Below are 53,262 nucleotides of genomic sequence, written 5' to 3' on the forward strand. Positions count from 1 at the left end.
GGAGATGTGAACTAATGTCTATTCATCCCAGATGAGTCACTATAGGCAGAGACTGCTCATTCATTTCCTGGCTTCCCAGACCCAAATAATCACTCAGAAACTATATTAATTACAATACTGCTTGGCCTATTAGCTCAGGCTTCTTATTAACTAACTCTTACATCTTAAATTAACCCATTTCTATTCATCTGTGTATCACCACAAGGCTGTCGCTTACTGGAAAGTTTCCAGGTCTTTCTCTTTTGGCAGCTACATGGAGTCTCTCTGACTCTGCCTTCTCTCTCTCTCTCTCTCTCTCTCCCTCCCTCCCTCCCCCTTTCCCTCCCTCTCTCTTTCCCCCTCTTCTCTGTCTCTGTATCTCTCCCCTCCTCCCCCCTATCCTCCCAATACCCGCTTCCTAAACAAAATGCCACACTCCCAAACTCTCTGCATGGCGTGTTCTGTCTCCCACATGGCCCCCACTCTAGTGGGACCTGCCAGGGTCACTTGCACTGTGATCTTTCACCCACTATGTAGCTCTGGAAGCCTGGAGCTTCCTATATAGACCAAATTTTTTGCAAACTCACAGAGATCTTTTTTGCCTCTCAAGTACTGGGATTAAATAAGGCCACTGAGCCTGGCAGGCACCCCATCTTCTATTGTAGGATGTATACTGTAAAGTCTGGAGAGCAGATAGCTTTCCGGGGGCTGCCTGGGGTAATTGACAGACTTACTTAAAGTAACGCATTTATTTGTTTTTTTTTGTTTGTTTGTTTTTTTTTTTTGTGGATAACATGAATTCTTTATTATTATTACTTTAAATTTTTAGCCAATGAACTGAAATGCTACCCCTCTTGTATAAGATGTCCTTATGTATGAACATATTTTTCTTGACTTGCTATCCTGTACTGGCAGTCTAAATGCCGATAAGTTATGCTAAATTTGATGTCTGGCAAAGCATTATTTGTTTGTTTATCTGTTCATTTTGGAAGACAGGATCTCATGTAGCCCAGGCTAGTCTCAAATTTGGTAGTCTCAAACTAGCCTGGCACTCCAGATTCTCCTGAGTGCTGGGATCACAGGCATACAATACCATGGATTAAGTTCTAAGAGAGGAGAATATGTTAAATCTTCGTTTTTTACCGGAAAGCCCCTGGCTGGATAGTAATCCTAGAATCTTCAGGTCAATGTACAATGTCATAGTGCCACTTAGGGACACAGACATGGGGACCCGAATTCTTTCTAGGGTGCTAGGACTCAAACTCTGAGATTTACACATCAGACAACCACTCTACCATTGAGCTACATCCCCAACCCTTATTCTTTCCTCCTGTAACCCAGTCTTCGTTTTCTGGTTTTACAGACTGCTAATTAAGGGAAGAGGGCCCGTTCACCCTCAATGACTCTCTAGCCTGAAATACAGACTAGCTACCAAGCACAGTGCCTGTCAGGGGATATGTGGTGTGGTGGCCTCAACACCAAGCCCACCTCCAGTAGCTGCTCATCTCTCTTCCCAACCTACCCCTACCCTCCACCCCCATCTTCCTGCCCAGGGCCCTCCCTTCTCTTTGCCTCTTTAGCCCCTCTTTTTTCCTATAAATTGGCAATAAGATAGGCTAGCCATAGAACTCTAGAAGTTTATTCTCTGAGGATGCGAACAGTAAGTATTCTAGAGTTTCTGAGCCAAGAGGGGAAATTCCAGATATGCTGGGGGCCCTTGGCTTATACAGCAAAGATGTGCGAGCAGTATGGTTCTGCAGAGAAAGGAGCACCTTGGGAGTTTTGTTTCCTTCCTTCCTTCCTTCCTTCCTTCCTTCCTTCCTTCCTTCCATCCTTCCCTTCTTTATTTTTATCCCCATTCCTGTGATAAAATACTTGGACAAAAAAAACAACTTGAGAGGGAGTTTGTCATGGCTCACAGTTCAAGAGTGCAGTCCATCACAGTGGAAAGTCAGGGCAGCAGGAACCTGAAGCAGCTGGTCCAATCAGCTCTGCAGTCAGAAAGGAGAGGCGGGGGGGGGGGGCGGGGGGAGAGAGAGAGAGAGAGAGAGAGAGAGAGAGAGAGAGAGGTGGTGAAGGAATGCTGCTGCCCAGCCCCCTCTCTGGGTCACACAGCCTAAGGATTAGCACTATTCATTGTGGTTGCCTCTTTCCACTACAATCAACAGAATTAAAACAACCTCCCCTAGGCATGCCCAGAGGCGGCCCAGTGATTAGATTCAATTAAATTGACTACACCAATTACCAAGGGGAAGTCAGAAAGGCTAGAGAGGGGACCTCAGTCTACATACTGACCCAACTCTAACGTGAAGATTTTTGGTGGGTAGGGGCTTATGCCCTCTGCAAGTTCTCCATCACCAGCATCGCCAAGATCTGGAGTTGAATCTTCTTTTGGCATCAAAAGGCCCAGAGGTGCCCCCATGGGTGGGATAACTATTGAATCTCCCCACTTCGGAGCCCCCTTCCAAGGCCTGAAGGCCTTGTCCCTGGCCTCCTCAACCCAGCATCTCCACCTTTCTCCCTCCTCTAAGCAGCAAGCTAGCAGTTCCTCCTCTCTGGGGCACTGCCAGGCTCCACTCCCTCAGGCTCAGAACTGACCTGGGGTGTCATTTGTGAAAGAAGAGAAATAACTTCACTTAAAAGAGCCCCCCCCCCAAAAAAGGGAGTTGGGATGGAGGCCCTATGGACCAGGAGGTGGTGAGCTGGGAAGACTACACACACCAGGTACATTTAGTTAGTTTTTTAGATGGGGTCTCACTGTAGCACAGGCTGGTCTTGAAAGCAACAAAATCTACTTCCTCTGCTCCCTAATTGCTGGAATTAAATAAAGGCTTGAACTATTTTGCCTGACTTTCTTTTTCTGCATATGAATGCTTTGCTTGACTGTATGTGCATGCCTGGACCTGAAGAGGTCAGAAGAGGGTGTCAGATCCCTGGAACTAGAGTTTCAGATGGTTGGGAGCCATGCTGGGATTTGAACCTGTGTTCTCCACAAGAGCAGCCACTTGCACTTGCAGCCAGAGGTCTTAAAGGATGGAGCATTTCTCCAGCCCTCCTCAGAAGCTTCTTCTTCCTTCTCCTCTTCCTCCTCCTCCTCCTCCTCCTCCTCCTCCTCCTCCTCCTCCTCCTCCTCCTCCTCCTCCTCCTCCTTCTCCTCCTCCTCCTCCTCCTTCTCCTCCTCCTCCTCCTTCTTCTTCTTTCTTTTTTGGTATTTCAAGACAGGATTTCTTTGTGTAACAGGCCTGGTTGTCCTGGAACTCTGTAGACCAGGCTGACCTCGAACGCACAAAGATCCACCTACCTCTGCCTTCCGAGTGCTGGGATTAAAGGCGTGCGCCAGCACCACAACAGCCTGTATATTTTTTCTTTTTTTTTTTAGATCAAAGGTTATCAACACAACAAGGGTCTGCATTTCCCGAGCCTTCCCTTTTCCCTTTATGGTGATATCGAGCAGTCAGAAGTGAAGTAGGACTTACGGGAAGCGATGCGGTTCCCCCAACCCCCATGTCAGGCAAGAAAGAAGCCACCTTGACCCCGTGTGGTTCACAGTACACCTTTTTTTCCTTGCCATGCTACTTTCGCTTTGACTTTGGCTAACACTTATGTTATTCTGCTTTTCAGAGGCCCCTTGGTAGATCATTCCCTGGAGAGAGGAGGAAAGTCAGGTACAGAGAAGCAGCTTAACTTGATCAAGAACACACAGCAAGTAGCAGAGCCGGAGTGTGTGCTGGGCCACTTGAGTCTATGTCCGCCATACCTCAAGTTCACTATCCTGCGGCACTTCCAGCCCTGCTCTGACCTCAGCTTCACCTGTGCGCATGCGCCCCTGCTGAGTGACACTGAGACCCTCCCCAGCAGGCAAGGGTTCTGGGTAACGATTTGCGATTTGCGAGCTTCTGTGTCCATGCACGGTCTTCCGCCACAGGCAGAGATTTGGTAATAAAGGTACTCTTTTGAACACTGCGTGTATAATAATAGTTATTTAAACTATCCAGGAGATTAAAAAAAGTAATGAGTGGTTTGGCTGGCAGAGTGACTCCTGGCAGAGTGGAGGGCACTGAGCCGCAGGCTCCAGGGAGTGGACACATGGTCTTTCTCTGGGCTCGCTGGAGCCAGCGGGGCTTCCCCGGGTCTCTGAGGTTCTGTCCCCCAGAGGAGGGGTTGAATTCCAGCTAGAAAAATAACTTCTTCAAATGACCAGCCTTCCTCCGAGGGCAGACACTAGATAGACCAAGGTCAACTTCCCACCGCCGAGGTTCCTGAGGCTGGGGTGTGGCAGGCTGTGCACTGAGTCCACAGGTTTTCTATGGATGGATCGGTGTAGATCTGTGTGAGTCTGTGCACTTCTGTTTTCTTTTTTAAATTTTCATTTTGTGTGTGTGTGTGTGTGTGTGCGCGCGCGCGCACGTGCACCACCAAATGAACTAAGAGTGTGGAGATCCGACAATGTTTGTGACTCTGTTTGCCCCTCGTGGTGTGGATTCCCAAGGTCAAAGGCTGGCCTCGGGTTTTAGCACCAGGAGCCTACGGCTGCTGAGCCACTTTGCCAACCAGGAGGAGCTCCTAGCGAGAGATCAGCGGTCATAAGATCATGGGAGTTTCAGGACTGGGAGAGGCATCATACAGTATCCTATTCCTCCTACTGAAGTCATGGTTGTATAAAAACCATCTTCCCCAACTGTCTCTCTTTTTCTTTCTTTCCTTTTTTCTTTCTTTCTTTCTTTCTTTCTTTCTTTCTTTCTTTCTTTCTTTCTTCCTTCCTTCCTTTCTTTCTTTCTTTCTTTTTTGAGACAGGGTTTTTCTGTGTAGCCCTGGCTGTCCTGGAACTCACTCCATAAAGTCTTGAACTCACAGAACTTGAACTCCTGAGTGCTGAGATTAAAGACATGGGACACCATCGCTTGGCTCTAACTGTATTTTTTTTTAATTTTTACTTATTTATTTATTTAGTTTTTCAAGACAGGGTTTCTCTGTAGCTTTGGAGCCTGTCCTGGAACTAGCTCTGTAGACCAGGCTGGCCTTGAACTCACAGAGATTTCCCTGCCTCTGCCTCCCAAATGCTGGGATTAAAGGCAGTACCACCACCTCTCAGCACATTATTCTGGTTTTGTTTTTGTTTAAAGATTTATTTATTTATTTATTTATTGTGTACACAGTATTCTGTCTGCACACCAGAAGAGGGCACCAGGTCTTATTACAGATGGTTGTGAGCCACCATGTGGTTGGTGGGAATTGAACTCAGGACCTCTTGAAGAGCAGCCAGCGCTCTTAACCTCTGAGCCATCTCTCCAGCCCCAGATTATTCTCTTTCTAATCAGCACCAGCATGGCCCCTCACAAACATCTGCAGCTCCAGTTCCAGTGCCATCTTCTGGCCTTCTGGGGTACTCACATACACGGTGGTGCACAGGCATACATGTAGGCAAAACACGCATCACATACAATGAAAAGTAAATATTAAAACATATTTACTTTATTGTAAGTTGTATGCCTATGTGGGGAGGGGTGGGGATTGTGCATGTGAGCCCAATATCCAAGAAGTCCAAAGGAAGCTGTTAATCTCCTGGAGCTGTTGTTATAGGTGGTTTATACCGACCAAAACGGGTGTGGACCACTGAACTCCCATCTTCTGGAAGGCCGTTCATCCCGTTCTTCGCTGAGCCATCTCTTTTCTTTTTTCCTTTTCTCCCTTTTCTTTTGATGTTAGGGATGTAACCCTAACCCTCACACATTTGAGTACGTGCCGTGTACTGAATTGTACTCCTGGTCCTATGTTACTTGGTTGGGATAGCCAAAGCAAACTCACAGTGGGACCACAACCACCTTATCAGGGTTGTTGGTGAATTTCCCTCTTCTTGCTTTTTTCTTTTCTTTTCTTTTCTTTCTTTTTTTTTTTTTTTTTTTTTGGTCTTGACAGTGCTGGGGATGGAGCCCAGGGCATGCGCTGTACTGCAAAGCCACACCCTCAATCCAAATAAGCCTTGTCCTGTTTGGCACACAGTAAAAGGTCAGTGTTTTTGAATAAATGTAGGAATGTCTTTCACCTAGCTGTCTATTTGGTGAATTTTAGAATTAGCCTGGATATGTGGGATGGTGGGAAATTCCCAGGAGATCATTTTCTTTCTTCCTTTGCTGCTGCTGCTTCTTCTTCTTCTTTTAAATATTTATTTATTTATTATGTATACAATATTCTGTGTGCGTGTATGCCTGCAGGCCAGAAGAGGGCACCAGATCTCATTCCAGATGGTTGTGAGCCACCATGTGGTTGCTGGGAATTGAACTCAGGACCTTTGGAAGAGCAGGCAATGCTCTTAGCCACTGAGCCATCTCTCCAGCCCCCTTCTTCTTCTTTTTTTTCTGAGACAAGGTTTCACTATGTAGCCAAGGTTGGTGGCCCGGAATTTGCTATGTGGACAAGGCTGGCCTGGACCTCTCAGAGATCCACCTGCCTCTGTCTCTTGCATGCTGGGATTAGAATCAAGTGCTGCCATGCCTCAGCTTGATTTTCCTACTGTTTTAGACAGGTTGGCCTCAACTGTGCTTAGTAGCTGAGGGGATGAGGTATGACCTTGGATCCCTCCCCTCCCATCCTGTCCCGTCCCCTGTCCCTGCACCCCCCACCCCAGAGAGAGACAGGGTTTCTCTGTGTAACAGCCCTGGCTGTCATGAAGCTCTCTTTGTAGACCAGGCTGGCCTCGAACTCACAGGGATCTGCCTGCCTCTGCCTCCCAAATGTTGGGATTAAATAAAGGTGTGCGCCACCATGCCAGCCAACCTAGGATTTTTTTTTTATCTTCCACCCTCCACTTCCAGAGTGCTGGGATTATGGGTATGCGTCACCATTCCTGATTGACGTTGTGAAAGAGATGGAAGCGAGGGCCTCCTGCATGTCAGGTACACTCTACTCCTGAGCTACATCCACCATTCCTGATTGACATTGTGAATGGGATGGAAGCGAGGGCCTCCTGCATGTCAGGTACACACTCTGCTTCTGAGTTACATCCCCAGCAACGATGCTTTTGTTTGTTTTTTTTCCACTTTAAAAGGATTATAGTTTTGTATGACATAACATAGCTTACAGTGCAAGAGGTCCTAGCCACTGGGGCTCTACCAGAGTCACCAGAGCCACCAGCATGCCTTAAACAGGCTGTACCGTCTCTTGTCGGTAAACTTTGGGGGAATGATGTGACTCTGTGCTGGGATAGAGCCCTGTTTTTCTTGTCTATTCAAATTCCAGTGGATCTCAGCCTGCTGAAAATGTTCTCGGTTTGATTCATTTCACAGATGAAGTTGGTTGGATGTCTGTAAAACATCCCATAATCCCTTTGCTTTGTTCCCTTCACAGCCTCAGTAGGTCTTGCTAATATAGCTTGGTCTGACCTGAGAATCACTTTGTAGCCTAGGCTAGCATAGAACTCCTGATCTCCCCTCTTCTGTTTCCAGAATGATGGGACTACAGGCTTCAGCCACCAGAACCTAGTTGGTCTTTCTCTTGTTTCAGACTTGTATAGCTGGGTTTGGTGGTACTGGCCTGCAACCCCAGAATTAAGGGGGTGGGACAGGAAGACCACAAGTTCAAGACTATCCTTGGTTACATAGTAAAACGGAAGCCATCCTGGGCTAAATGAGATCCTGTCTCAAAAAACAAAACAAAACAAAAAACAAAACCAGTTGGGCGGTGATGGCACACATCTTTAATCCTAGCACTCCAGAGGCAAAGGCGGGTGGATCTCTGTGAGTTCGAGGCCAGCTTTGTCTACAGAGTGAGTTCTGGACATCCAGGACTGCGCAGAAAAACCCGGCCTTGAAATAACCCCAAACCAACCAATCAAACAAATCAACAAAACCCCTGCATTAGTGCCGTCCCCTGCCATGGAAAGTAGACCCCGAAGAGCACCTCCTTTACCTGGCAGCTTGAGCAAGGGATGGTTTTCTAGAGAGACAGTGAGCTATTGATTAGAGACCAATTCTGCAGACTGTGGCTGTCACGAATGCAAACACGGGTCAGGCTGGGGAGCCACCGGTGGCCGCAAACTAACCACGTATGTTGATTGAATTGATTTCGATCCAGGTTTTCCCGGATTGGAGAAATTACATTTGATTCCCCAGATGAGCCCGTTCTCATTTCACATTTCTTCAGGCCTCTCTTCTATTAAAAGAGAAACGGTAAAAGCTGTCAGGGCACAATCGCAAAGTGCTCGCTTAATCCTCCAAGACTAGGCGGCAGGGCTGCAAGAGCCCTCTCCAGCCCCTGGGACTTTTCCTACCTCCCTAACAGAATGTGGCCCAGGCATGAGGCAGAATGCCGGCAAATACTCATTGATTCGGTTTAAACCCTGGTCCTCACCGAGCCAGCTTCGTGGCTCCTACGTCCTTTAGCTTAGAGTCCCTCTCCACGAACTAAGGGATGAACACCCCAAGGATAAAAATAGGCAGCGGGCCCTTCCTTTAGGAAACTGGACGAACAGGTGGCACTTCTCAGGCTTTTGGAAACAGAAAAGGCTCCTGGGATATCTGTTTAAGATGCATGTTCCTGGCAGAAGCTAAGTGTAGCTCAGAGGTAGGGTACACCCTTCTGTTTGTTTGTTTCGTTGTTTCTTTTGTCTTGTCTGCATTGGTTTGATTTCATTCCCAGCACCCACAAGGGGGCTCACAAGTCTATAGTTCCAATTCTAGGGCACTCTTCTGGCCTCTGTGGGTACTGCACACACTTGGTGCACAGCCATACATGCAGGGAAATCTCTCATATACATAAAATAAAAATAGTAAGTCTTTAAAATCATAAATTAATTTATTTACCTACTTGCTTTTGCATTTTTGAGACCGGCTTTCTCTGTGCAACAGCTCTGGCTGTCCCAGAACTCACTTTGTAGACCAGGCTGCCCTGGAACTCACAGAGAGTAGCCTGCCTCTGCCTCCCGAGTGCTGGGAGTAAAGGAGTATGCCATGACACCTGGCTAAAACCATAATTATAATCATAACAGTCAGGTATGGTAGCACACTTCTTTAATCCTAACATTCAGGAGGCAGAGGCAGGCAGATCTCTGTGAGTTCGAGGCCAACCTGGTCTACAAATGGAGTCCCAGGCTAGCCAAGGATGTGTAGTGAGATCCTGTCTAGAAATTAATAAAATAAAAAAATAAATGAATGTAAATAAAAAATGAAGCAAAGAAAATATAGCATATAGTAAATAATAATACAACTTAACATTAGTTTGCGTGCGTGGGCATTTTGCCATCTTGTATGTAAGTGCACCATGTGTGTGCATGGGGCAGCCACCATGTGGGTACCAAGAAGTGCAATGCTGACTTTAACTGCTGTGCCATCTCTCCCGCCCCTGCAGTTTCTGTTTTAGTAACTTAGTTTCTAAGAAACTCCCGAGGGAGGGATGCTGATGCTGCTGGTCCCAGGGTCGCATCACCGCTACCTGACCGGGGCTGAGACGCTCCATTTGTCCTGCTTGTCTTAGCAGCCAGCTGTGCAACCCTACGAGCGTCTCTGAACTTCCATTCCTCTTCTGGACGTTATTTAGGTCAGCAAGCAAATGTAGACCGCGTCCTCCATGCCAGCTGCCCTGGCTGCTCACAAGATAGTGGCCAGAAAAACCACAGGCTGATCCCAGGATAGCTGCCAGGCTGGGGACTCAGAGGGCCAGTTGTAACATTTAGAGACCTTTTGGATTCTAAAATTCCGTGACTCACTATCAGAAATAGAACAGTTTTTTCTTTTTAATTAAATTATTTTTATGTGTGTGTTTTGCCTGTGCACCCTCTGGCATGCATTTCCGGTGCTCAAGGAGGCCAGAAGAGGAGGTTAAATCACCTGAAACTGGAGTTACAGACAACTGTGGGCCACTATGTGGGTGATGGGATGGAACCCAAGTCCTCTAGAAGAGCCAGCCGTCCGTGGTCTTAAGTGCTGAGCAATCTCTCCAGTCCCTAGAACAAGACCTTTTCTTCTCAGGAAAGCTCTTACTTATTAGATCTACCTACAGGTCTGGGTGTGAGGAAATAATAAATTCAGAAGGAACCCCAGATCAACGTTGCCATTTTACTAACAGGAAACCAGACCGAAAACAGGAAGAGTTGACTCCAGAGCAACCAACTCATTTTCCAGTGGCGCTCACAAAGACAGTGTTTGGCCTCAAAGCCAGGACAAGCTGCTGAGATGCCTAATAACGCATCAAAGTGGACCTGGCTGCCAGGTTCTCCCAGCATCCCTCAGTTCCTACCTGCTACAGAGTCTCCCTGGCTAACACATCCCACCCCTACCCTAAATTTTCCAGCCCAGGGACTGGGCTGGGCCTGCCCTTCTCCCACCGCTCCTTCCCTATATAATCCAGCCATTCTGGCTATGCGTGGCGCTATTTTAGCCCTTTTACCTCTTGACCGCTTCTTGGTCTCTTGCTCTCCGGGCCCTCTCCTCCCATGGTTGGGTTCAATCTACAGACCTTGCTCAGCCTGGACTCTTTCCTCTGCCTGCTTTCTCTTTATATCCACAAGAAAAATCTCCGTTATTAGTCCAAAGAATGTCTTTTTTTTTTTTTCAGACAGGGTTTCTCTGTAGCTTTGGTGCCTGTCCCGGAACTAGCTCTTGTAGACCAGGCTGGCCTCGAACTCAGAGATCCGCCTGCCTCTGCCTCCCAAGTGCTGGGATTAAAGGCGTGCGCCACCACCGCCCGGCTCCAAAGAATGCCTTTATTTTTATTTTGTTTATTTCATTATTTTGTAATGGAGTTCTTGTTTTTTAAATTTTTTTATGCATACAGTGTTCTGCCTGCATGTATACTTGCGGGCCAGAAGAGAGCACTATATCTCATTGCGAATGGTTGTGAACCATCATGTGGTTGCTGGGAATTGAACTCAGGACCTCTGGAAGAGCAGCTTGTGCTCTTAACCACTGAGCCATCGCTCCAGCCTCCGGCTCCTCATTTTATTTCATTTTTCCATTCATCTACTGGCTTTCCGGTCATGCTTGCAGTGCAGCTCAGCAGGAATAAAATGGCTGAAGACCTAAGGTCTGTCCCCGGGAGGACCCAACTCCTGCACCCAGCAAGTTATTCTCTGACCTCCACAAAAGGCCTAGTGGCACATGTCTTTAACCCCAGCATAGGCAATGGCAGGCAGACCTGAGTTCGAGGTGAGCCTGGTCTACAGAGAAAGTTCCAAGACAGCCAGGGTTACATAGAAACCCTGTCTCAAGAAAAAAAGAGAAAGAAACCAAGAAAAAATATAATTTTGGTATATTAATCCTAGAGAGGCAAGATGTTATTATTTCAAGAAGAAATCGATGTTATTTTAAATATTTATTTGAGTTTACATTTAAAAAATGTATCATTGTGGGTGCGTGTACAATGTCACTGATTACACATACCATGGGTTGCATGCTGGTTCCAAGGGTCAGGAATCAGGTCATCATGTTTGCACTGCTGGATGCCGGGAGCCTTTACTTCACCTGTTGAGCCATCATGCCTGCCCTATTCTTCTTCTTGTTGTTGGTTGTTAGTGTTGCAGATTTATTTTTAATTATTTATTTTTTTGAGACAGGGTTTTCCCCGTAGCTATGAAGCCAGTCCTGGAGCTTGCTCTGTAGACTAGGCTGGCCTTGAACCCACAGAGATCTGCCTGTCTCTGCCTCCCAAATGCTAAAATTAAAGGTGAGTACCACCACTGCACCCACTATTTGCTTTTTATGGGAGGTCTCTATATGTTGCCCAAGCTAGTTTCAAACTTTTGTTGTTGTTGTTGTTTTGAGACAGGGTTTCTATGTGTAACAGTCCTGGCTGTCCTGGAACTCGCAATTTAGAACAGGCTGGCCTCAAGCTCACTGAGATCTGCCTGTCTCTGTCTCTCAAGTGCCGGGATCACAGGCACACACCACCACAGCCCAGCAGTTTAAAACTTATGATTTCCCTTGCCTCAGTTTCCCAAGTGAGACTACATAGCTATATACCATCAAGCCCATGCTAATATAATGAAAACTGCTCATGAACTCTGTCATGGATCGTTTTGTCTTCAAGTGTAGTGTGAATTGGGTATGGTGGTACAAGCCCAGGATGGAGGTGAGGCCACAGGATACCATTTCAAGGCCAGCAGGAGCTAAGTGGTGAAACATTGTGTCAAGAACAAAGGAAAACAAAACAAAACAAAAACCCCAAATGAAACAAACAAATCCAGTGTTTATGCTGTAGGACATTTGCATCATGGACCTCCCCTATTCAAGGGTTCAGTAGTTTCCCTCCTTCCTTGTTCAACAGCACAGGCAGATTGGATGTCATCCTATTGTGGTCCAATGCACATACCCAGACCATCAGAATTCACTTCCATCTGGAGCTGGGGCATAGATTGGTAGAGTGTTTGCACAGCATGTATGAAGCCGATTCAATTCCCAGCATCATATAAATGGACTATGGTGGTCCATGCCTGTAATCTCAACACTCCAGAAGTGAGGCGGGTGAATCAAAAGTTGAAGGTATTCTTGGCTACATTTTTAGCTCAAGGCCAGCCTGGAGTACAGGAGACCTGGTCTAAAAACAAAACCATCTCCACCAGCAGTAGCTGGCTTCATTTTTATATAAATGGGACCAGAGACTCTTTGGACTAAGGGGAGATTCCTGTAGTCCAGCTGGATGGAATCGCCCCTCTGGGAAGGACTCTGGCAGTCGCTGAGTCCAACCTTTATTAAGGAGTAGCAGAAAAGGCTAACAGCAAGATCACCCATATTTGCATGTACAAACGGAGACCAGTCACCTGTGCCCAGAGAGAAGGGCCCAGAAGTCTCAGTGCCTCCTCTCCCTTCTCATCTTCACCCCTTTCTTCTGTCCCTGAGCAGTTGCTCAACTAAAATGAAGTAAAATTCCCAAGCTTAAGTGGGAGTTGGAAGGAGCACTCCCAGCTTGCCCTGTAGGTGCACCTCACTTTGTCACACTGGTTACATAAGCTGAGCTGCCGACGTGCCTCGCTGATGAGCTGAGCGTATGCGCCTGCACCCCATCTCAGCCAGGAGTCACTCGGGCTTTCCCTGGGTCTGAAATAGTGGAGAACTGAGGCATGTAGCGGCAGAAAACACTTTTATCACTCCCCGAGGTGGGCCAGTTTGTGGGTGTTATCCCCCAACTGCGCAGCTTCTCCAGCGCGGCCTCAGGAAAAACCAGTTTTGGAAGCACCACACCTTGGGTCAGATGATGCAACGTGATATTAGCGTCGGGTTGCATCAGCGGTTCTGACGCATGTGCCTTTTACGCCGACAGAAAGCAGTATAATGGGGCCGGAGAAAGAAAGAGACATTCGCTGCCTGAAAGCCTTTTAAAGGCGCCCTCAGCGTTTCTAATTGGCCACACAGGGTGTTGTCGGGAAGATAAACGCCCAACCAGCCACCTCCCCCGACAAGCTCGGGCTTGCCGTTTCCTGAAACCGGGATCTGACTGCACACTTAAGACAAAATTCTTTTCTGGTTGGTTCTAATGTTTTATATCAAAGCCTCAAGGTTTAATCTCTTCAATCTTTTCGAATGCCTGGCCTATTAAGAGGCTTTCAAACGGTGCTCCTATGTGGTATTGACCTGTATATCTCCAAAATGTACCAGTTGATGCTCATCTTCGGAGCTGTTTTACATAAGTGCTTCCGGCTCTCGGGGCACACAGACTTGTGACTTTATCAAATAACTTAGGTTTGGTTCTCTTGGAGTCTCTGTCTGCTTTCAGAGTGAACCCCCACCCCATGCTTCTCGATATAATAAAAGAATGAACCGCAAAGACCCTAGAACTCTCTAGTCAACCAAAAAAGTTGCCAAAAGAAAAAAAAAAGAAAAAAAAAGAAACTTTCACAGTAGTCAACTCGGGCACTTGAAAGGGGGAGGAGAGAGGATCAAGTTCAATGCCGGCTTGGGCTACAAGGTGGGTTCAGCCATCCTGGTCTGCCTGAGACAAAACAAAACCCTAAAGAAAACGGAAGAAACCTTTGGTAGAAGAGAAAGTGACACTGAGATGCAAGCCTCCCCCTGGCACCAGCCAAGTCGATCTTTGTCCAGTCGACAATCCTGCACGTTGCTTGCCCGGTTCTACGAGCTGGCGCCTGTCGACTTCTCAGCCTTGCCACTTTAATCTCATTCACCCCAGCACCTCTGGCCACTTCCCTTCCGGGGAACCCTGCACTATTCTATGGGGCTGGGAAAATGCTTTTCCTGGAAGGTCGGATTCTTTAAATTGCTCAACCCAGCTTGCCCAGGAAACGCCTTCCCTAATCCTGGAATGGGGTAAGTACCACGCTTTCAATTATTTCTTAAGCTTTCTCCTTACTCCGCCTTCCAAAAGGGCAGAGATCTTGTTCTCTTCGTCTGTACTTTCAGCATCTAGCTCCCTTGCATCTTGTCTTGCTTGTCCTGGGGGCGCAGTAAATATGGTAACAGAAAAAGAAAAACTTTTCACCAGAAGTTTCAAGTCCACCTATGCCTTGCCCCCACCCTCCGCTAATGACTAGTTTCTTAGTATATCAAACCTTTATGTAACTTGACCATGTTACAGCACCCGGCTGCATCCTGGGACACGTCCACGGCAAATAAAATCTAGCCTGCACAGGAGAAAGTTATTCAAATTGTATTCATCTTTCATTCCAATCACTCAATTAGGGCACGTCCCTCGTTGGCTGCTGCGTGAGCAAAGCAACTATTTTCCAGCGAGTGTCCTCAGGTGACCTGTCTAGACGCTCAGAGGAAAAAACAAGAGAATCTGACACTCTCTGGAGCCCCATAGACGCCTGTGACGCGCAGGCCGCGCTGCGTGGAAGGGCGTGCGGAGCGCACAGCGGCAGGCCCAACGGGGCTGGCGGCGTGGCGCCGGGTGCCCGGGACGCAGGCTCCTGTGGGTGGCCCGGCCGTCGGGGTCCTCCGGCCAGTAGGGGGCGCGCGCGCCCGGGGCCCCTCGCCGCCCGCCGCGCGCGCGCTCGCTTGCCGCCCGGCCGCACATGTGTTTCTGTTTTGTGTTGTAGCATTTGTTCTGGAAGCTCGTATTTACATTTTAAGTGTATCTGGTGAGTGGGCTGGAGCCCTCGTCCCGGCCGGGGAGAGAAGAAGCCGTCGACCCGTCTTTTCAATCGCTCCCCCTCCCTTTTCTCATCACTCCAACCAGGTAGGGGCTGGAAACCGTCAGGGACCAGTTTGCAGGGTCTGGGAAAGTTTTTTTTTTTCCTTTTTTTCCTTCCTCCCCCCCCACCCCAACGAGAAAGGTTTAAAAAAAAAAAACAACGCTGGGGAAGGGGGGTTGGGGAACGGAATGAATAAGAAGGGGAAGGAAGGCGGATCCACGTGGTTTAATCGGAGACAGACAGAGATCCCATTGTTCAAAATCAATAAAAAAAAAAAAAAGCAGACGGGGCGAGTGCGGGGCAGCGGGGGCCGGGCAGGGGGCCCACGAAAGTTCCTCTTTCCGCGCGTGCTCGCAGGTGCTTGGGGCCGGGCTGGGGCGACGGGGGGTCCCCGCGTGGCGCGCGGCGTGGGGAGGGGCGAGGGAGCAGCAGGTGGGGCGGCCCACGCCGCGCCGCGCTCCCCTCCCCCGCCGCCAGCCCGTGTGCATTGTGCTCCCGTGTCTCCGCAGCCCGCGACCATGCCCAGGAAGAAGGGGGCGGCCTGGGAGGAGCCGAGTTCGGGCAACGGCACGGCGCGCGCGGGGCCTCGGAGGCGCGGCGGCCCCGCGGGCAGGAAGCGCGAGCGGCCCGAGCGCTGCAGCAGTAGCAGCGGCGGCGGCAGCAGCGGCGACGAGGACGGCCCGGAGCTGGACGGGGCCCCCGGCGGCGGCAAGCGCGCGGCCAGGCCGGCGGCGGCGGGCAAAGCGGGCGGCGCGGCCGCGGTTATCACTGAGCCCGAGCACACGAAGGAGCGCGTCGTGAGTGGGGCGGGGGCGCGGGCGGTTGGCGGTTGGGGGGGAGGGGCGCCGCGGGGTCACGCCCCGCCCCTCCCCCCACGCCGCGCGGGGAACTCGGGGGAGCTGGTCCCGGGCCGAGGGAGCGGGGCGTGCGTGGCCACGCGGGGGCTGTCGCTCTGCCGCGGGTGCGTCCTCCCCCCTCGCTCTACTCCCCCCTTCTCCGCGTCTTTTCCTCCCGGGGGGGGGGGCAACCCGCCGGGAGCTGCCGGCTCGCGCCGGGGCTTTGAGGTTCCCGCCGCTGCGGCTCGGGCGCCCCGGGGGGGCGGGGCCTGGCGCGCGGCGCGCATGCTCCCAGGGTACTCGGCGCGGTCGGCCGGCCGGTGCGCGCGGGGCATGGTGGGGGCCCGCGCGGGTGTGAGCGCGCATGCTCCTCCGAGGCCCTCCCCGCCCGGGGGCTCGCCTCCTCCCACCCGCGACCCCCCGCAGAGCGGCGCTGGGCTTTGTTTGCCTCGGGTGGCCGCGGCGTGGGGCCGGTGGGGTCGGCCCGCCTGGCGCTCTGGTCTCGGCCATCTAACTTGCTGCTTGCGGGGAAAAGCCCCGCCAGGACCGGTACGAGCCGGGCCCAGGGTCCGCAGCGTCCCTCCTAGAACTTTGTGTGCTAGTTTTCTTTGGTACACTTCTGCTCTCCTTCCCGGCAAGAAACCACATTCTCATGTTAACCCTAAGAAAGAGATGGGGCTTGAGCCTCGGAGAGAGTCACCCTTGCTTCGGAGGGTGCTCTGGAGAGGTGACAAGGGTTAAAGGGACCTGGACGCCTCACAGCCATCCAGGCACACTAGACGGGATCGTAGAGAGCCCTTAACCATCGCAGATCGCGCCCGTGAATGTACTTCACAAACAGCCTTCACAGTGAAGTGGAAGGAAGGGCCTGGCTAGGCATGCAGGGGAACCCTGCGTGAAGCAACCAGATAGCGCCATGGTCTCAGCCTGCCTATTAAAAGAGGAACTCACCAATTGGTCTCCTACTCCCCCGTTCAGAGAGTTTGGACAGGATTAAGAAGTTAGGCCTATCTCGAAAAACCGGGGGGGGGGGGAGGCATGATGGGGTCCTGCCTCTGTTTGTGGGGTTTTTCGCGAGCTTGGGGAAGTCACATAGAATTGGATTATCTGTGTCTGAGCTAGCAGCTGTACTGCTCTAGTCCACTGCAAGAGCAGCAAGTTTATAGTCTGGAAGGATATCTTAACCCACGGCGTGGGAGTGGATTGCATGAGGAGTGGAAGAACGGCGTGTAGCAGGGACTCGGAGACCTGTCTCGTCCTCCTCCAACCCCGGATTGCAGTTGGCACTTTGTGTCCTTCTGGGACACGCCATCTCTGAGGGAAGCAGCCCCCTGCAGTTTGTGCTTGTTGTTTTCTGTGTACAGCTAACTTCCCGTATATGTATAGAAACAGGAACTTAGAAGCTGTGTCTGCCACCTTAAAGCAGGGCCTCTTGAGGATCCTCACACTGGTGAGTAAGTACAGGGCCATAGAGGATGGGTGAAGGCAGGGGCCTGTGAGGATTCAGAAGAGATACACTGTTGCATCTGGCAAGTTTCTTGGGTTTCTCAAGGTCAAGAGCACAGCCTTGCATTCTTTCCCACAGGCCTAGGCCAGCAGACTGCCCAGTGTCTCTGGCCCGAAGGGCCATCATGGTCTTTCTCTGCTAGGCAGATCAGGGACTGTTCTCTGTGGTAGGCTTAAGTTTCTTGATCTTTCAGAAGTTACTTCACTGAACAGACACCAGCCTCTCCCCTGTGGGTTGCTGGAAGGAGGCTCCTCTGCCAGTGTCTGTGAGCCTTCCCTTATCCTGAGCTTGCAGGTGTGTTGGGCTTGGGAAGATGAGCCACATGCTTGCATTGTTGAGGGGCGTGTGCTAGGAAAGACAGGAGACTTGTCAGTTTGTAGAAAACTTCAGTCTTGTCCTAAGTTAGCGACTTGGTCTTGTCCCATGTTAGTCACGGATTGGAGGCTCACAGGTAGCATTGTAGGATGTGTATTTTGTCTTTCAAGGAAGAGGCTGATTCATCGTTCCCAGTAGTCTTGCTTGAATCCTCAGAAACTGGTGAGTGGCACAGGTGGTCCTGCTCTGAGTGGTTGTTTGGTTGTTTTGCTGTTTTGTTTTTTGAGGCAGGGTTTCTCTATATAGTAGCCCTGACTGTCCTGGAACTCGATCTGTAGACCAGGCTAGCTTTAAGCCTGGAGATCCACCTGCCTCTGCCTCCCAAGTGGTGGGATTAAAGGAGTGTGTCACTACCGCCTGGTCTGTGGGTTTTTTAATGGGTTGCTAAGGCTTCATGGACCCCTGAGACACATTGTCCATTCATAGTGAACATAGCTGAAGTGGGAGGGTTGGAAGCCCTCGGGGACTGTTACCAGCTCTGTGATCCTCGTCCCAGGGCATCAGTCTCCTGAATGGCCATGTGAAGAGGTTGACTCTCAGCCTTGCGAAGTGTACTTGGGCAACAATTCAGAAACTGCTGTGGCCAAGTACTCCCAGTTTGTTGATTAAAGATACTCAGTGCATTTTCTGTCTTAGCCACTCATCTGGGCCCAGGTCAGTCTTGTGACCAGTCATGGGGAGGTAGGTAGCTAGGTGAGATGGAGTTCCCCCATTCTGGACTCTTGGCCTTTGTTTGCCTGCATGCCTTCAGGTAGTGTAGGCTGGGCTACCCTTTGCAGAGCAGGGAAACCATGGGCTTGTTCTTTCTTCCTGTCTTTCCCTCCCTGTCTCCTTCCCTCCAGTGCTTGGGACTGAGTCCAGGGCTAAGCACACAATCTTCCACTGAGCCCCCAAGCCCTCCCAAATCCATTTGCTCACCCTGGTCCCCTGGATAGGGCCAACAGGCTTATGGGATAGGTTGTTGCAGTTCTGTGGTTGAGGGTTTTTGTTGTTGTTGTTGTTGTTGTTTTGTTTTTTTTTTTTGCTTTTTTTGCTGGGGGCTTTGCTTGAAAAGGCATTATAATAGCTAATTAAAGTTCTTATTCCCTAAGAAGGAGGGAAGACGTAGGCTGTAGAGATGAACTGTTGGGTTACTAGTAAAGAGTTGTGTAGGTATTGGCAGTGAATGCGATCACTCATCTTCTGTGAGAACACGGGCCATGATGTGAAACTGGAGCCAGTGTAAAAGGTCGTGTTTTTAATGGGCATTCAGGCAAGGTTGCCCACAGACAGGGCTTTCCTGTACGTACTAGCTGGCATGAAAGCTTCAGGAACCCCAGGGGTAGCAGTAGGCAGACACTGGCCGCCAGCCCTTTGGACTGGTAGAGCTCAACTCGTGGTGTCCGCAGCATCAAGAAGCTTTGCTGTGTGATTACCTCTCCGAGTGCTGAGCTGCTAGTGCGGTGCTGTCTGGCCTGGAGTCCTGCTGGGTTTGAGACCTTGCCCATCTATTGCTGGGTCCCTTCAAAGTCCTGAACTGAAGAGTGGTCGCGCATACGCAGTAAGTGATGGCCTTACAGAGGGCCCGGTGCTATGGGCCAAGGCTGGTAGACTTCCAGCCACACCTGCCGTTCAACAAAGGAGAGAGTAAGGGAAAGTAGGCTCCCATCGGTAACTTGAGTCTGCTGCTGCAAGGCTGCCCCACACTCCACACTCCTGAATAATTGAACAGGGAGGCCACTCCAGTCCTGTGAGGCCTGGGCCTGCAGCGGAGAGTCAGTCTTGAAGCTTGGTCCCTGCCATCTGCCTCCTGGACCATAATACTGGGAATGCCTAGGACTTCAGATTCACCCCCCTCCCCCCCAATAAAATGGAGACCGTGGAGGGTGTTGTCCAGGACAGCTGATCTGGGGCCACTGTGGGCTTGGAGGTTTGGGGGCTGCAGCTGCTGCTCAGATCTGGTTTGCTCCAGGCCTCCACAAGGGTCTCTTTCTTAAGGATGGAGGAGTATAGGGGTAGGTACATAGATTGAGCCTAACAACCGACTTTGTTTAATTGCTTTTATTTATTTTATTATTATTATTTTATTTATTTAATTGCTTTTATTTATTTTATTATTATTTATTTAATTGCTTTTATTTATTTTGTATTTGCTTATTGTAATGGGGATGGAGTCCAAGGATTTTCCCAGGCTAGACATTTTCCACTGAGCTTACAATATACTTTACAAAGAATTCTTTTTCTCTTTTTCTTTCTGTACTAATTTTTATTTCTGTTTGTGTGTGTGTGTGTGCCTGTTTACACCATGTGTGCACAGATGCCCTCAAGTCAAAGGGTGTCAGATCCCCTGGAACTGGAATTACAGAGTTCTGAGCCACTCTCTACCTGATCTGGGTACTAGGAACACAAAACTGTGTTTGTGGGCATGTCCAAGTCCTCTATAAGAGCAGTAAATGCTCTTAATTATTGAGCCATTTCTCTGCCCCCGCAAAGTGTGTTTGGAAATTGGGTATAATCCCAGCATTTGGAAGGCTAATGCAGGAGGATTATATAAATGAAGGCCAGCCTGGGCTACATAGTGAGCCTTTGTCTCAAGCAAAGCAAAAGTGCATTTTCCTCAAAGACATCCATTTTATTTATTGTGTGTGTGTGTGTGTGTATGAGCACACAGAGGCCATGGCTCCTGAGGATTTGAACTCAGTTCATCGGGCTTGCACGATGAATTCTTTTATCTCGCGGAGCCAGCTCAGCAGCCTACAAGTAATTTCCAAAGGAAAGAATAATGTATTCGACCTGAAGGCAAAGAGAGAGTACTAATGATTTTATGGGCACAGCCCATAATTGTGTAGTGGCCTTAAAGTGTGAACTCTGGGCGGTGGGGCTCAGTAGCCCAGCTGTGGGTTTCCAGATGGCTGGACAGGTGCAGTGCCGCGTACCTGTACTCTGGTGCCGGGAGGCTGAGGCAGGAGGACTACTGAGATTGAGAGGCAATCAGAACTGCAAAGCAAAATTCCATCTCTACATGTGGAGGGGGCGAGGAGTCATGCTCTTGTCTGGACGTCCCAGTGACAAAGTCCCCCTTTAACCACTGGTCCTGTCCCCACTGTGGACAGCATTGAATGATCCATGAAAGGCCCCTCTGCATCAGACCCTGCGGCCCCACCAAAGCTGAGCCTTGTCTTTACCCTTTCCATCTCCCAGATGAAGATACCCAGCTGTCATTCCTCCACCTTTCCTGTTAAAAACACGGGACTAATGGCATGGTGACCATGCGGAAGACATGCGGGGCTTGAAGTGTAAAGGCTGTCAGACACCATGATGCTTAGAGTGTGGGATATGTAACTGGCCTCTCGGGCTGTGGCTCCTGAAGGGGGAGAGCAGAGCTCTCCTTTGGTTCAGCATTAGTGTTGAGCTCAATCTCGAGACTTCTGGGGATGGGCTTGGGGTTGCCTACCTTGGAGCACATAGATGAGGGGCTTATTGGACGGGATCTGTGCCAGTATGAAAGCACCAGCCAAGATTCTTTTCAAGCCAGGTGCAGTGCTGCGTGCACATTTGCAACCCACACGGCTGAGGCTGTAGAGAGAGACCTTGTGTCTTCTATTTCCTAGGACAGCTGTGAGTGCCAGCCGCAAGCAGTCTAACAAGCTAATTCTTGGCCTTCTCTCTCTCTCTCTCTAGAAACTCGAAGGGTCTAAATGCAAAGGGCAGCTTTTGATTTTTGGGGCAACAAACTGGGACTTGATTGGACGGAAGGAAGTGCCTAAGCAGCAAGGTATGAGAAACTGTCTGAAAGATGACTGACTGCTTCTTATAACCCAGGGGGCCAGAGGAATGCTAGTACCTGCCCACCAGGTAGGTATTCTCCGTGTTTGTGGGCTTGTTCAGAGAAGCCAAGCAAATGGCTTAAGGCCACAAAGCCGCTCTGCTGAGGTGAGGGGGCTGCGTTTGAGCTGACCCTGGTCTCAGGCTTGTCCCTTCACAGTCCTGTGTTTAAAACACTCAGATCATTCGGCAATGGAGTCCTCAAACAGGCATGGTCCCTTGAGTCCTTGAGATTGCCTTTCATTACAAGAAAGAGGCTGGCCCTGTTCGGGGAGACATGAGGCCCCAGACAGATGTCCAGGCTACTCACTGGCTTGTTAGAACACCTCAGTGGAACTAGTAAGCTGTGGAGAGAGAATGGGTGCAGTCCTGCCGTCTTCCTGTGTCCTGCTGCCTATAGATGGGTCCCTTCCTGAAGGGCCTCTCAGAAGAGGGCTGGCTGGCACAGCGCCACATTTGATGGCTCTTGATTTCATTTGGAAACATGCCCAAAGTGCTTCCCAGCATTGCTTTGTCCGTGAACAAATATTTGAACACCGGCACACCCTAGCGCCCAAACCCAGAGCCTTTGCCATCATCCTGCCTCAGGAAGATGATAGGGTGTCCTGCATGGTGTGGATGGAGCTGACCTGCAGCATAGCCTTGGGCACCTACCAGTCCTCATGAGTGAACGGAGTGGCCATTGCAGCTAGGGCACACAGGGTTCCTGCTCGCCAGTGTGTCTGTTGCCCTGTAGATATGGTAGGGGTACCTTTATCTGACTCTCCCTCCCATGCCCTCTGTGTGCCACAAGTCCAGAGCACCCTGGGCTAGTCTTGGGAGTCTTGCCAACCTACCCATCCCAGGGAGCCTCCTGCCCCCGTCTTCACTTGCTCTTCCTGGCTTTGCTGTCTCTGAAGTCATTTAGGTATGTCTGGGCTGTCTGTAACTTTGCCTAGAGCTGTTAGGCAAGGTTTGCTTCTCACCAGCCAGTAGATAGAGGAGGAACACATGCCTACCTACCCTGTCTCTTGGATCTTTGCAACTCCCTACCTTTAATGTGGCCTGGTTTGTGTGGCAGCATCGTGGTCTTTGCTATAGCCTGTGGTAAGGACCAGGTCCTGGGGGTCTGGAAACCGAGGGATAAATGCCTACCAGCCTGGCTCTGAAGCTGAGACCACTGCCAGCTGACTTTGACTTAGGCTTCTCTCGACCGAAATGGGGGGTGGGAGTCCCTGGAACGGGAAGATGGCCTGATGTTCTTGTGGCGGCTGATGGCACCCTCTTCAGGGAAAGAGGCATTGGTGGGATGCTGGGGAGCCAGCTAGTTAAGAGCCTGGCCATTCTCTACTGCACTCTGACCCCCTCTAGAGCCTGGTACTGTTGCAGTTCATGGGTGACCAGTGAAAGGCCTTTACTTGCTAGCCAGTCCATGTCTGAGTCACCTGAACTGTGGCTAGTTTCTCAAGATAGCCACCATTGTCCTGGAGGTAAAGGAAAGTCACACCCCTGCCTTGGGAAGTAGGAGTGGCAAGGGCAGGTCTGTGGCCTGGTCCCTGCTCCCTGTCACAGAAGCAGTTATAGGCGGGATGCTTGGAGTGGGGTACAGGTTAAATAAGGGGTGCAGTGCAAAGTCAGATGTGGGTTTTCTGGAAAGTCTGAAGGGTGATGGGGACACCAAACCCTGCTGAGAACGACCTGCCTTTTGGCTGTGGGAAGGCTGAGGTGCAGGTAGGAGGGTAGATGAAAGCACCCAGTAATGAGCGTGTGTCACTCCAGGTAGGGTGCAAGAAGGCCACCCTGCCCTGTAGTAGGGTTGGGACCCAGCAGCTGTGGGTCAGAGGAGAGGTGTTGGTGCCATCACTGGAGAGGTGACCGGCCAGTGACCCCAGGCAGGCTTGGTTTTTCCGACCCCTGGTGATAATGTTGGGGTGTCCTCACCTGTCCAGTTGTGCTCTGCAGGGGTTTAATTTGTGTTCTTCCCTTTGCAGCTGCTTATCGCAACCTTGGTCAGAATTTGTGGGGGCCCCATAGGTATGGGTGCCTGTCAGGAGTCCGGGTGCGGACCGTGGTTTCGGGTTCATGTGCTGCCCACAGCCTCCTCATCACCACAGAAGGGAAGCTGTGGAGCTGGGGTAAGTAAAGTATTGGGTGTGGGCTATACACACACTGTCAAGTGTGACTTAGAGTCACCTGGAAGAGGTTCTGTCTTTGTCTGGATCCATGGCTGCTTGCCCCCCACCCCCCGTGTGTGCGTGCGTGCGTGCGTGTGTGTGTGTGTGTGTGTGTGTGTGTGTGTGTGTGTGTGCGCGTGCACATCTGCATGTTTGCACATGTGGAGAGCCGAGGACAACTTGGGAGTCAGTTCTTGTCTTCCACATTTCTGTGAGTTCTGGGAATTGAACCCAAGTCTCCAGGCTTGTGCAGCCAGTTCCTCTTATCTGCTGGGCCATCTCATTACTTCCTGTTCTTTGAATCCTTCTTGAAGAATGTTTTTCTGAACTTGAGACAAGTATGCTCTTTCTGACCAGCCATCTGTTCTGGCCTATTGTCCCTGCACTCGGCCCTTGTCCTGCTTGTGGCACCATGGGACACGAGGCCTGTGTCCCCACAGTCCAAATGCCGCCCCCAGCTTTTGTAGCTGCCACATCTTGTTACAAGGCCCCTGTGGCTGAGCCCTTGGGGCTCTTGGCCTCAGGTCTGATTTAGGGCCTTTGCCCACATTTCTCTTGCCTCCCTCCTGCCAGGCTGTGTTGTGGCTCCCAGCTATCATTTTTTCCAGGTGGGCCAGAAGGAGGTATTGCACAAGGCTCGCGTCATCCAAGCCACAGGGCTCGTGCAGCTGGGGGAGTTGGCTTCTCTCGTTTGTTTCTAGCCTTTGGCTGGCTTCTAGTCCGTATGACGTTTTTATTTTGGTCTGTTTGAGCCATTTTTTGGTGATTTCATGAGCTGCTGTACCAGAGTCCAAATATATTAACATCTGCCGTCTTCTCTGCACTTTGCTAATTTTATAATTCTGTTGAAAAAAAATCTAACAAGTGTGTGTGGCCCAAATTTATCCTCCCAGGCTCTGGGTGGCACACCAGCATCTGCCCCAATTTTTGTTTTCTCTGGGTTGGTGTAGGGCCCCTCCCGCATCCCCTGCTGCTGCGTCCTCAGTACCTGCCAAGGCCTTTTAGGTCAGCTCCCCGGCTTCAGCAGTACTCTTTGATCTCCATGCTGGTCTCACCACTACTCGGGTTCTCGATTGCACCTCAGGGCAGACTCTGTGCCAGGAGTGCTTCCTCCAAAGCAAGAATGGGGGGAGCTCCCTAGAACAGCAGCAGGGTTGTAGAGATCTGCAGGACATCATGAGACCACTGTGAGACACTTGGGAGGGGAAGGGCGCCAGAGGCATCCCAAGCAGGAAGGAGAGGCTGCTACTCTGTGCCAGGCCTCTGAGTGACATCCAGCCTGCCTGCCACTGGACTTAGGTGTGGCAGGCTCCTCTTGAAGTTAGCGCTTGCCCAGCGCGGGACCCTGAAACTAGCCCTTTAATTGATGTCCATCTGCTGGGAGGGGTCCCCCTATGAGGGAGGCTGGTCCCCTGTCTGCCTGCCTCCTGCGGTCTGCTGTGGCTCCCTCAGCTCGCTCACCTGTCTCGTGACTGAACTAACCAGAAGGGGACGCTCACCACTGGGGAAGATTAGTGGGAACCCCATCCTGCCCGTGGCCTTCTGCCGAGTGCATCTCTGAGAGATGGTCCTGGGGTTACTCGGTTTTGTTTTGGATCTGTGTTAGAACCTGGGTGGGATTTCAGGGCTTCCAGCTGTCTCTGGAACCCACCCGTTGCCGGTCCTCAGCTGAACCAGGGCTCCCTGAGGAGCTGTGCATCCCTAAAGCCTCCACAGGGATTGGTCCCCTGCTTGTCTTCACACGCCCTTGGGTACAGCACAGCTGACCTGATGAAGGTGACCCTTGTCATGAGGGTACTCGGGGCTTGGGCTTTTTTGTTGTTAAAGATTTATTTAGTGTACATTGGGACTTTGCCTTCATGCATGTCTGTATGACATGAGGGTGTCAGATCCCTTGGAGCTGGAGTTGCAGATAGTTGGACGCTGCCCTGTGGGTGCTGGGAATTGAACTCTTTCCTGTCCTTTGGAAGAGCAGCCAGTGTTCTTAACCACTGAACCATCTCTCCAGCCTCAGGGCTTGGATCTTATAACAGGGTGGGGATGGACATAAGAAATGAAGATCAACAGTAGGAATCAGACCCTCTATGAGGAGGAGGGTGCCCGGCTGCCGTGGCAAGGCAAGTGGGAACGGGGTTCCTAAAGCTTGATGCCTGTGGAGCATCCAGGCCACACCAAGCATTTCCTGGGGTAACAGGGACTGGGGGCCATTGGGATTGTGTTCTGTGATGTTTTTCTCTTTTGGCTTTTTGAGGGGGTCTGCTACCCAGCTCCTAAAATAAATCACGCACACAGAGGCTTATTACTTATGAATGCCCGGCTTTAGCTTGGCTTGTTTCTTGCTAGCTTTTCTTACATTATCTTAATTGCCTTTTGCCTCTGGGCTTTTTTCTTCCTCTGTGGCTTGCTGGGTGGCTGGCCCCTGATGTCTTCTCCTTGTTCTCCAGTTGCTCCTTCTTCTCTTTCCAGTTATACTTTCTGCTTGCCGGCCCTACCTCCTGCCTTGCTTTTGGCCGGCCGTTCATCTCTATTAGACCGTCAGGTGTTTTAGACAGGCACAGTAACAGCGTCACAGAGTTAACAAATTCAGCATAAACAAAAGTCATACATCTTTTTCCAAAGATGTATTAATAATATTCCCCAAGAAGGATGGTCCCATAGCTGTCTACTTCCTGTTGGGATATTTTCAGGGGGGCGCCTTTTCACTGGGGAGAGTAGCCAGGCTCACCCTGCTCTCGGGGATTTGCTGAAGGTTTGTTTTGGGGCATGGAGTGGGTGCTGCCTTAGCTTGTCCTCGCATTGCTGACCTAGCCAGCTATGATTTCCTCACAGGTCGGAATGAAAAGGGGCAGCTGGGCCATGGTGATACCAAGAGGGTTGAAGCCCCTAGACTCATTGAGGCACTCAGTCACGAGGCAATCGTGCTGGCAGCATGTGGGCGCAACCACACCCTGGCGCTGACAGGTAAGAAGGTGGCTCTCTTTGCTCAAGCTGAGGCAAAGGCTACAAAGATGTTTTCTCTGGAGTAGGTGAAGTTGTTGTATGAGTCTGGGCCAGTGTCAAAAGGGCGGTGATGCCCCAGTTTGGTGGGTGTCTTCCTGAAGGCTGTGAGCCCCTGTGGTGGCCCCTGGCTGCCCAGACCAGGTCCTGTTCGTGGCAGGACTCAGCTCTGTTTTATACCCTTGCCATCCTTGGGACAGATGGCCACACACACAACTCTGTATTAGTGGATGATGTAGCATGAATTCTGGTTATTCTTAATAAAACTGAGTCAGCTATGGGGCTAATTCTGAAGATCAGAGAAGCAGAGCAGCCAGCCATTAGAGAGCCGTTATGTCTACCAGTGCTCAGACCAAAGGGGCGATCCTATCTCTACAAATCCTCAGACTGCATCTGAGCTCCTGTTTCTTCCTGCCAGTCCCTACTTCCCTAGTGCTGGGATTAAAGGTGTGTGACTCCCAAGTGCTGAGACTAAAGGTGTGAGCCACGACTTCTGGCTCTTAGATCACTCTTTTGTGGCCTTGAACTCCATCTGCCTCTTTCTCCACAAAAATCTGGCCTCTATAGCTTACTAGTGGCGTAGCTCTGCACTCTGATCAGGTATACTTTGTTAGATTACAAACAAAATATCACTACAGGGTAAGCTGTTTTCCTAACACTGATCCAAATCCATTTGAAAGTGTTGATCCCTTACATCCTGTTCTGTCATGTTTTTCTCTCCTTCCAGACACTGGCTCCGTGTTTGCCTTTGGAGAGAATAAGATGGGACAACTGGGCCTTGGGAACCAGACAGATGCTGTCCCGAGCCCTGCTCAGGTACTAGCAAGGTTGTGGACTCGGGGCAGCTTAGGTGTGCGAACATGTGATGGAGAGGAGCGATGTTAGGTCAGCCCTGCCGTGGGAGGCAAGGGTTTCCTCGCCTGCAGACACCCTGGTTTTGTTGTTTGTGACCCTTGCCCCATACCCCCAAGGTTTCTCTGTGTAGGTCCAGCTGTCCTGGAACCCACTCTGTAGAACAGGCTAACCTCAAACCCACACAACCTTCCTCTGCCGCTAAGTGCTGCCATTAAAGGTACGCACTACCATCCGGCAGATGCAAGTTTTGACCTCAGAATGGAGTGGGGGTTCTGCAGGGGGCTTCCACTCTGGAAAACGGTGCCGACTGCCAATGGCTCAGGGGTGCATGTGGGGGGAACCTCATGGCTATGCCTATAGGGTTTGAGGGATAATGAAGGACTCCTGTTTTGTTAGCTATGAGTTACAGAGTGGAATTGGATAGTTAGAATGGGTAAGGATGGGATGAGCCTGGGTGCCATGTTCGCCCACACCATCAAGGGTTAAATGCTTGTTCCTTCTGTCAGGCAGGGCCTTTGCCAGGTTTCTGTCCCTGTGTGGTGGGACCAGCCTATCATTTACTTACACGGAAGCCCTGCTTGTTACTTCCTTGTTTGAGGCTTATAGCAGTATTAGTACCAGAAGTCAGCTTTTGGGGTCACTGCAGGACTTTGCTGCCTCCAGCCCTGGTCCCTGTGCTTGTGCCAGATGATTTGGGGGGGGGCGGGGATTGCTGCTAGGAGACTCCAGAGTATGAAGCCATGTTCTCAGCCTCTGCTGTCCTGGGAGGGTGGGGGGTGGTCAGCTTTGTGCTAACAGGTGTTCAAGTGGCAGCCATGGAGCCATAGAATCCACCCCTGTGGTAAGCCCTCTGCTTCGTACCAGAGTGGAATAAGGAAGAGATAACAAGGAGCTGAAAGTTGGCTTTTTCTTTTCAGATCATGTACAATGGGCAGCCAATTACCAAGATGGCCTGCGGGGCTGAATTCAGCATGCTGATGGACTGTAAAGGCAACCTCTATTCCTTTGGGTGCCCTGAATACGGCCAGCTGGGTATGGAAGTCTATTTCTTAAAAGCTCTGTAATCTAACTAAGCGTAGAGCCAGAAGGCAGTGTGGGGCTGCGCACACGTGTTACAAGTGTGGGTAATTGATCCAGACAGTAGCTGCTCCTGCTAAGTGCATCTCATGCTCCGCGGGCCAGCTTGCTGTTAACTCACAGGTTACAGGGGTCAAGATGCTCTACCTCAGTGAAAACATCAGGATTGAGTCTGGCAAAGCTTTTGTTTTGGTTTGGAAATCCATTAGTATGAAAATCTCAGACAGAAAGAAGGACAAAAGCCTAGCCACTCTCAGCCTTTGTTAGTGAGAGAATTACATAAGGGTGAGGTTCTGAGAATCTTGACTGAATAAGCACCTGACATGTCTGCAGCTCATCCCTCACCGCAGTGGACATTATACAGGCACAGAGCAGACGAGAGGAGGTCAGCAAACTGTCCTCAGAGCCGGCAAAGCTTACCACCCGAATTTTGCAAGGTCTCCATTTTCCTTTCTCTGAGTCCCGAGGCAGCTCTTTTGGTGCCTTCTCCAGTCCTGAGCAGGAGGTGAGGTGTGGGCGCCCCCTGCTGGTGTCTGAACAGCCTGCAGCAGCCCCGGATCTGGGTTGCTGGGTCCCAGCGTCATTAGAAGTGCGCAGATGGGAGAGTATAAATAGCAGCAGAGCATTGCACTGGCCGTAGACTACAGGGAACAGTGACTCTGGGAAACTAAATATACCTCGAGTCAGAAGTGAAGAAGAAGTTCGACCAGCCCCTTACGCACATCCGTGCTGGTTGCCAGGGAGTTCTCAGGGCTTGTTGGATAAACGGTTTCCATAGCCACAGGCGGGCCTCCTGCCATCCCCAGGCCCAACACAGGAAGTGTGTTTCTGTGCTTCCTGCTACGTGTGCAGCTTGCCTGCCACCTTTAGACAAGCATCTTCATGAAACCAGCTTGTTTGCCTTCAGCAGCTTGATCTTTGCAATAAGGGTGGTGGTCATGGAATGGTTCTGGAAGGGACAGTTAGGCACTGTGTGCAGCTAGAAACCTTGCTTCACCTGGTGTGCAGAGCCTCTCATTCTGAACTCAGCAGTTCACTGTGAAGCGTGTTCCTGCTCAGAGCCAGCTGTGCCAGCACACCTGTGATCCTAGCAGCTGAGAGCAGCGCGGGAGGATTGCAGCAGCTTTGAGGGTGGCTTGGTTTACCTGGGTTCCAGCCAGGGCTGCGTAGTGAAAGCCATCTCAAAGCTAAACACAGCCCAGTCTCCCAACTCTGCTCCTGTCTCGGGGTAGACATTGCCTTTAGAATCCAAATGTGATTTCAGAAGGGGTTCTGTGCAGTGACTGGGTGACCAGGGATGGCTGACCAGGGAAAGACATTGAATTCCTCCCAGATGGGGGCTGGAGAGATGGCTCAGTGGTTAAGAGCATTGCCTGCTCTTCCAAAGGTCCTGAGTTCAATTCCCGGCAACCACATGGTGGCTCACAACCATCTGGAATGAGGTCTAGTGCCCTCTTCTGGCCTGCAGACATACACACAGACAGAATATTGTATACATAATAAATAAATAAATAAATAAAATGAATTCCTCCCAGAGGAGAAGGTAGCCGCCCCCACCCCACCTTCCTGGAGGAAGTGTTGCCTGCACTGTGACAGCAGCCAGGTGCTGATTGCAATGTCTTTAAGGAGGTGGAAGAAAAACAGTGGCAGGGTCTGCCTGCTGCCCTCTGGGACAGTCTGGGTGTAGTTAACACTTGGGCAGACACTGCTTGGAGCCCTGGTCAGTAGTAGAGAACTTGTTGGGAAGATGGCGAGGTTCCTGGTAGCTTTAGGCTTTTCAGTGCCTGGGGCCTCGCAGTGGTGTGTGAGGGTGATCTGAACTGCACACAGAAGGCAGGCCTCGACAACACCTAAGCCAAGCCCAGCACCCTGATGTGCTCAGTTAGGTTGTGGTCCAGGGCTGTTTTCTTAGTGCAGCACCCACACATCCCTGCCTGTAAAGGTCTGATGAGCAGAACCACAGCCTACTGGGAACAGTCAGTGTCCTGCCATGACAGCACTTCACCCGTGGGTCAGTCCTTGCCAGGTGGATGCAGCCCACATTGTCACAGCACTTCTGGGAGGTGGGGCAGGGACCGAGAACATTCTGGTCTGTAAGCAACCAGGGTCTTGGCTAGTGGGCCCAGATTGGCCCCTTGTGACTTGGTGACTTGTTCTGTTTATTTGGTGGTTTTATTTATTTACTTTTTTGTTGTTGTTGTTGGGTTTTTTTGTTTTGTTTTTTGAGATATTCTCACTGTTTCTTTGGCTAGCCTAGAATTTGCTATGTAGACTAGACAGGCTTCAAACTCAGATCAGTTTGCTTCTGAGTGCTGGGATTAAAGGTGTGGGCCACGATGCCGTATCTGTTTGTTTCTGAAATAGACTCAATGTAGCCCAGGCTGGCTTGAAATCCCCTGTGTAGCTAAGGATGGCTTTTACCTCCTGATCTTTCTGCTTCCATCTCTAAGTGCTGGGATATATCACCAATGCACGAAGCCAGAAAATGTTGGGTCCTAGGGCCACAGACATGGGAATTCGATGCTGGGCTGGAGCAGGCCCTTCACCAATGAAGCTAATGCCGACCCAGTCCCTCATGACTTCTTGCAGGTGGTTTGTGAATTTCAGATTTATATGTCCTTTGCAGTATGTTTAAATTACTCATTTGTAGACAGAAATGGAGAATTTTGTGCGCGATCGTGCTCACCCTTTCCCTTCTGGGTGTCCTCAGAACTCTCAACTCCAGGTGCTTGGTAGATTGATTGGCTTTACGATGAGAGCTGCCTACTGTTGTGACCTCAGCCACAGGAGGAAACACATTTTCCTTTTCCTCCTAGAGTGTATGTAGGGTTTGTCCCAAATTATTATAGGGTATCCTTGTTGTATTATATGCATTTTAAGTTACCACAAGCTCATGACCAAGTGGCTGGGCTGCGGGCAGGGTGGACCTGGGCCTGTGACAGTACAAATGTAGTAGTGTACCTCCATGCCCTATGCATTCTGCTGTTGCTGATGGCTGACTCTGCTTACCACAGGACACAACTCAGATGGGAAATTCATCGCCCGGGCACAGCGGATAGAGTATGACTGTGAGCTGGTACCCCGGCGGGTGGCCATCTTCATTGAGAAGACCAAGGATGGGCAGATCTTGCCTGTCCCAAATGTGGTAGTTCGAGATGTAGCCTGTGGTGCTAACCACACAGTAAGCTTTCTTTTTTTCTCACTGTCCAAAACCATCCATGCTCGTATAGACCGGTCCTGGGTGTCTGCCTTACTCAGCTTCATGTCATTAGGCTGGGTGTTTCCCATCATGATCTGATTGCCACAGACACATCTGAACATGAGCATCCAGGTGTGTCGTGTGCACGCACACTGTGTCACTATGAATATGAGTTCCTACTAGGGTATGAATGGTTAACTATTGAGGGTGTGTCCCCTAAAGGTCCTCTGAGCAGAATAACCCTGGGAGGATAGCCTGTGTGCATTTGCTGCCTTGAGCTCTTCGTCTTTGTGAGGACATAGGCACTGAAGGAGTATGTGGAAGTTAGGACACTGAGTAACATCAGTCAGCAGCTCTGCATGGCGAGTGCTTTTGCCTGCTCGACCATCTTACCAATCCTCTTTTTAAGATAGTCTCCCTCTGTGGCCCTGACTGGCCTGGGACTCGCTCTGTAGACCAGGCTGGCCTCAAACCCCCAGAGGGGTGAGCAGTGTGCACCTGTCGTTAACCCTTCTCGATCTCTTCACTGAGAGTGGGTGTGTCTGGTTTGGGTGTTCTGCTTTGGCAGCAGAAAGGAATCCCAGAGTTGAGTCCCAGGGCCACTCTGTCGACTTGGTGGTGCTCAGTGAAGAACACATGTGTCTCGAGCCTGCAAGTCCTTGAACCAGGATGCCAATTTCGACCTTGGGGCAACCCTTGTTATATGTTTTGCAGTGCTTGGTATGGAGCCTAGGGCTTTGCACATGCTGGGCAAGTGCTCTGGCCCTGACCTGTACATCCTCTGTCCATGCTGAGTTTGCACATTCATGGGCTTAGCTGTGAAACCCCAAAGACAGAAAAGACAAATGGTAAACAGCTGGCACATCTGCACCTGTGGCCGGCAAGTGCAGAGCAGGTAGGTAGCAGCCTTTCCCTCCTGTGTCTAGTTTAGACAGTGTTGGAATAGGAGCTCAAGTGTTGCTTCAGGGAGGAAAAAAGAAAATCATACCTCTATAAAAGGAAGTGTGTGCTGGGCCCTGCTGGCTGTCTATGTGGCCAGCTAACTTCTTGCCTTATAGGCTGTGAAGTTTCTGGGCTGCTCCTTTGCTATCTGCTGCTATCCCAGGTCCTCTGGGCAGAAGCCATGACCTGCGAGTCACAGTCTGTGTCTCCTCTCCCTGCAGCTGGTCCTGGACTCACAGAAGCGAGTCTTCTCCTGGGGTTTTGGTGGCTACGGCCGACTGGGCCATGCAGAGCAGAAGGATGAGATGGTGCCTCGCCTGGTGAAGCTGTTTGACTTTCCAGGGCGTGGTGCGACCCAGATCTACGCTGGCTATACCTGCTCCTTTGCCGTCAGTGAAGTGGGTCAGTGTCTGTTTGCCCCCACCCGTCTTCCCAGGTCCCATGTGCAAGATTTTCCCCTCTTGGGATAGCTATACCCCCCATAGGGCGGGCCCATAGCCATTCTGTCCTTGACTCTATCTCTGCAATGTCCATTTAAGCGGGTTTATCACCTTGGTGTCCTGAGATGCTTCCTTGTGACACTAATGTGCTTTGCTTCTTCTAGGTGGCCTGTTTTTCTGGGGGGCCACCAATACATCCCGTGAGTCTACTATGTACCCGAAAGCAGTGCAGGACCTTTGTGGCTGGCGGATCCGGAGCCTCGCGTGTGGGTAAGTGACTGTGCCAAGGGTGCGTGGTGTCTGTTTCTTCCTGTGACTGTTAGGTGCCCTGTGTGCCTGTGTCCTTGGGAAGGCTTCTGTGAGTGCTGACTTGGGGTTTTCTTGGCTGGCGATAGGAAATACCAAATCCCCAAAATTTGGGAGAGGGGATAGTGAGGGCCTGGTGGCTAGGATAGTTGGCTCCTTCTTTCATGGAAAGTAATTCTGAAAGTTTTATAAGGCAGTTTTTCCTGAATTTGGAAACTATAGGGTTTTACTTTCTTAACACAGCAAGTGGGTAGGGAAGCGACTTTTAATTTGATGTTCGCATTGAGGGTACCTGCTGAATTACCCAGTGCTTATAGGTGGTAAATCTGGGTGTGTGTATGTGGGTTAGCTTGGCTCTGAGCTGTTGCTCCCTGGTCCCTCTGTCTGTCTGTCCTCCACCCCTGCCCTAGTGTCCCTCTTGTTAACTTTCTCTTGAGGATGGACTGTCACTTTGTCCTTATGTGGCCTCCACCCCACCTTAGTGTTTCTCCCAAAGGACTCTCCCTCTGAAAGGCCCAGGACAGATGGGCAATGAGGCCCTGGCTCTGGTATTGATCCGCTAATGAATGCGGACCATCCCTGGCCAGGAGGAGCCTCTTACTCCTTACTGAGTTTGCGGTATGGAGGTGGTGGGTGTGTTAAGAGGTGTCCTTGACACAAGTCAGAGGGACAGGTGGCCTGCAAGATGTCCTCGCCTCGGGTGGGTAGTGACAGCTTCTGTCTGTTTGCAGGAAGAGCAGCATCATTGTGGCAGCCGATGAGAGCACCATCAGTTGGGGTCCGTCGCCAACCTTCGGGGAACTGGTGAGCCCTCCCTGGGGTCTAGGAAGAGCTGGACTAGCCGAGAGAGACCTGGAAATGGGCACGAGGAGGGTTTCATTTGGTTTCTAAGTTCTAAAGCTGTCCTGGCTGGTGGTGAGGCTGCTTGTCATCCATGCAGTAGAACAGGACAGTGGGAGGTGTCAGACCTGTGGGGCTACAGTGACGTTGTCCTACTATTGGGACCCCTCGTCCACGCTCACAGAAAGCAGTGTATGAGCTGCATGTACCGTCCTGACTCCTGTGGCTTCCAGACTTTTCTCATTGGTAGAGTCAGAGAGGCAGGGCTGTCCTTGTCCCTCAAGCAATCACTGGTGTCTGAGGGCCACTAGCCACTCCTCAGGGTTCCCAGACCCAAGGGATCCCTCCTGAGACTGAGGACCTTCCTCCGTTTTTTGTGTTTTCAGAGAAGGATGGACGGTGTGTTTTTGTTTGTTTTCAAAACAGTTTCTCTGTGTAGCCCTGGCTGTCTTATTCACTCTGTAGGCCAAGCTAGCCTGAAACTCTCAGAGATCTGCCTGCCTCTGTCTTGTGAGTGTTGGGATTAATGATGTGTGCCTTCAATGTCCAGCTTCTGTTTGGAATTGTTTTTTTTTTTAATTTTATTTATTATTTATACAATAATCTGTCTGCATGCATGCCTGCAGGCCAGAAGAGGGCACTAGACCTCATTACAGATGGTTGTGAGCCGGGAATTGAACTCAGGACCTTTGGAAGGGCAGGCAATGCTCTTAACCACTGAGCCATCTCTCCAGCCCGTTTGGAGTTTTTTTTTAAGACAATAACTCACCATGTAGCTCTGGCTGTCTTGGAATTCGCTATGTAGACCAGGCTGGCCTCACTCGGAGATGTGCCTGCCTCTGCCTCCCAAGTGCTGGGATTGAAGGTTTTTGCCACTATACGTGGCTGTTACAGCTTTTGGGGCCCATCAGAAATGGTCTTTGACAGCCTGAACTGCATGGTGGAGTAGTGTCAGTGGTCTAGTGACTTACTGGATAGTCTAAGCTGCAAATTAAGACCCTCTGTCAAAAAACACTTAATCTTCTGGGGCTAGAGAGATGGCTCATGGGATAAGTACTGCCTTCTCTTGCAGAGGATGAGGGTTCGATTCCCAGCACGCACACACACGGTGGCTCACCATTGTCTATAACTAGTTTTAGGGGATCTGATGCCCTCCTCTGGCCTCTGCAGTTACCTGGCACACAGCTGGAACACACATACATGCAGGCAAAATACCCAAACACAAAATTTTGAAAAAAAATTTTTAATTTCTTCTAAACACAACTTTGTGTCTTAGTAACAGCCTGAGGGGCAGGGAGGTGATGCTGCTTCAGGGGCCATTCCTCAAATTTGGGAAGATGAGACCAGGGTGCAGGATAAGCCTCAGGGCGAGCCACCCTTGGTCCGGTGCGCTCCAACAGCCCTTGGCCACTTTCTCTTAACCTCTGGTGTCTGATGTTGCCACTCTGCACATTTTGTCCCATAATCACAGTGTCTTCATCTCCCAGCTCCGTGAGTGATGCCTGGAGACACACATTTTCCTTTGGTTAGACCTTCCCATGGTCTGTGTTTTTGTCTTTGCAGGGATATGGGGACCACAAGCCCAAATCTTCCACTGCAGCTCAGGAGGTGAAGACCCTGGATGGCATCTTCTCAGAACAGGTGAGTGGGGCTTGCGGTGTCACAGCTGTTCACAGCCTGCTCACAGCCTGCTAAGCTGTGTAACACCCCTTGACTAGCTTTCTTGTCCTGTGGCTGTGTGTTTGAAGGGTACAGCCTGCAGCAAGAGAAGGACCGAGGGGTGCTGATCTAGGTCCCTGGCAAGTTCCTGGTTCGATGGTCATCACTCCCTAGCCCCCCCGCCCCCAAACTGGGATCCTTGCCACTAGGCCAGGGTCGGGAAAACTAGTCCTCAGCAAATACATTTTGACCTGTGATCCGGAAAGCAAGTGCAGTGTGGAGCTGCCCCCGGTCCCTGCCCGCTGGGCTTCAAGACTTTCCATCTGGGCCTGTGACACTGGACATTTAGCAAGGCGAGAGGGGTTTAATTTGCTTTCCAAGGGCCCAGCCCAGTTTCTGACCCCCACTGAGCCAGTGAATCCAGCGCATGAGCATTCGACACCTGGGATGTGTAGGGTGCTTGTGTTGCTGACATTGGCTTGTTCTCGCAGGTGGCCATGGGCTATTCACACTCCTTGGTGATAGCACGAGACGAGAGCGAGGCTGAGAAAGAGAAGCTCAAGCGGCTGCCCGAGTACACCCCACGTACCCTCTGAGGCAGGGTGGCACTCCCCTCGTGGCAGCTGTCATTTACACGTGCACTGGGACCAGAAGTCAGACAAGGAATTTAGGAAGCAAAAGTTGACCGACGATGCATTGGGTCAGCCTCTCTGCGGTTCCGTTTCCAAACAGTTCAACGTTAACTACCTTTTTCTGTATGCTTTCCAAAGTGTTTTCCCTCAATGTTTGATTAAAACATCTGCTCATAGCCAGCTTGCCGTTCTACGAGACAGGCAGGAACTCAGAGCAATTTAGGCTTTATATATATATATAAGTTGTATTTCTTTTTTCCCCTCCTGAGTATCCTTGTCTAGCCCTACCATTCCAGCCATAATTAGCATTGTGATCCGAGTGGGTGCCACGTGGGAGAGGAATCGCCACTTTCCCAGATAGAAACGGCCCTTCCAGGAACCAGCAGCCTCTAGGCCAAGAAATCCCCAGTGCTCGGTCTCCACCCAGCTCCCGCCTGCCTGCTTTGGGAGACCTGGTCACTAGCTTGTGGGCCCTCCTGCCCCTCACCTCCACCCAATAGCTGTTTGCTGGCTTGCTGTCTGCAAGGCCCACTGCCTTTTGGCTGAAGCATTTGTAGAACCAGCCATTTCCCCCCTGGTGGGGGAACTGGGGTCTCTGTGTTTAGCCATTTATATCTACTTTAGCTCTCGAGTCCAAATGAGAATTGGGGACCATGGGATATGGGGGTGGGCAAGGTAGGGACCCTTTGTGTTGTTGAAGGGCCTGGCTTATGGCTCCCTGTGGAGCCCAGACTGTGCTTCCCAGTTAGAGATCAGCCAGCAGTCAAGTGTGTGTTCAGTCCTCTGACCTGTCGGCTCCTGCTGTCCCCTCTGCCTGGGATGGCACCTTGTTTTGAGACTTAGCCATTCTTCTGCTGGCCCCAGTGCTCTTTGGCGCTTGCATTTGCTTGGCTCTGGTACCAAATAGTTGGGATTTCTGATGAAATCCCCTGCCCCGCGTGTCAGCGCAGATGCTGTGACTGCCACCCACATCCCCACAAGTGCCCTCTTCCCGAGCCCGTCCTGGTATTGACTTTGCGGCTGAGTTCCAAGGTGCCTTTCCTGGATCCCGAGTGTGGTGGCAGCTCGGGCTGGGGCCCCTGGTTCCCAGAGGGTCTGGGTTGTGTCGGCTGCTTTAACTAGGTTTAGTTCCGTGGTGCTCTGGGGGAGTCGGGGAGAACTGAAGTGTGAGGCTGGGTGGATGAGAAAGTTAATTCTGGTCTTCAAATTTATGGTTTCGCTTCTGGTGTTGTGACGCTTGTTATTGTCTCTATGTTAAAATGCCAAAAATGATCTAGTCGCTGCTTCCTTCCCGCCCCAGTGCTCCACAGCAGCTTCTGGCTTTGCAAGGTGTGTTTGTCTCGGCCAGCGCCATGGCCTGGCGGGAACGGATCCGAGTTCCCACTGTCTCCCATTGCGTGTCCAGCTATAGTCAGTCCAGGGACAAGCTTCTTCAGTGGCAGTGCTCCCGCAAAACTAACCTGCTTTGTCCTGGTCACTCCAGACGCCACCCCTCGCCTCCACGTGCCGCCCGAGCCTTCCCTGCTCTCTCTCTGGCTAGTGTTGCTCAGTGTCTGCTCCTTTGTCCTGGAGTTGTGTGGTCACCAAGAGGGCTGTGGATGCAATAGCCCTGAGTTGAGCTGAGCTGGGCTCATCTTCCAGGGAGCAAACCATAGCCAGCAGTCAACTCCTGGGTAGTGCAGGGGTGGGGGCTGAGCAGAAAGTACCTTCTGGGGAGAGATCCTTGAGTCCAGCCACAACCCCTTCCTTTAGGCTAAAATGTCCACCTGAGCTTTTCCACTGGGAAACACCTTTAGAACAGGGACAGTGAGAAGTCCTGGGCAGGAGCCACTCTGGCCGCCCGTGGACTCCTGAAGTCTTCCAGTCACCGATGAGAGGGTAGCAGGAAGGGAACAAGCGAGGATGGTGTGATTTGGTTGAAGGTGCCTGGTTTAGTGCTGTTAATTGTCTTATTTTTTTTTATATATATATTTCTTGGAGTAAACATTTTAAATAAATGGCATCATTGTTTACTCTGCCTCGGCTCTTGTGTTTCCTCTTCAGTAGTGTGGACTGCACCTTCAGCACTGTGCGCGTGCCCCATAAGAGTGTCCAGAGAGGGCTGGAGAGATGACTGTTCTTCCAGAAGTCCTGAGTTCAATTCCCAGCAACCATACGGTGGCTCACAAACATCCGTAATGAGATCTGGTGCCCTATTCTAGCCTGAGGAATACATGCAGGCAGAACACTGTATACATAATGTATATATTTCTTAAAAAGTGTCCAAAGAGGGTGAAAGTAGCCCCTAAAGAGCTTCTGGGACATCCTGGACTAGAGGGGTACAGAGAGCCCTGACCATCCCTAAGAAATGAACGGCCAAAGGCCAGCATGTTGACAACTGTCAGAGGCTTCCTTAGTGGGAATGTCCACGGAGGTGCCCCAGGACACATGTCCCAGCTCATGGGTACAACAAGGTCTCATGTAGCTCAGGCTAGCTTCTTGCTTCCAGCATATGTGAGGTGTCAGCTCTTGGTTAATGGGAGCGTACTGGGCATGAAGGTGGCTAGCTGTTGATGTTCATGGGGTCGGGTGTGTTGAAGGTGGGTTTGGTTTTTGGTGGGTTTGGTTTTGGAAACAGTGTCACTATGTAGCTCCCTCTGGCCTGAATTTTGTGTGTACACTAGGCTGGCCGTGAACTCGGGTCTACCTGCCTCTGCTTTCTAGGTGCTGGGAGTAAAGGTGTGTGTACCACACTCACTTAAATGTTGACCTAAGATGTTTTCGACGCGGCCTTTAGGTTTTGGTGCTGGGAATCAAACCTAGATGAGCAAGCAGTCTCAGCAAAGTTTTATCCACCCCAGTCCTGTGGGGTCTATGAGAAGGGAACCCCACATTAAGAACAAGATTTCTAAGGCTATCTGGCTGCTTCAGTTTGACCAGTTATCCACCAGGGGGCGCTGAGGTCAGCCTTTTGTCTCCCACCACAGGAACTGAGCTTGAACCGAGGTCCCTGAGGGCTACTGCACATCCTGGCTGTCATTTCCTGCAACACACACCAGCAGTCTTGAGGTTGAGGAAATGAGGTGTAGTCACGTGACTCACTTGGTCACAGGGAGCCTCTGCTGAAAGGCTGTAGTCATCCGCCCCCACACCCCTTCAGTAACGGCCTCTGGGAAGCTCGCTGCAGAGCTGGAGACCTTACCCTGACCAGGCCCGGTCTGTGCTGACGGCTGGTGGAGAAGCCTCATGTTACTGGAGCTCCTTGGGACAAGGACAAAGGGACCCCAGATGACCTGCCATCACACCCTTGCCCCATTAGGGACCCTGGTTCCCGGTGACTACAGTGTGGGAGAGTTCTAAGGAGCAGCCTTGTCCAGGCACTAGTCAGGGACAACGGCTGCAGAGCCCAGACTCGGTTTAGGAGCCAGGTCAGCAGAGGCGGGCAGAGCAAGCATGACAGTAAGCTAAGCTTAAAATTTTACGTGTTTTGCCTTCATGTGTGTGTGCATCGTGTGCCATGTAGCAAGTGCCTCAGAGGCCAAAAGACGGAGCCCCTGGAACTAGAATTACAGTCATCAGTCGCCATGTGGGTGCTGAGACTGGGTCCCCTGGAAGAGCAGCCAGTGCTCTAACCCACACACCTCCAGCTCCTCCCTAGCCGTCTCCGGGAAAGCAGGAGTCCCTCGGTGCACCTAAGAAGTGGTGCTAGGCCCGTCATTTCGCTGCAGAGAGCTTGTGCAACACTCCAGAGCACTGTTACAAACCAAATAGGGGGAGTGCGAGACAGGGTTACTCTGTAGCAGCCCTGGCTATCCTGGAGCTAGCCTCGAACTCAGGGATCCCGAGTGCTGGAATTAAAGATGTGTGCACCACCGCCTGGCCCCATTCCTGCTGTTAACCATAGTTACACGCAGGCCAGCACTTGGGTAGGAAGGAGGCAGGAGGATGAGGGTTGCCTACATGCTTGAAGTTGGAAATCCATTGTTCCGCTGTGTAGGTCCTAGGGACCAAACTTGAGGTTTACCTTCTGAGCTATCATCGTCAGCCCTCAAGGTCATTTTTGCTATGTAGGGAGTTCAAGGCTGGGCTGGGCAAAAAAAAAAAAAAAAAAGCTTTAGGGGGGACAGGATTATCAGCCCTCAGTTTTCTCATCCACACCACCCTCAAGTTGGGCAATAGAGTCCCAAGTTGTAGATGTACCATGGGGGGCTTTATGTTCAGAGCAGTCAGGTTTGGGGATTATCTTCCCAGCCAGACAAGTCTTAGCACTGGCCTCATTCTAGGGTCTTCTCGCCAGCCTGAGTCCTCCCCAGTGTGCGGTGACTAGGGGCCGCATCCAGCCCAACTGGGGCAAGCTCCCTTAGCAGCCCAGGCCTCTCCTCCAAATGCAGGCAGCTTCTGAAGCTGCATCCAGAACCTGTTTTACTTGCTCTGCAGTTATTATCTAAAGATCCCTCTCCACATTTCCCTTTCCCTCCAGGATCTACAGCTGGTAGATCCGAGGGGCCCTACCCTAACTCTCCAGCTTCTCCTTCCCTTCAACCTACTGCACCAGGAATCATACGCCATTACTGCTTTATTAACTGCTTTATGTATGGTAAAGACCCATTCACTCGGGGGTGTGGGGGATATCTGGCAGCTTTGGGACCCAGGGCTTAGGGGCTCATCTTCCACCACTTGAAGGCAAACGGCACCCGGCGGATAATAATGCAGGCACGATCATCTCCAATGTTGGTCAGGTAGCAGTCCAAGTCTTCAATGAAGGTGCACTTGAGACCCAGGGGCTCCAGTAAGTCGCAGACTCTCTGTTCCAGGCAACAGGTGCCCATGATTTTGGGCCCAAAAGGCTTGGGGATTCCTAGATTCTTGTCCAATACAACCATCTGCAGCTGTTAAGATAGAACTAGGGTCAGGCAGGGCCAGGACCCAGAAATAAAAGCTATCCCTACCTCTTCTGGGGTGTGGGTGGGTGAGTGGGAAGGGCATAGATTTTATTTATTATGTATACAATATTCTGTCTGTGTGTATGCCCGCAGGCCAGAAGAGGGCACAAGACCCCATTAGAGATGGTTGTGAGCCACCATGTGGTTGCTGGGAATTGAACTCAGGACCTCTGGTTCACCAGAGCAGGCAATGGTCTTAACCTCTGAGCCATCTCTCCAGCCCAGGGGCATAGATTTTGATATAGGGAAAAACCACACATCCCTCTTAGGGTTGACCAAACTTAAACCTGTGTCCATGAGGGCATCTCTAACAAATCTCAGTGAAATCAATCTACTTTTGCTTAGTTGTCCAGTGCCTGCCAATGTTTCTCTGAAAAACACAGAATTCCCTCTGACTAGCCCCTAACCTTGATGGGCTTACCTATTTGCCTCTGGATTTGTTGCTCTGACCCTGTCTGTGAACCCTATTCCCAGGCAGCTTTATGACTCCAGGGACTCCAGTAATCCAGAGTTTTTAGCTTTGTTCCTTGATATCCTTCTTTCTTAACCCACGCATAGCAGCTTTGGTACAAGGCACGTGAATCTGGGGGCTACACCACACTCTCATTTCAGGCGATAACCATCTGATACAATCCAGCACCATGGCCACCAAGGCACCAGCAGCACGGGCTGTGTTTGAACAGCCATGCCCAGCAGCCCTCACCATGTCAGGGAAGAATGGCCTCGCAAAGAGTTTTGTGGTCTGCTGGTTGGAGGGGACGTTGGTCAGCAGCTCCAGGCAGAAGAGCTGTGGGATGGTAATGATGTCCTTCTCCACCAGGCCCAGTTCCTTCTTTAGGAGGGTGCGGTTCAGGCTAATGCATTTCTGCAGCACAGGGAAGGCAGGGAAAACAGCAGGAACGTAAGCATCATCAGGAAGGATCTCTGCTTGATGCCACACAGATCCAGAGGAGGCCTTAGAGCAGCTTCTATCTGGCTCAAATCCTGTGAGCCAGGAACCCTGTCGGCCACCCGAGCCTTTCCCTAACACGTAGTATAGCATAAAGTGAATTGAGAATTCAGAAAAGGCCAGGGTCCCTCAACTCATCTTTGCTGGGTGGCCACTAGTGTCAAAGCCTCCTGCAGGTGAGCAGGGTTGGGAGCACGGGAGCACAGGGGGAGTTGTGGGACGCATACAGAACTCTTCAGGTCCTTCCCTCAGATCTAAGCAGCCACTCCTGCCTACTCAACACACCCTCCCCTTGGGCACATCCCTGCTGATGCCAACACCCTTGGTATCCAACTTCAGCTTGAAATAAGATCAAGCCACCTGTCCTAGGTCCATCTGGTACCCACCCTGCGAGGACAGTTGGTCCTCACTGGTTCTCCAGAAGCCACAGCACCAGTGCACCGTGGCATAGTATGTTCTTGGTCTGAGTAGTAAGGACCTAGTGAACAGAGCACCCCACTGCACCCCCGAAGTCTATATCTGGACCTGCAGTTGCCTGTACCCCCCCAGGAGCATCATGGCCTCCCCTCAAGCCCTGCAGTGCCAGCACCTTGAGGACAATCCTGCACCCCAGGCTTTTACCTCTACATATTCGTTCTGCTTTCGCAAGTTCTGATCAGCCAGGATTTGGGAGATGGTTTTGGCCTCCCTCCCTGTGGAAAGAAAGACCGGGCAGGGACAGATTAATGCCCAGCATGACCCAGCCCGTGGGGCATCCTCAGCCTCAGGTACTACACCTGGGTCTAGTATCTTACATCTGATGCCAACTAAGATACACAGCACCAGAAAACTCAGGCAGGATTTACTGCCACTAGTTCGAGGGGAAGCAAGCTCAGAGTGTGTTAGTGTGGAGTCATCAGCCCCGCCTCAACTCAGGGCACCTCAACCCTCTGTGTGCTCACTCCCCCCACACACGTGTATACCAGGAGGCCCGAACTCCATTCCCTCAGGTTCCAGCCCAGAGGTGACACATGACCTCTCACCCTGTGACAAGGTGTCCCTGGACCCTACCACAGAACGTTACTCAGGAGAGGGGTAGTACCCCGAGTCTCTAATTCAGGCCGAGAAAATGTCCTGATGCCCCCACCTCTTTATTGGAGAAGTCAGTCCCTTTGCGTTCCCCTCACACATTGAGGTCAGAAGATGGCCTGGGGCACACCTTTGTCGGTTCCCTTAAGGGAGAGCTGGAAGTGTCAATGCCACCAAGCCCTGTGGCCCCTCATGGAGGTCATATAGCATCAATTTGGGTGAATGGAGTCACTTTACTGTGGCCCAGAATCTCGGGTCTGCCTGGATAGTAGAGTGCCCCCTCCTGGTGTGGTATGTTCCAACAATGGCCATCCCACCATCTCTTAGGATTTCCTGTGCCCTCTCCACCAAGAATGACAAAGACCCTAGGTCAGTGGTCCTCAACCTTCCTAATGCTGCGATCCTTTAATACAGCTCGTGTCCTGGTGACCCCAACCACAAATTATTTTGCTATTTTATAACTGTCATTTTGCTACTATTAGGAATCATAATGTAAATCAGATATCTTGCATGTCAGAGGACTCCTGGGAAGGGTCATTTAACCCACAGGTTGAGGACTACTCTGAAAGGTACTAGGGTGGCCAGGTGGCGGTGGCTCATGCTTTCAATCCCAGCACTCAGGAGGCAGAGACAGGTGGATGCGAGTTTGAGGCTAGCCTGGTCTACAGATTTGAAGTTCCAGGACTGTCGGGGTATACAGAGAAACCTTGCCGCAAAAAAAAAGTTCCTAGGTGAAGAGAAGTCACTTTACCATTAGAGAGGAGCTGCTCTGTTCTGACTTCCTCAAATAGGGTCAAGTCCCCAAAGCCTTCCTCCTTCTTCTGTTCAAAGAGCTCATAGCAGGCACTGGGGCTGGCCAGCAGGAGACGGAAACCCTGGGAAGGGAGATGAGGGTCACCCACTGTGGGGGTCCCTCGGCTCAGCAGATGTACCCCTCTCCGGCCCCCAACACAAACCTTCCCGTCACCACTTTTATCCTTCACAGGGACAAAGCACATGAACTCATCCACGTGGCCTGTCATTAGCCAGTCTGAGAAGAGCTCCACGGGGGCCTGCACCTGCTGGGCACACACAAAGTCTCGCAGGGTCTTGCTCATGTTCCGGCCCTCGGGGCTGGAGGATAGAAACAGTGTTTGAGATGGTGCGGCTCAGGGCAGCTGCCCACCATCCACTGAGAATCAGGCCACCTCCGGGCTATGGACTGCTTTTGCCACTGGGTAGGTAGGGCGGCTTTAAAAAAAAATTCCTTACTCTGGGCCAATAAACTGGTTCAGAAGATAAAAGCACTTCTTGTCAAGCCTGGGGACCTGGATTGACTCCCTAGGACCCACACAGAGAACTGACTACCTACAGGTTGTCCTGAGTGGAACGTGTGTACATGGTTCTCAAACACACAATTTAGGGAGGGGTGTGTGCTTGTGGTAGCCCTTACTGTGACCTAGCTCAAGTCCAAATCCTAACTGAGCCCTAGACTACATGATCTCCTGGTTTTAGGGTTAATACCACCAGCCCAAACCCATGTTTGTAAAAGACATGTCTAAGTCACGGGGTGGTGGTGCATGCCTTTAATCCCAGCACTTGGAAAGCAAAGACAGATGGATCTGAGTTTGAGGCCAGCCTGGTCTACAAAGAGAGTTCCATGACAGGATGGTTACAGAGAAACAACCCTGTCTCAAAAAAAAAAAAAAAGAAAAAGAAAAAGAAAGAAAGAAGAAAAAGTCATGTGTTTGGGGTCAGTAGCCGAGTTGGATTTAAAGCCAGGAAAATCAAAGACATTTTTGGGTAGTTTTTACTCTGAAACAGCACTCAGGCTGGCCTCAAATCCATAAAGACATGAATCAAGGAAAAATCTGAACCTAGGACCTCCTGCTTGCTATGCAAGCACCCCAAACTGCCACGTCTCTAGCCCCGCCCCCAAACTTGATTTTTCTAACCCCAATCTTACCACAAACCAAAGGCTCAAGTACCCTGAAGTCTCAAAAAGAATGCAGAGCGGGCCTGCTGAGGGGGGACTAAGAATTACTGGGACCAGGGTGATGGCCTTTTCCCCTTAAGACAGCTGGTCACCTGCCAGCTGGCCTCCCAGCTCACCTGGGGTAAAAGCTGCCACCAATGAGGACCCTGCCTAGCGGGTAGTCTTTGCCTTGAGCCTTGACCGGTGGGGACACCATCAGGTTCCCGATAGAATCCAGGCTGCCCACTCCATGGTCCTCGGTTTGGTGCATCAGATAGCCAATACCAGGGCTCTAGGAGGGGGGCCGGTAGGGAAAGGAGAGTTATACAGGAAGCACTGGATGTAGGTCCCGTCTCCTGTCAGATCTATGCACATCTTTCCCCCAGAGGCCTCCTGGAACCCCACCCCCCACACCCCATCCCAGCTCAGCACTAGACCCTGAGGAGTTCACTAGAATGGAACATAACCCAGCACCCTCACCAGTGAGTATTTCATGGGGAATTCGTCCAGCTTGGAAACCCGAGGGGTGTCAAGAACCAAGGACACTGTCTTGTGGGGAGCCTGAGTGTAGCAGAAAGCCATCTCATCCTGGACAAGACAAAGATGAAGATGAACTTTCTTCAGCTGCTTCCTCTTCTGCTACCCTATTCTCTGGGGGCAGCCAGAGGGAAACTTCCTGGTCAGCTCCTGCTCAGCTCTCAGAACCTTCCCGGAGGCTTCACCACCCAACACATTTCACCTTCCAGCTTGAGACCGAGAACCTCCAATCCCATCCCAGTGACAGGTCTTGTCAAGTTCTACTTACAAATCAATTGTTTCTGGCACCTGCAGGCATTCGCCATGATCTGACTTGCCCTATGCCCTTCTAGTCAGACACCCCGCCAACAGGGTTTCCTGCATCTCAGCCAAGCGACTCGTTTTTTGGTGTGTGCGTTGATGGGGGAGAGGTGTCTTTTGGGACAGCATCTCATGTCACCTTTAAAGTTCTATGTGGCAGAGAACTGGCTTTGAATTCCTGATCCTCCCTGCCTTGTCTCCAAGTGCTGGGATTAGAGGTATGCAACCACCTCACACCCCAGTTTACAGGATGCTGGGAACTGAATTTGGACTCTCCTCTGAGCTACAATCCCTAGCCTCCTCTCTCCTTTTCCCGAGACAGGGTTTCTCTGTACAACAGCCCTAGCTGCCCTGGAATTCACTTTGTAGACCAGGCTGGCCTCGAACTCAGATCCGCCTGCCTCTGCCTCCCAAGTGCTGGGATTGAAGGAGTGTGCCACCACCACCCAGCCTGCACTGACCTTTCAATTCGGCTGTACCTTTAAAGTGTCACCCCTGCCTTGCTTTGAGTTTGCTTCTTTACTTTGCTGGAAGGGTCTCTTATTCCATGGTGCAACCCTTCCCTGCCCCTGATCACGCCTCATTCCCCCAAGTACATCTCACATTGTGACCTCCATGTTAATGGCACGGCCACCCGAAGAGCTGGTGCCCTGCACCCCCATCACAGCCACAACAGCACCTGGCTTATAACCCACCTGAAGGTTTCCTCAGCTACCTAAGTGACCGGCTTAAGGCTGTCCTGTCTGTTCCCTTCTCTTTTTCTCAGCACTTAGAGCTTGGGCCTGGCTGGAGGGTACTTTTTTTTTGGTTTTTCAAGACAGGGTTTCTCTGTAGCTTTGGTGCCTGTCCCGGAACTAGCTCTTGTAGACCAGGCTGGCCTCGAACTCACAGAGATCTGCTTGCCTCTGCTTCCCGAGTGCTGGGATTAAAGGCGTGCACCACCACCGCCCAGCCCGAGGGTACCCGTTCTTAATTCATCTCTAGCCCCTGGTGGCACGCCAGCCTCTGGTAAGTGTGCAGATGTGCTTGGGGCAAGATTTTCCAGAACCAAAGCTGAGCGAGCTCTGGTCCTGCTGTTAGGCCAGGCACAAGGCCGGACTCGCAGCCCAGCTCCAACCCTTGCAACCAAGGTCTCAAATTGATCTTGAAACAAGCTTAGCATCTGAAGAGGGGGCTGAACTCTAGGCCTATCCTTGACGAGCTGCAGTGGTTTGCTGTCTGACGGTTAAGGTCATCTTGTGGCATGTGCCAAGCCTCCCTGCCCCTCCTCCATAGCTAGGGCACCCCAGGTGGGGTCAAGTTACCTGGAGCCACCTGCCCTGGCGGTTGGGGTCCTCGTAGACAGATGCCACCTGCACGCTGCTCTTCTCACTCAGCCTGGTCACTGTATCCACAAAGCCCTGTATCTGCATCTCCCTGCCACAAGAGAGAAGCCCACTAGGATTTCCTCAAGGTCCTTGAAACCATCATACTCCCTGTCCCAGGGGGAAGGCAAGGGAGAGGGCCACATTCTGCCCTCAAGGTGAATGGAGCAACTGTCCCTGTCCCTACTTCAGCATAGCTTGGACTTTTTCTGCCTAGACCATGCTGGCCACTGGTGATATTCCAACCCTGTTCACACTGTTCACACCTTTGGATCCCCTCTGCACGCACACACTTTATTTCCCTTGTGTGGGCTCCTCTGCTCAAACCACTGGACGACTGTAGCTCCAACAGGGCTGCCAGAAACGATGGATGACCAATGACATCATTGATTTGTGGGGCATAGGGATATGGGGACATCTAGACGCCTGGGTTGATTTTCTGAGATGGGGCGCCATGACTACAGTGTTCTGGAGCTTGCTCTGTAGACTAGACTGGCCTGCCTCTGACACCCGAGTGTTGGGGTTCTAGGTCTGCATCCCACCACACTTGGAAAAACTTGTTTTTTTAAGTATTTATTTATGTATGCAGTGTTCTGCTAACATGTATCCCTGCAGGCCAGAAGAGGGCACCAGATCTCATTACAAATGTTTGTGAGCCATCATGTGGTTGCTGGGAACTGAACTCAGGACCTCTAGAAGAGCAGCCAGTGCTCTTAACCTCTGAGCCATCTCTCCAGCCCAAAAACTTGGGGTTTTAGTGTTTTCATTCAAGGCATGAATACTTGTGGATCCACAGTGGACATTCTTTCCTTGGGCATCGAGTGACATTTGAAGGTGATGTCAAGACATCCAATTTAACAACTGGACCCTCAAGAGCTGGCTGTACCAGGAAGTCACAATTGGGAAGTGTCCTAGTTGGGATTCTAGTCCAGCGTTGGGGGTGGAGAGGATGCTAGTGACACACCCTCCCCAGGTGGCCTCTTACCTGCACAGGTAAATCTCAAGCGGCATCTGGGTGCTGGGAGTGAAGATGTAAGGAGCCACCCGGAACACTACTGTATCTTTGTATAGTGGGATATCTGGGATTAACTGCAACATAATGACAGGTCTCCATGGCAACCCGGCTCCATCTGCCCCTTCTATCCCTGGGTCCGCAGCTGTTCATCTTTCCACCCATCCCTGGAGCCCACTGCCTTGCACAGCTTTCTGTAACATCCGCCAGCTGTGCCGAGAGCCACATTCCTGGGTGTCCTGCCTAGCACTGTGGCTCTCTTCCTCCGAGCCCAAGGGATCCTTGCTGACCTGGCGGCATACCTGGTCATGAGACAGTTCCACTAAAGACACGGAGAAGGAAATCAGGCCTGTAAAGCTGGTGGATGGGAACTCCAGGGCTTCTATGTAGAAGGTCTCTTTCCCTCCGTTCTCAAAGGGAGCCAGGACATGGACAGGCCTGTTGGGTCCTATTACCAGCTTATAGGTGTCTTCTAGGAGAGAAAAGGGGACGAGTGGCTATGAGAGATGTCTAGTTGCTATCGCCAGTCCAGGTGGGCAAGCGTAACATCAAAGCTGAGGGCTCCGGGACCGTCAGGACTGTCATGAGTCACTTCATGCACCATCATCATACTGTATGCGTTCGCATGGGTACGGGCATGCATGTGGAGCCAGAGGTTGACAGAGGTGTCCTCAATAACTGTTTCTGAGGCAAAGTCTCCTTCAGTGAACCAGAAGCTTACTAATTCAACAAGAGTGGCTGGCCAGAAAGGCCCAAGGATTCCGCCGTCTACCTCCCGCAGCTGTGGGGTTTCAGGGGCAAGCCACGCCTCACCTAGGTTTACATGTGTGCTGACAACTGAACTCAGGCAATTCCTGATTACAAAGGTTTTACCAACCCAAGTTACCACCCCAGCCTCTGCACCAATGTTTTTTGAAGGCCTCCACAGACACGCTAGGAGTCAGAACTGCGCTAGAGAACCCATTCTCGGGTGTCCAACTTGAACCACGTAGGTAGTTGCATCCTTGAACTCACAAATCCGACGTTTGGGAAGAACTGTAGGAGTCCCTAAAGGTGAGGCACTCAGTATGCAAAGACGGGCTTGGCAACCCCACAGGCATATTGGCAAGCCACATGACGAACAGATAGATGGATGATTTCTGGAGAGACCTAGAGTTTTGGTGCCCTGCCCCCACCACCAAACCTAGTTCAGTTTTAGAATAACTAGAAGAGACCCTGAAGGTAGATGGCCACATATCAGGCTGTCTTTATAATAGTAGCTAGACTCCAATTGTCATTCCCATTGGAAACTGTCCATCAGCTGAGCTAACGAGCTTCTCCCTGGTGTCACTGACTACCAGATTCTTCTCACCGCTCCTAGAGCTGTTAATCCAGGCCAGTTATGGGAAGTTAAAACTAGCACCCTTCCCCAACCCCACCCCTCCACTTGGTCCCTTTCCCCAGGCTTTCAATCAATCTGCACAGCAAGCAGCACACACTACTTGTCTCCTGGGGAGTGAGCAGGGGATTGGGTGCTATCCCCACATGGATGTACCATGACGACTGCCACTCTGGCTTCTGAGCCACTGGATCCTAGAGACTTTCTATAGAGAGGGTCTGGGGTTAAGAAGTTGGTTCCAGACTAGAGATGCCTCAGTGGTTAAGAGCACTAGCCAGCTCCTTCCAGAAGCCACAGCTTCCCAGCACCCATGTGGCAGGCTCACAACCATCTAACTCCAGTTTCAAAGAATCTCACAGTCTCGTGGACCTCTGCGGTCACCAGGCACACAGTGCATTCCTCGTCTACCATGGGATGGCTAACTCACGGTAGACAGGACGGGACAGAATGGCTAACCCACGGTAGACAGGACGGGATGGCTAACCCACGGTAGAATGTGTAAATTATCTGGTAAAGATAGCAGCCAGACAGCCCCTGTAACATAGATCTGGCCTGTGACTTGCAACTCTAGATTCTGGGCACCCTCTTAGAGGCGGTATAGGGCCACCAGTTGACCAGCATGCCAAGGTGGAGTAGGGTTGGGACTTACTCTGGTGCAGGTAGACTCTTGCCTTGCTTGCCTCTTCCTTGGAGGTATGGAGGATCAGCCAGTAGTCCTTAAGGACAGAGGCAGGACCCTCCACAGACAGGGTCATCTGAGACAGGTTCTGTATTTCTGGGCAAAAGGATGAACACAGGCTCAGACCAGGCTCCGGGGATAAGAAAGTAAGCAGCAGAGATAGGGGTAGAAATTGCATCGGGTCTTGTTTAGTAGTCCAGCATGGCTGAACTCTGTGATTCCCCTGCCTCAGTCTCCCAGGTGCTGGGATGACAGGTGAGCTCTCATGTCTGACTTTAAGGCTTATCCAAGATCCTCTGGCCCCTGGGATGCTCTTGGGTCCCCAGCCTGAAGGCTCCTACTCACTGGAGAGAGGTTCCCACATCCCTTTTATGGGATCAAGGATTCTTACCACCTTGTGAAGTCAATTTCTCATCTCTACCCCCCAGATGGCAAAATGAGGCTCGTTCACAGCCAGGAAATAATGAGTTGGTGTTTGATTTCAGCCTCCTCAGGGCTGGAGAGATGGCTCAGGGCTTAAGTGCTCAGGCTGCTCTTCCAGAGGTCCAGAGTTCAATTCCCAGCAACCACAATGGTAGCTCACAACCATCTGTAATGAGATCTGGTGCCCTCTTCGAATGTTCATACAGACATGTAGGCAGAACACTGTATACCTAATAATCTTATTTAAAAAAATGATCTCTTCATAGGACAAAGGATATGGCTCAGCTGCTAAGAGTGTTTGCCATGCACAAAGCCCTGGGGGGTCCAGTCCTTAGCACTACATATAAACGGTGTGGTGAAGCACACATTCCCTCGGGAGGTAGACACACAATAACTAAAGTTCACGGCTATACAAAGGCTTTCTCAAAACACATGCAAAAGAGCTGGAGAGATGGCTCAGCGGTTAAGAGCCCTGGCTGTTCTTCCAGAGGATCCGAGCTCAATTCCCAGGAACCACATTGTGGCTCACAACCATCTGTAATGGTATCTGGTGCCCTCTTCTGACTGTTCAGGCAGAACAGTGTATACATAAACATAATAAATCTTAAAAAAAAAAAAAAACACCTACAGAAGAGCTGAAGAGATGGCACAGTGGCTAAGAGCATGTGCTGCTCTTCCAGAGGACCTGGGTTTAGCTCCTAGCATCCATTTCAGGTGGCTTACAACCAATTGTAAATTCTAGTTCCAGGAGATCTGCTGTCCACTGACTTCAAGGTCTCCAGCACATATGTGGTGCATATAAACTCATGTAGACACATACATGTATGAATACTTTTTTGGTTTTTCGAGACAGGTTCTCTCTGTGGCTTTAGAGCCTGTCCTGGAACTAGCTCTTGTAGACCAGGCTGGCCTTGAACTCACAGAGATCCGCCTGCCTCTGCCTCCTGAGTGCTGGGATTAAAGGAGTGTACCATGATGACCAGTTTGAATTTAAAAAAAAGTTTTAAATTCTATATGTATTGGTATTTTGTCTTCCTGCATGCCTGTGTGAGGGTGTCGGAGCCCCTAGGAAATGGAACTACAGACAGTTGTGGACTGTCATGTGGTTGCTGGGAATTGAACCCAGGTCCTCTGGAAGAGTAGTCAGTGCTCTTAAATGCTGAGCCATCTCTTCAGCCCATGAATAATTATTTTAAAAGCTATACACACATCTTTGTATGAAACCATATGGCCTGTCATTACACAGCTTCAAGGCATAAAACCCTTTGGTATGTCAATAATGTCTCCCAGGGCCTTTGTACATGTTAAGCAAATGCTCTCCTACGAGGCACTACACCAACCTATGGAGAAAAGACAGCCAAGCCTTGAGGAATCAGCTGTGGCCTGTATGTGTACCGAGGAATGCCCAAAGCTCCATAGAGGTGGGGGACATGGAAGATGTACCTTTGGAGACCTCCTGATCACTGGACTGGTCATCAGGCTCGCCCGTGTTCCCAGAATTTAAATTCACCAGCAGGATAGCTCCCCAGCCATTCTGGCCCCACACCCATCTTTTCTGCAATAGACAGGAACATCGAGGCAGGAAAGAGACAAGCAAACCCCGTGCTTCTCATTTGCAGAGTTTGGCCCCGACCGTCCCTGGAGACCCAGGGGGCAGCTTGAGAACGATGACCCGTGGCTACTGGGTGAGTAAAAACTAAATACAGGTTACAAGTGGCCACCAGGTTTCAGGAATGCAGGGACAGAGGCATGCTGCAAGAGATGTGTTCCCTCGAGATCCAGCAGGGGAGAGCGCTAACTCTGCTATCGCCGGCTATATAACCAGGCCAATGCCCCCTGCATACCTGGCTATTTTGGTTTTGTCTTGAGACAAAGGTCTTGAAGGGCATCCAAAACCCATCATCCTGCCTTTGCCATCCCAATACTAGGATGACAGGCAGGTGCTTATCACCACATCTGGCCGGTTCATTTCGAGGCAGAAATTCCAGGCTAGCTT

At 51.0% G+C, this 53,262-nt stretch overlaps 2 protein-coding genes across 5 annotated transcripts in view; one reads left to right on the plus strand and one right to left on the minus strand.

Annotated features, from left to right (window-relative positions):
* Positions 1 to 13,252: 13,252 nt before the first annotated feature.
* On the plus strand, positions 13,253 to 38,697 carry Rcc2 (regulator of chromosome condensation 2). 3 transcript variants are annotated; one of them, XM_075946879.1, is made up of 14 exons: positions 13,253 to 14,231; positions 14,963 to 15,102; positions 15,568 to 15,855; positions 21,437 to 21,530; positions 23,551 to 23,694; positions 26,563 to 26,694; positions 27,458 to 27,546; positions 28,503 to 28,617; positions 31,677 to 31,843; positions 33,025 to 33,205; positions 33,408 to 33,513; positions 34,281 to 34,353; positions 35,953 to 36,030; positions 36,540 to 38,697. In XM_075946879.1, the coding sequence occupies exons 3-14, from the start codon at positions 15,577 to 15,579 to the stop codon at positions 36,642 to 36,644; spliced, it is 1,563 nt and encodes a 520-aa protein (XP_075802994.1). In that variant the 5' UTR covers positions 13,253 to 14,231; positions 14,963 to 15,102; positions 15,568 to 15,576; the 3' UTR covers positions 36,645 to 38,697. The 3 variants fall into 3 exon arrangements, with proteins under 3 accessions (XP_075802994.1, XP_075802996.1, XP_075802997.1); XM_075946881.1 differs by lacking the exon at positions 13,253 to 14,231 and having other exon boundaries at positions 14,914 to 15,102; XM_075946882.1 differs by lacking the exons at positions 13,253 to 14,231; positions 14,963 to 15,102 and adding an exon at positions 15,296 to 15,415.
* Positions 38,698 to 41,314: 2,617 nt separating this feature from the next.
* Padi6 (peptidyl arginine deiminase 6) overlaps positions 41,315 to 53,262 on the minus strand; it is a 14,675-nt gene continuing 2,727 nt past the window's right edge. Inside the window, exons 5-17 of one of the 2 annotated variants that reach the window (XM_075946171.1) lie at positions 52,710 to 52,821; positions 50,822 to 50,939; positions 50,327 to 50,343; positions 49,089 to 49,255; positions 48,760 to 48,863; positions 47,715 to 47,826; positions 46,054 to 46,161; positions 45,711 to 45,865; positions 44,576 to 44,732; positions 44,371 to 44,494; positions 43,173 to 43,243; positions 42,306 to 42,467; positions 41,315 to 41,548 (exon numbers count right to left, since the gene is read on the minus strand). In XM_075946171.1, the coding sequence (XP_075802286.1) occupies positions 41,315 to 41,548; positions 42,306 to 42,467; positions 43,173 to 43,243; positions 44,371 to 44,494; positions 44,576 to 44,732; positions 45,711 to 45,865; positions 46,054 to 46,161; positions 47,715 to 47,826; positions 48,760 to 48,863; positions 49,089 to 49,255; positions 50,327 to 50,343; positions 50,822 to 50,939; positions 52,710 to 52,821 (1,641 nt within the window). Of the gene's footprint in view, positions 41,549 to 42,305; positions 42,468 to 43,172; positions 43,244 to 44,370; positions 44,495 to 44,575; positions 44,733 to 45,710; positions 45,866 to 46,053; positions 46,162 to 47,714; positions 47,827 to 48,759; positions 48,864 to 49,088; positions 49,259 to 50,326; positions 50,344 to 50,813; positions 50,940 to 52,709; positions 52,822 to 53,262 lie in introns of both variants that reach the window. The other variant, XM_075946172.1, reaches the window with a different exon arrangement.

Source organism: Microtus pennsylvanicus, chromosome 13 (assembly GCF_037038515.1).
Source record: "Microtus pennsylvanicus isolate mMicPen1 chromosome 13, mMicPen1.hap1, whole genome shotgun sequence".
NCBI classification, from domain to species: Eukaryota; Metazoa; Chordata; class Mammalia; order Rodentia; family Cricetidae; genus Microtus; species Microtus pennsylvanicus.

What these genes read in the sequence shown, in the direction of transcription:
- Rcc2 (XM_075946879.1), top strand. Translation starts at nt 15,577, where the DNA reads ATGCCCAGGAAGAAGGGGGCGGCCTGGGAGGAGCCGAGTTCGGGCAAC. An exon ending in GGAAGTGCCTAAGCAGCAAG is followed by an intron (nt 21,531 to 23,550) that starts GTATGAGAAACT and finishes TTCCCTTTGCAG; the next exon opens with CTGCTTATCGCAACCTTGGT. An exon ending in CTGTCCCGAGCCCTGCTCAG is followed by an intron (nt 27,547 to 28,502) that starts GTACTAGCAAGG and finishes TTTTCTTTTCAG; the next exon opens with ATCATGTACAATGGGCAGCC.